The sequence below is a fragment of the Falco rusticolus genome, chromosome 14 (assembly GCF_015220075.1).
Source record: "Falco rusticolus isolate bFalRus1 chromosome 14, bFalRus1.pri, whole genome shotgun sequence".
NCBI lineage: Eukaryota > Metazoa > Chordata > Aves > Falconiformes > Falconidae > Falco > Falco rusticolus.
Window position 1 is genome coordinate 22,106,720 of NC_051200.1, and position 69,677 is coordinate 22,176,396.

Below are 69,677 nucleotides of genomic sequence, written 5' to 3' on the forward strand. Positions count from 1 at the left end.
TCCAGTTTTGCAAATTCAGAAAGTGCAGACAAATGTAAAAAAACCTTACATTTTTTAATGTTTATCTGAGTACAGTATTTCAGGGTGTGTCCAACCCTTGCAGCAGATCACAGAACATAGACAGTGAGCAAGCCAGGATGTACAAACACTAGTCTTGATAAACAGCAAGGGTCTATTTTGGTTTTATTTCTATTCTTTTTCAAGTAAAGGTAGTTGGAAGAGAAAGTCAATTTGTTTAAGCACGAAGTAATTATACTAGATTAAGATACTGAAAATTATTTACATAATTTATAAACTGCCAAGTTATAGAGTACAGGTATTGCAGTGGCCATACAGAGAACTTAATCTGTTTTTAAATCTGTGTTTCAGGGACTTTGATGAGAGTATGGCCTAACTTACTCCTAACATGTTAAAGCTAGGAAATACGAAAATTAATTTTTTGTTGGTTTCTTGGTAAAATGAGGTAAAAGTGTTTTCTCTTACTAGACAAAGTCAGGTTAAATAGACATAAAAGATTTCGCTCTTCTCTGACTGAAGTCAAAGTCAGAATTCTTATTAACACGAAAGGGAGCAATATCAAACCTATGATCTTGAAAGGAAATAACAGTGATATTGCATCTGGGGAAAAACAGGAACATGCTTTGAATGCTGGAATACACACTGTGTTTTGTTTACACTTAGAAGAATTACTCATTGCAATATTTGCATAGCGTTCAGTTCTGTTTAATTACAGCTGCCTGTGAGGAAGAGTTCGATGGTGTAGGCCCCAGATTCGAACCAGATTTCTTTCTAGCATCGTGAAGTCAAATTCCAGTGAGATGGACACAGACTTCCATCCATAGGAAGAAGATCGTTTCGGACAGTCTAATACTTGAAGCCTTTTCTATTTCTCCCACTTTGGAAACCCTGAATGAAAGGTGAGGCCTTCTCTGTCTCCTTGGATGCTGAAGATCCCTCAGGCCATATTTCATAAGAGAAGGGAGGTAGCTTGGCTAGAAATATCTGTGTCCCTGTGCCACACTGACGTGGTCCAGAGACACCTCCTTTTCACCAGGGCTGACCTCCCTGAGTAAAATACAAAGTATTAGAAGTACGTATAATTGTCTGCACAAATAGTGCACAAAGCGTAAAGGCAAGCAGGCGGCTGCTGTGGGGGCAGGCCCGAGCAACGTGCAGCAGACGCTGCCTCCTGCCCCTGCGGGCCCTCCCCGCCTTGCCCTCCCCACGCCACAGCAGGCCTCTCCCCCGTTTTCAGGGAGGTTTTGAGGATGCAGGTCTTTTAAGCCCCTGCTCTTGCCAGTGAAGCTCCCCATGCGGCCGCAGAGCCACCTAGCCCCTAACAGGGACACCCACAGAGTTTCTAGAAAGTTCCGTGAGAGGGAAGGCCACTGCAGCGAGGCCTGTGTGAGGGGCTGGCACGGTGGGCTCGGCCAGAGCGCTGAGGACAGGCAGTGGCCATCCCTGGCCAGTCACACCCCTGAGTGCCCTAAGAGCCCCATCATCTCTTGCAGGGTGCCATCCTCCACAGAAATATGAGGAGAAAAGGCCGTTTCAGTCACCCTGAATGGCACATCTCCCTTTCGGAGTCAAGCACCCTGCCTGCCCCAATGGCGCCTGGGCATCATCAAATTTCTGATTTAGCAGCACTTTCTGAGGGGAAGCAGGAGGTTATAAGGCTGAGGAGCCGCCTAGCCTGTGCCCTGCTGCCCGGCGCGGGAAGCTCTGCGCAGGCGCGGCGGGGCTGTGAGGCGCCTGGCAGCCAGGGGGCGCGCCCGGCCCTTGCCGGGGGGCGGGGCTTGGCGGGGCGGGGCCAGCTCGGCGCACCCCGCCCCCGCCGGCCGGAGGCTCTTCAGCGGGGCGGCGGCGGCACGCAGGAGCGGCGCCATGGTGAAGATCGCCTTTAACTCCCCCTTCGCCCAGAAGGACGAGCCGAAGAAGGAGGCGACCGAGGCGCTGGTGGCCGACAAGGTGCGGGCAGCGCGGTCTCGCCGCTGCCGGGGCGCGGCGGGAGGAGCGGGGCGGAGGGACGGCGGTGTGTGTGTGGTGGGGGGAAGGAGGGGGTGGAAGCCGCCGCCATCTTCTCGCAGCGGCTGCGGGCCGGGGGAGGGCAGCCGGCAGCCCGCTGTGCCTCTGGGGCGCCTGGCGGCCGCCGCACCGCTCCCTGCGGCGCTGGGGCAGCCTTCCAGCGTGGGGCGGCCGCTCTGCGGTCTGTCCCGGGGCTGGGGCGTGCGTGCGTGCGTGTGTGTGTGTGTGTGTGGTGGTGGGGGGGGGCGGGGGGGGTGTCGCTCACCTTGGGGCCGCCGCCGTGAGGGGCTGCCGGGCGCTGCGGGCCTGAGAGCGCCGGGACGCGTCGCGCTGCCGCAGCGGTTTGCGGTTACCTCACCACAGCCGTTTTCCCGGCCCGGCTGCGGCTCGGCCGGCCCCGGGCGGTGCTGAGCGGCGGGGTGGCCTGGCGGCCCCGGAGCGGCAGCGGGCAGGCCCAGCTGGTTATCTCCAGCTGGGCCCGTGCCAGGGCCGTGCTTCCTGACGGGGTTTTAAACCTTCGTAGCTCGCAGGCGGGGGGAACCCGGCGCCCAGGCCAGCCCCGGGGCTCGGCTCCCTGCCGGGGGGAGGCGCGGGGGAAGCGCCGAGCCCTCGGCGCAGCTCGTCCCCTCAGCAGCGGGCAGGTTGGCAGCCGTAGCAGCGGCTTGCAGGCCAAACACGGTGGGATTAGGGCTCGTCCTCCGCCCGCTGCTGCTCTGAAACCCTCGTAGGCAGTGAGCTGGAGAGCCGCACTGTGGTGAGGTGTCTGGGCTTCTGGTATGTCGAGCTTAAATTAAGAAACCTGCCATAAAGGGTTTTAAATAGAAACCCAGGCACGTACCCTGTGGTTGGCTTTTCCTTCCTAATGAGCTGCTGTGTGACTCTAATTGAACTTTGCAAATCTGTGGGAGACTTTATTTTGAAGATGTTTTACTTAGCTGCTGACGTTCTTTGAGGAAGAAGATCAGCGTCCAGGTATACAAATCGGTAGCTCTAGAATGGGCTGAGTTTGTTTGTAATCGGGGTGAAAGAAAATAAAGAAAACACTAATAACAAAACTTGTGGTGTTGGACTCTAGTGTCTTTTTTCTTTTTTTTCTTTTTCCCTTCTAAGGTGTAATCTGGAAAGCAGCTTGCTCTCCAGCCTTCAGAGCCTCTGCCTCACCTGAAATAGCCACTGTTTAAAAGAAGGGGTGCAGAGTGATGTTATTGCTCAGTGAACTCTCTTGAGCTGTAGGACTTGTATGTGTGCACAATTAATACTGTAGCATTGAATTGCCAGATCCAAAGGAGGGAGAGAAAGTAGGGAAACAGTGTAGATGGAGGACTAATTTGTATTTTGAAAATGTCATTAGTCTGGCTAGTTTCTTGTAGGACAAACTAATCAGCTACTCCTGAGGCAGTAATACATATTTTTACTGGCCCTTTACCATGCAAGTTCTGAGCATAATAGTTTTAATGTATGCTTACACCCTTCTCTTCATGATAGCTGCTTTTCTCAATTTAGAAGCTTGCTGGTGCTGTTTTGTTATACCTGTTACAGTATTCTCTGTGTTTGCACGTGTACATGACTTTTTAGTAACTTTTCACTCCAATCCTGGGGTTTAGAGTTGCATGTAAACAAAGTTCACAATTTTACTCCAAGACAAACTTGTTCTATTGCATGTTAATGTCTCCTTTTGCTGGAGTATTTGTGCAGAACAAACAAGCTTAATGGCTAACGTTGGCTTAGACAGCACAATAAAAGTCCCCTAGAATATCTGCACAGAACACTTGAGCTTGCAGAATACTCTCTCTGCAGATTTTTTAGAGCTGACTGTGTCAACACGGTCTCTTGAGCTAGCTGCAGATGTTAACACAAGTGATTTTTCGTTTCCTCCCTTACCTCCTGGTTTGCTTTACTTGTTACTGCACAGCTTGGAGCTGCCTTTTCTTTGCAGGTTTTTTTATGATTTATTATTTTTGAGCAGAGGCTTTGTAACCTACTGGAGCAAAGTCTTGGTATTGTGTTCTCTTATCAGCTCTGTCAACTCTTTCTTCTTGGATTCAGGCTGCCTACATTGCTGCTTAATATGATAAATACCTTTACATTGTTTGAAATAGGTGTAGTGCAAGTATAGCTAATTACATGTCGACATCAGCCAAGCACTAGGATGTCTGTAGTGCTAAAACCTGCTGCAGACTTGTCATCAAGTAATCATAGGCTGGATGAGTAAGTTACTAAAAGGTGTAGATGAAGGTGGCAGAATATGGTGAGAGTCTTGGTCTTAAAAGCCAGTTAACTCTGATTGTTTTCACATAATGGCATATAAATGTGGCATAATTCTGACTTGAACCTGGGGGGGCGGGTGGTTCTGTGTTTTGTTTTTTTTTTTTACAAATGCGTAACTAACTAGTTGTAGTGGTTTATGTCTTGCTGAACGAACATTTTTCTGTTTGGAGGATGCAAGAGTGGAATGTAGGAGTATTGACTCTCGCAAAACAGCTTGGGTTTTGTTTCAGTACATGCATAGCTGATGTGTTTGACTTTTATACTGATACCTTGCTGAGCACAGAAATATGTACAGCCTCATAATAATACTGTAGCTTGTTGTGATCACAGGTTGCTTAAATATATTGTGTTCTACAGGAGTGCAAATGGTAGGACCCAAATAAAGGCAGGCCATGGAAGCTACTAGATTTAAACTTTTGTGGTTTGATATTTTTTTTTGGGGGTGGGGTGGGTGGGTGGAGAGAGGAGAGTGTCTTTTAGGAAAGACCTAAACCCAATGTGTGTTTGCCCAAAGGAAATGTCTCTTAATTGTTCAGTATTAGACAGTACATCTGCTGTTCTCCTCTCAACTTGGCTTGTGTGAGCCTTTTACCTGGAAGCCTGGAAAAGTACTGAAAACTAAGAGTGTTAAATTTGCCATTCGGACATCACCACTAGCTTTGCGTTTGGTATTACACAGCTTGTCACCATGTTACATGATGGTGATGGTAGTTTCCTTTGGATGTGGTCTTCTGTCTGAGAGAACACTGGGGGGGTGGGGAACAAGTCACTGAAATAAAAAGATATGCTTCAGACTGCTAGAAACAAAACTTCCCAGGGACTTGCATGGAAGAAAGAGTATTTTGAAGCTGAAAGGTAGGATGTGTTGCAGGGACCTGTTTTTGTTTGGCTGCATTTAAGCTGGTAAGTGGCCCTCTTTCATAGTGGGCTTCACTTGTGCATATTACAAGTTCTACAGTCTGAATGTTTGACTCCTGTCAGATGTGTGTTCCCCAGCTAATAGAGTTGAACCTTAGCTTCTGCTGTTAGTCTGGTTCCTAAGGAAAAGTATTAGCTTAATCCATCTGATAGCAAGAGGAGGATAGGAAATAGGCTTTTGAGAAGAGGTGTGAAAACAGTGTGTACCTTAAAATGACCTTGTTCTACACATCTTGCTTTCCTTGTGCTATATTGCAGCTGCAGCACTGTTCTCTTTCGTTAGTTACTAAAATTTCTTACACCTCTAATAGTTTCTGGGTAAGGATTTGTCTAGAAAGCATCCTCTAAGAAAATACCCTATTTCAGTGCTGTTTGAAAGCTCGTCTTAATATGATGCAGTAGTATTTCATGTAAGTGTTTTCTTACTATGTGATGCTTAACATACATTTCTTCTAGGCATGCGGTGAGAATTGTAAGATGGTAGGTCAAAGTGAAGCAGTAGATAACTTGTTTTAAATTCAGAGCGGTTACACTTTCTAAGTTCTATCCCCCTTTATTCAAAGGATCCAGAAGTTGCCACACGTAGGGGTGAAAATTCGTCTGGAAGATGTCTGTTGACTCTGCTGGGTCTAGCATTCATCTTGGCAGGAGTTGTTGTCGGTGGAGCTTGCATCTACAAGTACTTCATGCCTAAGGTAATGTGAAAGTTCTTTTTTTCTTCAAGCATCACTGAATAAAAAAAGTCTAATTATAAATAGATTACGGAAGGTTTTCTATTACAGTGGTAACTGGGACATGAAGACTATGTCCTTTATAAAAGCTGTAGCTGTGACACACCTATGCTTCGTCATAGCATAAGTGTTAGAAATACAGTTTGAAAGCAACGTTTGCTGTAAAAATAACTGGCCTTGCTCTTGCTTTCAGCATAAGGTGTACCGTGGTGAGATGTGTTACTTTGAGAAGGAAAACCGTGATCGTGCGGTAGAACCTTATTTCCTCCCTATTGCTGAAGAAGCTGACATTCGAGAAGATGATAACATAGCCATCATTGATGTGCCCGTTCCAAAGTTCTCAGACAGTGATCCAGCAGCGATCGTTCATGACTTTGATAGGGTGAGTATGCTCCATGGAAAATTGTGGAGCAAGTGGTAACTGTAACAGCTCCAGGGTTTTCATTCTTGAGACCTTTAAAGCTTACTGTGAGTGCAAGTTTCTCTTTTAGAATGGCTTTAAGCATGGCAAATCTGACCCTTCTAACTCTGTAACAGTACACTTCTGCAAGGGAGGTTGGTTACAAGAATGTTGGAGGATCATTCCCATAGTGACTCTTAATTGGATTGTTTCTCAGAACATCACATCTCGGACTAGGCAGCTTTAAATGTTGTTGCCTGTAGGACATCTGGAAGTGACACTTGCTATCAGATCAAGAATCATATGTAAATGGAAGCGAGGGTAGGAGACCACTGTAAATGTGAGTTAAGAAACGGGGAAACTGAGGATTCGGTTGTAAGATTCTGCCAAACCGTTACAGGGAAATGTGGAATTCCAAACAAGTGCGGACCTTGGATAAGTGAATTGAAGAATCATTTCAAGTGGCTGAAACCTAGAACTTTAACATGCTGTTTTAGTTGCATATAGTTTCTCTAAAGCAAAGATGAGAGGATGGTTTTAATTTGATGCAACTTTAATGAAAAAGTCAATAGTATTAGCAGTTATCCTTAGTCAGCTGTAAAACCTCTGGTAGGTTGTTAGTAAAGCAAACCTTAGCAATGCAGATACAATCATGGCACAGATGCTATAACTAACTTGTGTACTTGCTGCCTTTAATGACATGGAATGCCACGCAGCCCAGCTGTGCTACCTGTGGTCACAGTATTTGCAGCTTTAATTTGTGGCATCTTGAAGAAACTTGGCTGTATATAAGGATAAGGCAAATTAAGAACTTCGGTTGATTCTGCCAAAGTGCTGTGCAAAGTCGTAAGAAAACAAGTAGATATGTTGATAATTTTAGGGCAAGAACTGCAGAGACTTTGTAGCAATGCTGACATGACTTTATGGAGACTAATACTTTTTCTGAAGAACTATTTACAGGGAATGTTTGTTTATCAGCAACTGGATACCTTTTGTTTGCACAGTGCTTAACTGCACTTCTTTAGTGATGAGGGCGTACTCCCAAAAACTTTCTCTGTATTAATACAAAAATTATGATAAACAGCTTTTATAGTCGGCGCTCACTTCTGTACAAAAGTCCTTTTGCAAACCATAGCTACAACCAGTATGTTTGCAAAAGTGGGAATAGCTAAGTTCTTGCACTAGATGGTTCCTGAATGCACCACCTCAATAGTAGCAGCGCATCATCTGCAGCTTTTTGAGCTCCCTCCTTAGTCCTTGTAGAACTGTGTTTTAATAATCCAGGGCCACAATTAATTGAAATCTTGTTTTCTGAATAGCTTTTGACAGCATATCTTGACTTGCAACTGGGTAACTGCTATGTGATTCCGCTGAACACATCCATAGTTATGCCACCGAGAAATCTGATGGATCTCTTCGCAAAACTGGCGGTATGTAGAAACCTTACTGTTTAGTTATGCTGACAGGATCACTTTTGATAAGAATGCTGGGTGTTGCTCCTGAACTACAGTCTCTTGCTAGAACAGTCCTCTTGCCATCAAAGTACATAATCCCCCTGGCTCAGTCACTGTACTGAGGTTAAGGCCAGCTGTCAGTGTGTATTATGGTGAGTAGATTCATGCTTAATGCTCTTATTAATACCTAGCTTTATGAAAGCTGAAAGCAACTAGCAAATAAGGTTAAATTTAGCTATTACAAAGGAATTTGATAAAGTTCCAAATATCATTGAAAGCCTAAACCTGAAAGTTACTACCAGAAAGCTCGCTTGCCCCATGAGAGTTTTAATGAAAAGAACAATGCAAACTTGTTCTTCTGTTTTATTGGCACTGTACTTATGAGCTCACTGCAAGCATTTTGACTCTTCAGTAACTAAAACTTGTGTTTTTCCAAGATGATTTGTGGGTCAAGTTGATAGAGCTTGCTGCTACTCCAAATTAAATGCAATACTGAGCTATTGTGTGCCAAATGTACTTCTCAAAAATGTCATTGGCTCCTCTACACTTAGTGCTAGAGGCCACCTGACCAAGTTTAGCTTGTTTCATTATTTTTTTTCTAGCTTTATGAAGATGAGCTTTAAGTGTGTCCCTTGCTCCTATTTTTAGGAAGTGGCCATGAGAGGTGGGAACTTGTTTCAGTAGTGCTCTGATCATCTGGTGAAGATTTAACTTCTGTAGGTTGCACTGCTTTATTTTTATTAGAAATACACTGCTTCAAACATGGAAACTCATAATACTTGTTCTGCTCTTTTAACTGCAGACTTTCTGTTGCTGTCGAATAAACTTGAGCGGGTTCTGTTTGTTTGATTCATGTGAGGCGAGCAGTGTTGAGGTTAACTGTGCTTTGTTTGGCTGTAGCTGCAACTGTTTGAAATAGCCTTTGTCAGTTTTTAACTTCTCTGGTATGCAGCTGTTGACAACTAGCATATCTTTAATATTAAAAAGAAGTAAAGCTGTAATCTAGTGCCTGAAGCCCTTCCAAAGCAGAAAAATGTGGTGATGTTTGCCCGTTGTTAGCAGAATACTGTGTCTCAAGGTCTTTTCTCTTTTAGACTGGCTCTTACTTGCCTCAGACTTACCTAGTCCGTGAAGAAATGGTGGTTACAGAGGAGATAGATAATGTGTCTGATTTGGGCATCTTCATCTACCAACTCTGTGTTGGGAAAGAGACCTTCAGACTTCAGCGCAGAGACCAGATAACGGGTAAGTTCCATTCAGTAAAAAAATGAGTCTATTGTTTGCGTAGGGAAAGGGTAAATACTTTAAACCTTGGGAGTTTTTAGACTTGGAAATTTGAGTGCTCTATGTGAGCTGGGACTACCCATAGAACTGATGGGTGTTTTCCTCTACTTTCAAGTATGTATCTGAAGTCTCATTCAAACATGCTGAGAGAGTTTCACTTACTGAATTGGAGGTTATGTGCCCAAACCAAATTTGACCTTAAACCTATTTCTGTTCCATCTTTTGGCTGAAGTTGTAAGTTAGTTTGGCACAAAAATTCATATATTCCATCTGATAATATGAGTCTCTGTAGGTGCACCTTAGTCTGTTATATCTAAAACTGGGTTACAGGAGCACCAAGTAAAAGAATTGTCTTCTGGCTCACTTGCTATGGAGAAAAACAGAGTTGAACTGCTGGCTCTGGACATCCCAGACTTCCTCTCTAAAAGAACAATAACACTTCACAGGAACTTCTGAGCTCTGTTTCTTTCTTGCCTGTCTCCTTGTGTCACCTCCCTGTCATGCTGTGAAAAGAACTAAATTTTGAGGTGTCTGTGGTTTGACATGCTGGAAGGAGACAGCCTGCAGTACAGAAATCTGATGCTTTGAATTTTAGTTCACTGTAGATCTCAAAGCACTCCATGGTTTGTTGCTGTCACCAGACACATAGCAAACTAATCCTTTGTGCATTGCAGCCTTTCAGAACTGCAAATGTTTGGTTTGTCAGAACTTTCTGCTCTGGTTTTCCTGCAAAGTTCTTAGGCAAGAGTTTCCTCTGCCGAGTTACAAGTTTGCAGCATCAGGAGTTGCATCTGCTGTTTGCCAGTGCCTACATGCTGTTGCTACATGGAAGGCTGTGTATGTGGGAGCATAAAGCTCTTCCTGTGCGGTGCAGGGCACATGAAGAAACAGTAAATGTTCCCTTTATGGGAGGGGGAGGCATGTGTCCCTTAGCTGATGTGAAGATGCTTTTGTGAACAAATCTCAGTTGAATGCTGCTGTGACTGAAAGACCATAGCCTACAGACAATCCTGCCAAGGGTCTTTATGATGTTTCCTTAAATCATCCTGCTGTAGCACGTTGTTGACATCTTTGCTGCATAGTAGAAGACTTATACAGAATACTTGCACAGAAGGGTTCTGGTAAATGAGTAATGCTGCTTGGTACAGTTTCAGTTCTGTAACTGACCTTGTTTGCCCTTGGCAGGGATGGGGGACAGGAAGTCTAGTCAAATGGAAGACTGCTGCTGAGGAGAAAATTGTGCAGGGACAAGGCTTGTCTTGCCTTCCAGGTCAAATTTCTAGCATGTCTGTCTTATAGTGTGAACAAGCCGTGCACCCATAATGAGACTAAAATGGCTAAACTTGTGTAACTGCTGTGGAGAAGTCTTCTCATTTAGCTGGTGCTGTACTGGCTTTCAGATTTCGTAGAGTTCATGGGTTCATCTGTTGGATCAAACTGACCTCAGGTTCTGCAGCAGTTCCCTGGAGTTGTAACTGAATGTGTGAGGAACAGGACAGGTTGTCCTGGCTGTTGAATTATGTACCCAGTTAAATAGCCATTGCAGGCTTCTCAGGGTTTACAGACATTAAGATTGAGGTGAGCTGAAAGACGGCCTGTATTTAAGTGTTCATAAACTAAAGTAGTGCTGTGCTGGGTTTGGTTTAAGAGCTAGTGGCTCTAGGCTTCAGTGTATAGCTTCTCTTGCTTGCTTAGAACAATTTTCTACTTAAGCTGTAAATCTGTCTTCTCTGGTGGTTGTATTTTGAAGTGCTTTAGTTGAGCAGCTTGTCTTTGATGGCAGGACTACTATATTCTGGTAAATCTAGTAAAGATTCACAGCTGATACAGGTGAACTGCCTGTGTCAAGGCCAATGCTGGCATGTCCCAAAATAGAGAAAATCACTTAACACTATTAAGAAACTTCAGTGAGATCATTGGTTGAGTGGCAAGTCCTCACATCTCATCAAGGTGAAGACTGCTCTATAGAAGCATACCCTGTGTTAACACTGGGTGCAGGGAAGTGCTGATAAAGAACTAGAAGGATGGGGAGTTTTCTGCACCCTTTCTGAGTTTTTATTCTCTTTCCCTGTAATTTCAATCTGCTTTGCTTTTCTTTTTCTTTGTGGTTTAGGGAGGGCTATGAGAAACTGCCATAAATGATCTCTTTGACACTGTCTATAGCTGAAATGGTAGCTGGGGATAACAGAGAAAAGTGCTTGCTTGCTTTGTCCTCTGTGATGTATGTGGCCCCCCCTCTTGTTGTTACCACTGTGGAAATGAGGGATGCTTTTTGATAGACAACAAACTGGTGTCAAGTGCTGGTGGCAGTTCATGGCTGTAGAAACACTGTACTGAATGATGGTATCTTGCTGCTACAAATTCGTAGTATTCGTAGTGCTACAAAACCTGTGAATGCTTGCTGCTGGGTTACAGATCTGCTTTACTTAGGTTCTCATCTTCTCTCGTCCCCAGGTCTGCAGAAACGTTCAGTGGAGAACTGTCATTCCATCAGACACTTTGAAAACTCTTTCGTTGTTGAAACAAAGATCTGTCAACAGTGAAGGGTGTTGGATGGGAGGTGACTAGTGCACACCTTCATTGAGAAGTCTGAGCGTTAGATATCGACTTCTTAAATTAACATGTGCAGTGATAATCAAAAGCCTTACGCATTTTCTGTGTACTGCTTGTATTTCAAAAGACAAAGTCACCATTTCAGCTTTCTTTGATCCTTGGTATAACTTTTTAGTTGTCTCATGTAAAACTTAAATTTGAGTAAAGTTTGTTTGTGGGTTTTTTTTTAGAAGGTTAATACCAGTTTAGCTGTTGAATGTGTTTGATTTAGTGTAATCTGGGAATGGCAGAAAAATATATATATAAAAATGTTAACCAATTCCTTGGCTGGAACCAGTTCTGTTCACATTAACTTTCACAGAATGATTAATATTAATAATCTGTGGTTTGCACATCTTGTGTAGTTCTGTAGAATAGCTCTGCACTCCGTATCCTGCCTAAAAAAAACAAACCCATATTCTGATGTGTATCATTAAGCTTTATTTTAACTACCATGTGTGAAGCATGTAAAATCCAACCTCAGTGATCATAAACCTTTAACACTACCCTATTTCATTTTGTGCAATTACTGTATTGAATTCGTATGTATATTTGGAACCTTCCCCGAGCTTACGTTTAATTCTTCTACCTTTGTTTGGTTTTGTGGTATTTAGTTGTTAAGATTCAGATAGAGTTGCTCTTAAAGCTTGTCAGTATTTTTGGTTAAGAATTGGTTTAATCTAACTTCGATTTCAGGAACCTGTTCTGGTATAGCTCACTTGTGAATGTGACTGTAGTTGTAAACTTAAACTACTCTGGCTTATATAAACTGTTCAGATCAACTTTTTATGAGCAAGTAGCATTACTACTGCAGTCGGAGCATTGTTCTTTTTTTTTTTGAAAGCTGCAGTATAAAGATAATGAAGAGTTAGTGTCCTGCAGTTGAACTTGAGAGTTTTAATAAGGGACTTTATATTGGTATAAATTCTGCAACCCTATAATAAATGTTTCTCTAAAACTCTGGCATTTGTGTGACTTCATGACGCTCGGAGGGAAGAGTGCAGTATGCTGGTGTATGGTCCACGGGAGGGATGTGATGGTTATGGGCCTGGGGCAGCACACAGTGCTCTTCCCACTTACCCATACCTCTTTCCTAGCTTGTGAAGCCAGATTTCCTTTTCCTGTGGAAATGCTTTGTGGTGCAAAACAAACTTGGGGAACAGAGGAAGAAAAGAGACCTCGCCTTGAACTTGATCCCCCAAGGGGCAATTCTTGGTGATGTCTAGTGCTGTAAACTGAATCCACTGAGCAGACTTCTGCAGGTGGGTGGTGTCAGTTGTGGTATGGCAAAGGAGGGATGCATTCGGCAATTTAGCTGTTTGAATATTGGTGTTGATGAGGCTGGTGATTACAGGTTTGCTTGTCTTAGTGTATTTATTGCAGTGTCAAAGAGAAATCTTTTTTAACATATCATAATAGACCAAGGGACTGGAGGGTTAATCAACATCTTGGTGTAATACCTTTCAGTGCTTACCTGCAAGCTTTGCTGTGCTTTAAGCTCGGAGCTGTGAGAGCGCTGTGGTGCTACTTCCGTGACTGGTTGCTCAAAGAGCTAAAGTGTGTACTGAACCTTCCTGGCTTTCCTGGAAAGTAATTTGGGTATACAACTGGAAGTAAAATAGTAAGCAGGCTTTCTGTGCTAAGAACTAGGGAGTGAGAAGTGACTGTAGGACTGAAAGCAGCTACTCTTTGTTTATGGAGCTCTGCAGAGGAAAAGAGTAGACCACAGCTCCGGGGCAGCAGGGGTTTTGCTGCCTTGTCTTTGTACCTAATGCAACTCTTCTCCCACGGCGTGTGGCAATGCGGAAGATGTGTCCTGGAACTAGAGCTTTGGTCTGCTTGATTCTAAAATAGTAAGCGTAGGAGAATATTTCATTATATGCTTAAATGTACTGTAACAGAATGCTGTAGAAAGCTCTAATTAGTGTCCCTGGGAGTCAGATAAGCTTTAATGTAGCAGGTATGTGTTACAGGGGAAGTAGCTGCACTGACAAGCTTCTGCTCCAGGCTTGCTGTGTGCTTGGGCAAGTTACCGTTGTGGTGGCTTCCTCCTCTGGATTGTCAGAGGATAAACGGGGTGGGTTGCCTCTCTTGTTTGTTTTGGTAGTCCTGAGTGGAAGGGTTTGGAAATGTATTAGCTGCAGAGAGCAAGAAGCATCTGCTTGCAGCACTGAGGTTTGACTTTATTGAAAACAAAACAAAAAAATAGAAATTCTTCCTTACAGCTTTGAGTGACTGTGCACTAGGTGGCTCTCACCAGACAGAGAAACTGTTTCAGCTTTACCTTTGTCTGGTAAAAGATTTTAAAAGAAATGAAGTCAGTTCCTTAAGAGCTTATTAGATGTTCTAGGCAGTATGCCAGGATATGCGGAGGAACAGATTGTTCTTACCTGCTTGGTGCTCTTGCGTTGAGAAAGTAGCTGAAGTTTCAGTTGTGCGTGCAGTATGTTAGACTTACTATCTGTTCATAACCATTCTGTGCTGGGGGCGGGGGCAGGCATCCAAATCGAAGGATTGCAGTTGTTAGGTTGCTGCTATGAAAACAGCTGGCATTCCCAGGATCTGCTAATGCTGTCTGTCAGTGTGAGTAGCCCCTGTGTTCGGCTGGTCTGTAGGAAGCAACAGAGAGGGTGAGTCAGCAGAGTCCTGTGCGCCAGTAGATGGCACAGGCAGCAAGCGCTGGGATGTAAAGTGTGTGTAACTGACAAAAGCTAGGTGTATTTATTGTAACATACAAGTTTTCAGGTATTCTGCCAAAATTACACCTAAAAATGGTTTGATGAAAGCTTCTGGGGTGGTCTTTAGTGTCTTTGCTTAGTTTTTATATATAGCAAAGAACACTTTTATAATAATAGAGTTTTACACAGGTTACAGTTTTAAATATCTGAGTAAGACTGTGCTTCAAACATGGGTGTGGTAGCTGAAGGGATATCACCACCAATATGCAAATGCAAACTTATTTGCCATAGCAGCTTCTGTTTAGGTGTGTGTTTACTGCAAAAGCAGCCATTGTGCACAGGACAACTGGCAGTACCTGTGCCCTTGCTTACTGACAAGTTACCTTCAGGCTAGCTTGCAGGTCGTGTTTCTGACAGTCTATTTAGATGTAAGTTTTAAATACCTCTATGAATGTGAAGCTGACAATCCAGTCCTTTGGATGATTGCTCTTCCAGCATTACACTGTGAGGCTTTTTCAAGTTTTAAGTACTCTGATCTGAAAGACACCTGAGAAAAGTCACAATTAAGAACAAACTTGAATTTGTTCCTTGGAGGAGATGCTGTTGACCTTGGCAGAAACCTGATTGCTTTGTCTGAGGGTGGCTGGTGAGGTGTGGGCTGCTGGTGGCGATGGGTGTGTGACGGATGCTTCCACTACACTAGGTGCTAGTCTACACTAGAACTTTAAAGTTTTCCCCAGCCTGACTTTGTAAAAATTTATAGGAATTAAACTGTTGTTTGCATATATGAATACCTTGAGGTGAAGATCCAGGGCTGAAAAAATGGGGACAGTCTGGAGAGCTTTGAAAGACATACTGAGGCCTTAACCTGGTGTGAAACAGAGCTTTAGTACCTCAGGCTTGATAAACTGCTTGTCTCAGTGAGACATTTTTCACAGTAAGCTCAACTCTATGCTATGCGGTGTTGCAGCACAGCCACACTAAGTACGGTAGTGGAAAAATTCTCACCTCACACCCACAGCAACAGTCACAGTGTATGTGCAGGTGCCTGGAGGACGAAGAGCCTGCTAGGGCTTCAGCAAGGCTGGACTGACTGCTGTGGGCTACATTAGTTTTTGGTATTGCAGGGAAAGCTCCCAAAAATACAGATGGGCCCAACAGGCTTTATGGTGAGTGGTGGGAGAAATATCAGAGCACTGAAATCAGCTCAGAGTTTCCCTGAGAAAAATTCTTCTTTACTATTTTTAAATCATTCTCCTGTGTTTGGGATTCGTTCTTCCCCAGTTGCTTCAGCGCTGCTGGCAGCAGGGTGGGCTGAATCAGACAGTCCCCTCCTCAACAACCAAGCAGCTGCCAGCTGTAGATTCTCTAGGTTAATGCTTTTGTTTCTTGGTCTTCTCTGAAGTACTTGGGAAGGCTAGAAAGGAAAGAAAACATGATGATGTTTAACTAGAGACAGCCTCTTCCGTTTTACTTACCACTTCCCCGACTGTTGCATTTTGTCTTGTGTTCTCCAGACATGCCCCAAACTAAAAATAAATAAATAAATAAATAGTCTCCTAGAACAGAAGAGAACATTTGTAGGGCCAGATAAATGCAGTGCAGTCCAGGAAGCCTCCGTGGTGGCACGGTAGCTAGCCGTGGGGCCGAGTGGCCACTCCAGGAAGGCTGAGTTTGAGGTCTGGCTTGGAAGGGTTGAAGCTGCTTTGGCTGTCCTAGTTCAGAGCCACGTGGGGGATAGCTTGGCTGCCAGCTATGGCATAGAGGCTAAGTGCTGGTGCTGATTAGAGCTTTGAAACTGCAACCAAAATAATTATAATATGTGTAATTACAGTCACGTTATTTCATTAAAATTATTTCTTCATTATGTGTAGATATTTGTGATATTACCTAGGCAATATGAATGGGTGTGTTGCCCATCCAGAGAATTATTAAAGTCTCTCCACCTAGTACTCCACCTCCAAGGGAAATTATTTCTTATAGTTCAACTATTTTGTTTACTTAAGCGTATTTTCTCTCTTTTTGTGCTGTAGCACCTCTGAGTTCCGCATCAACAAATGTGAATTTGCAGTCTTAAAAGTTGTTGTGACCGTGGATGTAGATGCTGTGTGCCTGTTGGAGCAGCGTTCGGGGTCTCCTGAGCTGTGCCATTTTAGGGCTTGGTGGTGGCTGAAGCTATTCTGGGTTAAGCCTGTGTGTGGACACCCAGTTCTGGAACGAGGAGCTTCCTTCCTACAAACCTGATCCTTTGCTGGAGTGGAGCCAAGTGCTTTTACTGTGGAGTGAGAGCGCCGGCATGTGGGATTAATCAAGAATAGATCCGTGGGTAGAGAAACATACAGTTTCCATTTGATGATCAAAAAATCCCTTGGGAGGGAAGTGTGGGGTTTTCTGGTCCTGTGGGATGGCCATGTCAGTGGGAATTGTGCACTTCTGATGATAAGTAATTCAGTGTCTGGTTCCTTGGCGCTTGGAGGTCGTAGCTGCTTTGTCATCTTATGTTCTGAGCCCCTTTCGCTACTCAGTGCTTAGAAGAAGAGCAGGGGTGTAGCAGCCACCATTCAGGCCAGCCTGCCCTTGCCAGGGTGCCTTATGGCCTGGGGTGAACTTGGAAGCAGTGATGTCTTTGCCTCCTCACATCACAGTAAAAAAAACAAAAAAAAACAGGGGGAGGGGGCAACCAGACTTTCAGGCAAATGAAGCAACAGCGCTTCAGTGGTTTTGAGCTGAGCTGTAACTGCTGGCTTTTCACATAACTTTGGAGTCTGAAAAGAAATGAAAGCGTTTCTGCTTATCTGGTACATCTGTGCTGCAGCATGAGCCGCTTTCCTTGATGTCTGAGTTCTTCCTGCTCTTGTCAGAGCCTGTGTCACTGCTCCTGACCCTTCACAAACCACCGCTGAATCGGGGGGTGGCTGGGGAGCAGGGATGATGTGCCAAAGACACAGTCTGCTGTTGCCTGAAAAGTGTTTTGTGTGCTAAAGGTTTGCTGGCTGGGGGTGGCTGGGAAGTAAAGTGTGCGTGGGTTGAGGAGAGCTTGCACCGAGGTCTGCTGACTGCTGGTGGATTTCTGAGGGCCTGTTTTCACTGTAGGTTGAGACCCTTGATTTTCAATAGGGAAATGACTGATAGTAACTGGAGGGACAAGGAAGTTCCTGGCTGGATGCCTTGAGTGTAGGAGAAAAAAGTGAGCTCCAGATCTCAACAACTTTTGTGTTTCTTTTATAAATATCCAATCTGCAGATACACTGGATACGTGCGTTTATCTTTCTGCAGACTTACAGTATCTCTTGTTTCTTAATGGATCTAATGGTTTCCCTCTGCAAAACCTTTCTTTTTGCTTTCTCAGCATCATTTGATTTTCTTTCTCTTCTGTGTTTTCATTTAGTTTTTTTTTAAAAAAAACCCACCAAACAAAAAATGCTTGCCAAAAAACTCTAGTGCTCCAAAGGAAAGAGGAGACCTTGCTGCAGAGCTGGCATCTGCAACAGAACACTGATGTTTGAGCGAGCTGGTGCCTGTGCTGTGAGGTTGGGCCCCCATCCCCTCTCAGGGGAGATGGTTGGAGGGGACCTGGTTTGCCGTGCTGCCGTCGCACACCACTCCGTGTAGAGGAGGTCATGCTGGTTGTGCCTCTTCCACTGAGGAGCATGGGCACGTTCATCGAAGCTGTAAAATCTCAGCCTTGCAGTGTTGTTTTTGCATTCGTCCTTTTGCGTTTGAGCGGGCAGTGTTGTGGTCCCCCACCGGGACCCTACCGAGGGCTACTTTGTCCGATGCAAATGGAGGCCCGTGCACCCTCGTGAGGCCCTTGCAAACACGAACTGCAAGCTGCTGAAGGCTTGGCACTGAGCTGTGCGGAGCCTGTGCGTGTGCTGGCCCAGGGCTGGCCGTAGCCCTGGCCTTGAGCCAGCGCAGGGACACCTTCCAGTTGCCAGCTGTGACTCAGAGTAAGCTTCAGAAGTGTGTGGCTGTGCCTGAGCACAACAGACATCTGAGGGCAAAACCCATCAGCAGCAGTGTCATCAGCAGGGCTTGAATTGTGGATTTCTGTGCTTAGTTCAGTGCTCGTGTGCCATATTCAGCCCGCTTATTTCTATAGTTTACAGTCAGGGTTTTTATTTCTTTTCAGCTTCTAAATACCTGACCGGTTTGGTGTCAGGTTGGCTTTAGTGTCGTGCTGCAGTGGTGGGTGCTGGCAGTGCTGCCTGGGCGGCAGGTGCTTCTCCAAAGGGATTTTGATTTCTAGAAACAGTCTTCCCTTATGCTGAACTTGTGGGTTTTTATTAATTTCTTTTTATAATTATTCCTAAACGTAAGGCTTAGGAGCCTGCTGGACCAGCTGCCAAACAAAGAGCTCTTGGGTAGTGGGAGAAGACCTTAAAAATAAGCGCTCTGCAGCACTGCCCGTGTTACACGGCTGCAAAGGGTTGTGCACCAGTGGGAAGGGAGGCAGTTGTTCAGCTGCATCCCGGTGAGTAGTGGGGTTATTTGCCCCGCACCAAACCATCCTGCTTCCCCATCCATGGCAGCTCTGGCAGTTGCATCCCTCTGTGCGATGGGCAGAAGTGCAGTGCGGTGCCTCTGGCCCCGGCAGGGAGAGCACCCAGGGGCCAAGGATCTGCTCCTGGTGGGGACAGTGCCACATCCCTTTTACCAGTAAAAGGGAACTGCTCGACTTGCTTGATTGTAAGAGTTTTCCTGGAATTTGTGGCAGTGTTTCAAAGGACAGTCCCGTCCTGTGACCAGCTTGTCCCCTGGAGCCTGTCACAGCCCGTGGCTTTCTTTAAGTACAATAACGCAACGCGGGGCTGGAGGGTACATACCTCCTTGGCTGCCCTGCAGGGAGAACCTGGCCCTGTCCCAGGCTGGTGGCTGCTGTAGGAGATCCTGGACCCACAGGAGATTTGCTGGACCGGGAAGCAGCAAAGAGCTTTAGAGGCAGATGCCACCAGAGTTTTGATGTCCCAGTGGAGATACCTGGGCTGGGTCAGTCGAGGGCCCGTGAGCCCGGGGGGAGGAACTCTGAGTGAAGGAACTTGCAGGAACAGCAGCACGCTGGCATGGGCAGTGGTGCTGCTGCTGTTGTCTTTGAGTTCATGGTGGTGCTGCTCTGGGTTTTATCGACTGTTAACCAGCAGGAGCAGGCTGGGATGTAGCATTAAATCACTTAAATAAAAAGCCTCTCATTAAACAAGAAACTCAAAGCCACATGAGTTTTAGCTTCTGTTTTACATAGGTCTCCTGGGAACTTTCTCTCTAGCTGCACAAACCTCTGTCTGACCACAAGGACTTAGCAATTTCTTTAAATATCAATAAATGTCATGTAATAGTGGAGCTTGTGCAGGAGTATGGCTCTGAATCACAGGACTGATAAAGAGGCTGACAGCTGATTAGAGAAAGTCAGATTAGTCAGCCAAGACAAGAGTTTGGGTGGGTTAAAAACTAAAACAGGTATTTTGCCTCGGGACTCCTGGGAGGGCGAGCAGGGAGTTGAAGCTGCCCATGGGGGGCTCGGAGCAGACTGCTGGTGGCTGCACGTTGCGGTTGGTAAAAACCATCACCTTCACTTAGCTGGAGCCCTGCCAGGATGCTCCCTTCTTCACATCACTGTTGAGCCCACTGGGAAAATGGGTAGGCAGATGACTTAAGAGGATTGTTAGTTTTCACAATACGTTATGGCAACTGGTTACATCGCTTATGTTCATCCTACCATTGATGGTTGTTCTGGGTTTTCTCTTTTTTTTTTTTCTTTCTTTCTTTTCTTTTCCCCCTGAATTCTAGGTTTAGGTGGAAAAAATGAGTGGGTGGAAGGAAACTTGAGCAAACTGGCATCAAAAATTACAATCTTGACAATTGTAGCTCAGCTACTTGCTGACCACAGAGGTACCTACACCTCCAAGAGGCTTCATTTTCCCCCTTGCTTTAGCTTTATGTTGGCACCTGTCTGTAAGCCCAGGCAGAGCACTGTCTCTGACTGGACCAAGAACCTTTTTTTGAGGTCTAACTCAGGCTGAAATGGGCTCTGGGAACATCTGGGCATGTTGCCAGACTTGCTTTCTTAGAGGTAGCTGTTGATCAGTCATCACCCATGCGTGGACAGGATGGAGGTCCCTTAAAGTGGAGTGCTAACTGCCACCAAACACCCACCACCACCACCCCCCCCGAAGCCCTGCCAGCAGCCGGTGGTGTTTACGGAGTGAATCCCCTGTTGGTTTGACGTAAGGTACAGAAATAGAAATGGAAGCAGGAACAAGTACCTAGGTGTTCCCCTTTGAGGAGACGGCACTAACCACCAGAAGTCATGTTCGTGTCTGTTCCCCATACCCAGGACCAGACTGCCGGGCTGCGAGCTTTTCTTTTTTCCTCCCACAGCTTTGATGGAGGAGCATCCTCGTACAGACTAGCCAAGGGTGTTTTCCTAGCAAGGGGAAACAGGGATTCAAATCCCTGCTTAAATTAAGGAGGCGTTTTAACCATGTTCCTTCCTTCTTAGACAAGGGCTGTACTTACAGGGAGGGGCAGTGACAGCCTTACCCCTTCCCCGTGTTTTAGAACCAGGGTACGCTCCTCCCAGAGAGATCCAGGAGATGCCGAACTGTTAAAAACCCGTCCTGTGTTTTTGTACTGGATGAGGTTGATTTGTATCTGGGTCAGTTGCTGCGGTGGTTTTTTTCTTCAGTTACTGAGGTGTGAGGAGTGGCGTTCAGCAGTGCTGTGCGTGATGCTCTGTGCGTTCGTGGCCGGTGAGCTGGTTTTGTAATGCTGGGGGTGATACTAATCTTTGGCCTCTTAACAGCAAAGTGAAAAAGGAAGTAAACAGTGAAGTATAAATTGTCACAAAGTTTCCTGCTGGTGCAGCCTTAACTGGAGCAGTAAAATCTAACAGCGGCTACAGAGAAATGGGGAGTCTTCTCAGGACATTGAGCAACGAGATGACAAAATAGCAAATAAAATCTAGTGCTGATAAAAGATGTGTAAAGGGGTGAAGAAATCTCTGCTTAAGTAAGAGGAACTGTAAATCGGCCTTTTTCACACAGAAAGGAGATCTTTTGAGTTACGGGCAGTGGCTGGTGATGGCAGAGGGGGTGAAGAGGACGCTGGAAATGTTGGAGGACCTGTGCCGTGGCCATCAGCCCCTGGCCCTGCGCCCACTGCCCTGCGCCCACCTGGCAGCCACGGGGGCTGGGGGTGGCTGGGGGTCCTGAGCGCGGGCGAGACCTCGTGCAGAGGAGGTGAAAAGGGAACCGGTTGCCGGTATGGGAGGAAGGGACACCAAAAGATGTTATCAGGTGGCCAGCTCAAAGTGACAGCAATATGTTTCCAAGCAATGCACATATAATTTAAATAGGGAATCCGTTGCCGCTAGGCTTCAGGGATCCGTGGGTTCAGGTGTGTGTTGGTCAAGCAGTTGGAGAAGTTGTTGGTGGCTCTGGAGAGCGATGCTTTCAGTGCAGCTGCCCCACGACCAGCAGCTGAAGACAGCGGTGCCCGGGCAGGACTGCTGCCCACAGCCCAGCTTTTCGATGCTCTTCCCAAGCCCACCATCACCAGCAAGCGAGTCACTTCGGTGGTCTCTGACCTGGCTCCGCAGAACCATCTTGTGATGGTGTAAAAAGGAGAACGGGAAGAGGGGCAGGCACGTCCTCTCCTGCAGCCATAGCAGCCTTCACTTGCAAGTACGGTTTCAAGTCTCAACCTGTTAAAAAAAAAAAAAAAAGAAAAAAAAAAGAAAGAAAAACTCCCCATCGTGTTTCTTCTCATGATGACAGTGACACAAAGGAAGCTGTGAGAAGCGGCACCCGAGGTGTGATGAAATCATCTGCAGCTGTTGTGGGTTCAGCAGCGCGCAACTGTGTGGGAGTCGATGGAAAGAGGGGGCTGCGATGCAGGGTGTTTGGAAACAGGCCGAGAGCTCTGCTTCCAACCAGAGCTGTGTCAGCCTCATTTGCCTTGTTTCAGCTATTGAATAAGGCGTTCCAAAAAACCTTGATGCTGTTTCTGAACAGCTTAAGGTCCTCAGAATGCCCTGAGACCTTCCCTGGGTCTGCGCTGTTGGCACAATAAATTTTCTTTTGGCCTAGCACAAATTAAACGTAACTCTGTGTGAGTCAGAAAGCCACTTGTCACTTCAGCACAAAGTCCACCTGGCGAGGTTGTTGGCAGAGACCTCAGTGCTCTGCTGCTCGGCATTAAAACCCTGTCGGGGAGAGGTGCTGCTTGAGCAGCCAGAGGAAATACTTCATGCAGAATAAAGGGGATGTTTGGGGTTTTTTTGCTCTCAGTTACACTGTCATCCAGGCTCCCAGTCCAGTGCTGCAGACCAGATTTATTACTCAGAAGGCTTTCTGGAGCAAAGATTTCTGTGGGAGTATCAGCATTTGGCTGATGGAGAACTGCAGGCAGAGCTGAGAAAGTCCAGGTGAGGAATGGATCTTGCCTCGCACACAGCCTGAAGCTGGGCAGGACGCAATCCAACAGCACTGCTGCCTGCTGCTGCGGTGGCTGGCTGGCTTCTCCACACCTCCCGTGTGCCAGTGCCGTCCCCACCTGAGGCTTGCTTGGGTGGCAGAAATGCAGGAGAGCATCTCTTTGCTGGCGCGTGATTGCTCTGGGGCTGGAGCAGGGGCTGGTGTTACGGATCCCAGGCCATCAACAGGGCACGAAAATACACCTTCTGTAGATCTAAGGAACATCTTGATTCTCCAGATGTCCATGGCAACGTCAGCCGAGGGCTTGTGAGACCTCTGCACTGGAGAGTGTGGCCCAAGCAAATCCCACCTGGAACAGAGGTGCCGAGGCAGGGGGAGGGCAGGCAGGTCCCCCCCCCCCCCCCCGAACTGGGCTGGTGTCAGCTGCCACGACTGTTACACCTGCCTGCCTTAAAAAGGGACTGTTAATGCTAGTGTGAATAAACGGCATCGCTGTGGCAGCAGGGGACACGGCTCGGGGTGTGCCCACGGGGTTTTCTAGGTGGGAAAACTTGAGTTGATGAAGTTTGTCTAATTGAACAATTTTTGAACTTCTGACACTGCGTTTTGTAACATCTTCTCCCCTTGGAAGCTAAAAGTAGCTGGGGGGGGTTGAACAGGGCCATCCTCGTCCCCTCCTACACGGCTGGGTACAGGGGACAGTGGCCAGAAGGGATGGTGATGGGCTTGGGACGGTGCTGGCCTTCAGCGACAGGAATTCAGGGTGTCTTGGCAAATCTCCCGTGGGGCAGGTGAGCAGCTGCAGTTTGCAGCAGTGCGTTTCGGCCCTTTGCAAGCCAGGTTTTGCATTTCTCCCCAGCGCAAGGAGGAGGTTAATACAATTTTGAAAAGGCATCAAAAAAGTTCTTCAGGTGCTCAAGAGGCATCAGCAACCCAAGTGCTGCCACGCATCGGTCCGTGTTGGGCTTGATGATCTTAAAGGTCTTTTCCAACCCCAGTGACTGTGATTCTGAGTCCCTCTAAGCGTGTATTGGTGATGCAGGCGGCTACGGAGGGGAGAATGGGCCAAGAAGGGCATTTACTTTTTTTTAAAAAAAGGATGTTTTTATCATATACAACAAGAAATAAAAAACCCAAATATTTTTTCGTTGCTGTGAACAAAGTACCATGTGCTTTGTGTTTTCCGTGAATTAGCGGTGCTTACTCAGCCAACATGCTCTGGGTAGAGACACACTGGCTCAGACTCCTGCAGGGGTGAGGTGGTGGAGTTTTGTTTTATTATATAAAAGGGGTTTTAGAAAGAAAAAAAATCTTTCTGTGTTCCAACACTCTCTGAGATTCACATCATTTTTCTACAAAATATATATATTTTTTATAAATTAAATCTATAAAACAACATTTGCATTAAATAAAAACTAATACCATCACAGTATTTTTACATTTCAAAATGTAACGCTTCAAATGTTCACAGAAAAATAAATTTTTCAAGAAGGTGCAAATGAAGTACCAGTCAAGCCCAAAGCTTTCTGTTGTCTGATTTTAGAGAAATTATTATTAAAAAAAAAATAAATCCACATTTTAGCCTTTCTTAAAAGTCTTTCAGAGCCTGTTGGGTGGCACCTTTGACTGTGGCTTATAGTGAGTTCCCATTACAGTAAACTTCAGAAAGGTTTGGTTCCTCAGGCTGTGTTTTAATTACGCTGCTGTTAATCAAAAGTAGGTGTGATGGCACAGGGTCAGTTATTAGTGAAAGGGCAATAATTTGCCCCATCTCTGTTGAAACGAGGACCCGAAAGCCTCGGTGGATGTCTAGCCTGGATAAAGCCCCTGGAAGCACAGCCTCGTGTTAAAGCTTATCCGAGGCAGCGATACAGCCTGAAACCGTGTGGCTTTTGAGCCAGAAATGGGAACCGATGGCAGAAAAATAGTGTCTGGATGCTTCAGTGACTTTGTGATTTGGGGGTGTGTCATTTGCTACACCCCAGAATGGAGGCTTGGGTAGTTATTGAAGCAGCAAGTCCTTTGGGGCCACCTCACGCTCCTCGCTCTGTGGTCACCATGGCTTGAGGCAAGCTCTGGGCGCTCCATAGATCCACTGCTTGATTGTCTGTTGTTTCAGAAATGTATAATACCATGTCTATAATACTAATTTTTATGATCAAATTCTTTCTGCATAGCAAGACTCCAGAATTTTTGCCGCCTTTTGCTGCAGCCAGGATGCGTGACCAGTACACGGCCACTTAATGTCCCCACCTGTGACAATGGGACACAGCATCGCCTCTCACCATGGGTCCGTGTCCTCCTCCTACACCAAAGCTACCTCCTCCTGGCTGCCCCACTTAGGTACAGTGCCTGTGGGAATTACACAGTGTTACTTATGTTCAGAGAAAATTTGCAGCCAAAGTTTTAATGTATTTTTGGTCAGGTTTTGTTTTTGGGGGGGAGTTCTTTGTTTTTCTCCAGCCTGCACTGAAATCAGCAGAAGCTCATCTAAGTCATTGCTCTCGGTGTCCTGGGGGAAAAAAATTGAGCCAAACCCACAAATCCAGTGAACACTTGAAGTCCTGGCAACTGCTGGAGGAAGGCCAGTGTTAGCAGTCCATGGTGTCCTCCCTGAGCTCATCTCTGGAGTGCTTCCTCACGTAACTGAGGTGGTGGAGCTGAATGCTGTCTTGCAGATCCTGCCTGGAAAGGCGTCTCCTGAACTCATCTGTAGTAAAGTAGTAAATGACTGGGTCCACGCAGGAGTTCAGGCTGGCGAGGCACAAAGCTACAACATGAAACACTGAGATCACCTTCTGGACACACCCGTTTTTAATCTTTTTGGTTTTGACAAAGAAATCCAGTGGAAAGCTGATATGATAAGGTGCAAAGCAAATCAGAAATACCAGAGCGCAGGTGAGAATCATCTTTAAAGCCTTTTTTTTCTCCCCAAGGTCATGTGAAGCAGAATTTTTTTCTTTTAGTGATAAGATAGTCTTCCACGAGCAGTATACGATGATGAGTAGGGGTGTTACAAACCCCAACAATTCACCTATGGTCATCATCACGATGGAGATGGGAAGATCAACTTCCTTTACGGGGAGATCCACAAAACAGGTGTTTTTTGCATCCTGGTGAAGTCTGAGAAGGGGGAAAGGCAAACAGCCAACACAGACCACGACCCACCCAAGGATGCTGATATACACATCACAGATGCGCTTGCAGTCGCTGAATTTGAATGGGTGCATAAGAAACAAATATCGTCTTACGCTGATGCAAACCAAGAAGTAGATGCTTGCATACATATTGACGTACTTCAGGTAGAAGCAAAACATGCAGAGACCTCCTCCAAATTCCCACGTCCCGGTCAAGTAGTAGAAAATCCTCAGGGGCAAGGACAAGACCTGGGATAAATCCGCAATGGCTAAATTGATCATAAATATTACAGCCCTTTTAGTCTCTTTCATGTACCCATAGAACACCCATAAAGCTAATGTGTTCCCTATTAGTCCAGGGATCAGGATGAAGGTGTACGTAATCGCGTAGTAGGGCTTGAGGTCTGTTTCAGTGCAGGTCGAACTGTTCATCATGGTTGTGCTCCAGATCCGTGCTCAGCCTCGGCATGGTAACATGTTCCTCGCGCGTCCTGCAGCCAGGTTGTCCGCGGGTGGTCGGTGCTTAAATAAAAAGGTTCAGCCCTGGCGCCCGTGTGTGAGGCTTCGCTTACCAGACAATCGTGTCCACTCTGGGGAGGAGCTTTGTTATGGGGTGAGTTAATTAAAGTCCTGCTCATGTGCTTTGCTCATGCTTTTTGCCAGAAGTTACCAGACCTTACTGTAGTCGGTTGCAGGATTGACAGAGAGGGGATCCACACCCTGCATCATCGTGTGCCGAAGCAGTCAACAGTTTGTCACCAGAGCTGCAGCTCTGTCACCTTTTGGGAGGCATTTCAGCCACTTCTTCCAACACAGGAGCTTGGCAGTGAACGTGGCCCCACAGCTGCAAGACAGAAAGGTGCCGTTATAATGCTGCAGGGAGACACAGGTCTTACAAAGCGAAAGGTACGGGGAAGCCTGCAAGAGCGGTAGGAGCATCTCCCTAGCAGAAACCTGTTGCTAGTGACAGCTGTGGTGGGCAGCCCAGCAAAGGGAGATGCAAAACCACTGAGGAATAAAAAGTGTTTAACGGCTGCTACAAACCCGCCTCCCGTGCTGTACTGCCAGGCAGAAGTCACCTCCGATCACAGGGTGTATTTAAGATGCTGCCAGGTTTCTGCAGCTGCATCTTTCCCAGCTCCAGCTTCTCCAGATGAATCTCCCTTTGCCTCCGGCTGCGCTGGCCTCCCCGTGCCCGAGCATGCAGCCAGCACAGAGATGCTCCAGTCAGTGCTGTGCCTGCATCCCTCCTCGCTGCCCCGCTGCGGGCAGGGGGATCCTCTCGCCTCACACAGCACTCAGGAGTTTAACGCTCTTCTGGTCTTCCCAGGAAAGCCCCTCAGAAACTTCCCACCTGCACCACGGCTACAGACAGCCGAGAAGACGAGAGATTGACACCTGCCCCTCATGTAAATAAGCCAGACACACGTGCTGGACAAATGACCGCTCTCCCCAGTGCAGCTGGGGCTGCTGCAGAGGGGGTGCAAGTCCCAAGTCGGTGGTTTTTGCTGAATCAGGGTCAACTTTTTCATTTCTCTTTCATAAGTAGAAGATAAAACTTCCTTGCGTGCAAGCAGGGATGACTGGCCTGCTTATTAAACACTTTTTGCTGCAGAGCTACCTGCATTATATTAAATTCATCTTTCTCACAACTGCTTTTTCTAAGCCTTTCCTCTACCTGCCTGGCACATGTGACTGTTGTGGATGTTGGAAACACTGTCACAAAGGTGACTGTAGGTGGACTTCATTTTAAAATTGTTTGCATGGGAAGCAGCTGATACTATCTGAAACTGTCAGACAGAAGAAAAAAAAAAAAAACAGATCTGATAAATATAGAGGAAATTCAGATCTCTGTCCAAACACTCTCAGGTTTGCCTCTTGCTTCAGCACAATGAATTAACTTGCAGGTCTAAGTGGGAGAAGTTTTTTGGTACCAACCAGGATGCCAAAGGCACATATGTGAAGACAAAACTATACCCTGCTGCAATCCGTGACTTTTTTCCTGTGCTTTGAGGTATAGGTGTTAAAATGTGAACGGTTGCTAATGAAGCCAATATGAAGTCAACGTTCAGCCCTTGCCAGTGTGATTGCACCGAAACTCTGTAGTAGCTTTGGGTGAAAGCAGAAAATCATCAAAATGAAATGGTTCACAGGGGCAGCTTTTCCGTGTCTGTTTGGGCAGTTTCTCTTGTGTGCCACTGAGTAACGAGTCCAGTGAGACTGAGATGTCTTCCTTTCTTCCAGGGAGCCAGCATCTGACACAACCAGTAGAGCAAAATGGCTTGTGAAATAATCCCATTAAACTCCAGAAGCAGCAATTAATAAGCCATAGAGTGAATTAGCCTTCTGTTCAGAGGCTTCCCAATTCTTTTATTAATTCTCCACCCAACTTCCTACGCACAAACCTCCACAGCTAATATTAAAAACCTGAGTAATCTCTTAATCATGCAGGAAAGCTAATTGGTGCTCACCTACTCATTAGGTTTTATCTGTTACTGGTGGGCAACTTGGGCCGAGGGCTTCGGTTTCCATTTGCTGGAGCTGGACTGGGACAAGCAACCCGGAGAGGGTTGTGGATGTGGCTGGTTTTTGGGTACCTGTCATGCCCTGGGGTTCGTGGCTGGTTAACCCCTCTGGGGCTTCCTGACAGCGGTGCCTGCTTCGTGCGGGTTCCTCCCTTCTCCTCTGTACTGGGATCGAGCCAAAGCAGTTGGCCAAAACCAGTACATCCTCCCCAAGTAGTCAGAAATTGCCTTGCTGGGTTTGAAAAAATGCTGGATATAGGTACAGGCAGAGCAGGCTGGCTGGGAGCTGCTTAGTGGGGACTGGTACTTGGGGAGGATGGGAGGGATGCCCTCCTTCAGCTTGGTTTTCCATGGTGATGCTGAGGCCCTGTGAAGACATGTCCATCTTTACTGTTACGGCAAACTCCTCAGCGTGATGTGTCCGGGCTTCCCATCATGGTCCTGGTCCTGCCAGCATGTCTGAGGCAGACGACCGTGTCGTAGGTCCCTGGGCTGTGCACTGGCAGTGGGAGGAGGGCACCAAGGACCGGGTGCATCCCCCCACTCCCGAGAGCCCCTCTGTGCCTCTTGGCTTCCCCAGTACCAGCACTGTCCCCCACAGTGGGGGTGCCCGGCCTGGCAGAGCAAGGGTGGATCACAGGGAGCTGCACAGCTTTGGCTTGAGTTGATTTTCACATTTTTTTCACCCAGAATATCTCAGCTTCTTGCCTGAAGTTTGCTCTGAAGTGGCAGCAGCGAGGTGCTCGGGTGAGGTTGCGGTGCCCTCGCTCGCTGCCCGCGCGGGTGTCCCACTCCTGTGGTACCCAGCGCTGCTGGGGCAGGGCTGTGCCTGGCTGGGGAGCATCTGCAGGGGCACTTGCAAGCAAAAGCCTTAAACCTGCATTACGCACCTCTTCCTTCCAATCATTTTTTGTAATTTTATTTTTTTTTTAAACAATGTTGTCTTTCATCTCGTCTCTTGCCCAGGGGCTCCTATCACCCAGTCAGGGAGGCTGAATCATGCTCCTTTTCCTCAGGCTGCATTCCCAGGAGGCTAAATCCACCGTGTCTCCATCACTGGGCTGGGAGACACACAGAGGGAAGGACAAGGTGCAGTCCCAGCCCATCTGTTACAGCCCAGCACACACATACACACACACACACACACAGAGCACACTAGCATTTTTCCTGCTGCCCTCCCAGTGCCTGCATCCCCTCATGCCCGCTGCACCGCAGCTTCCCCACCACACCACCCTCTGCTCCCTCCAGCCTGGCCCCAGGGCAGGGATGCGCTTGCAGCACCATAAACCTGCAGCCCCAGGGCTCTGAGACAGCCCAGCTAAGCCAGGGAGCAGCGAGGGCGCTTGCCCAGGGCACCCAGAAACGCCCCTGCCAGAGCCGCTGCCCTCCGAGAGGGGGTAACAACACAGCAACGTGAGAAACCGTGCTTTGGAAATCCCGAGCAGCAACATTGCACAAGTTCAGCCAAACATGCTGTGTAAAAACCAGCAGTATGTTAAAAAAAACCTCCAGAAAGAGGAAATTTTGCTGCATGTGCTGTGCTCGCTTCCCTTCGGTGCAGGGGGCTGGCTGCGGTGGTAGGTGCGAGACTCTCCCCAGGCACGGCTTCCTTCTGCCCCTGAATGGTTTTTCCCCCCTTATTTTGCTGAGCAGACCCCACGGTCAGCCACGTCAGGGCACTGGGTGAACACTTCTCACTTGTACGTGATGAGTCAGAAGCCCCAGGTGAGTTTTGTAGACAGCCTTTACAACCAGGGCTCGCCAATGCTTGTATTGTGTAAATGCAGGGCATGTATTGTGTAAAGTATTTTCTATATGCTGCAGGGCAGCCATGTATCCGTATGTTCCATATGAACAAGTGCAGGAGCTGGGGATGTGGGAACAGTCACTAACAGCCACAACACCTGTGAGGACCATGCCTACATCAGAGCCCATCACCCCTCTGGGAGCAACCAGGGTCCTCACCTGACGGTGGTTATAACTGCCCAGGTCCACACAAGCTCTAGTTAGTAAATCCAGCCACAGCAGCTCTTAAAACCCAGCTCAGTGAAGGAGAGACTCTTAAACCAGTTTGGGGGATTGTAGCCCATGTTTATGGGTGCTACCCCTGCTGCAGCATTGTGCCTGGTCCCCTCTTGATGACCCTGGAGGAACCTGGGATGCTGACCAGCACCTCCTGCTCCCTCCCAGAACCAGGTAAGAGATCAGCCTGGCTGGATCCTACCACCAAGCGCCGCTCTTGCAAGGACTGCTGCTGGCCTGGGTGACCCGGGCACCCTGCGTTTGGTGCTGGCCTGCTTTTTATGCTGTAAGAACTTGTAGAGCCGGTGGCAGCGATGGCCTGGGCTGTGCCTGGCAGCCTGGTGTCGGCTGCTGACTTACCCCTCTGGGGGGAGGCTTGGGAGTGCCGCGGAGCAGGACCTCGCTTCTGGTTTTCCTCTTTCTCCTCCACAGCCTAAAGAAAAAGGAAGAAGTGCGCAGGAGTCATTTCAGATGTAAATCTAGTGTCCAGCTGAGGCTGTGCAGGCAGAGGTGGTGGCCCAGGGATCAGAGCAGGGCAGCGGTGTCCAGTGCCGGGCTTCCCCCTGTAACCGCTCCTTTTCTCTGTCACCTGGACTGCTGCTGTCCTGTTTCAGCAGATATACTTACTAGTAGTAATAAAATGGGTATTAACTGAAAATAGAAATGGTAGAAATATAAAATTATGATTGCATGGGATTGATTCTAGTTCTTTTAAAAAATGTCAGGGGAGGACAAAGGCTTTTCTCCCTTGAAGCAGTTTTCTGGTAGGTATTTGGGTTTTATCCCCTCTTCCACAGGGGCGATGTTGCCTCTTGCTCTACTAACTGTGGAGAGGGCTTTTTCTAATTCTTTAGTAGCGTCTACCCACAGAGGCCGCAGCGCTTTTGTTAGGCATCCTCGGGGCCTCCTGTGTTTTCCTGTGCTTGTCCTGACACAGCAGAACCCCTGCCCTGCTGTGCGCTCTGCCTGCCCAGCCCCAGCCCGGGGGTCTCCTCGGCGGCACCTCCCAGCCCGGGTACCAACCGCCTCCAGAGCATCCCTCCCTCCCCTCACCCAGCGCCGGTTCTGCACCATGCACCAGTCATACTCTGAGTTTGCCAATGCTGTTTGCAAAGCGATACGGGTGAGAGCAGCTTTTTCATTTTGACTCTGCTGCAGAACAAGCGTCTGTTCATCCCGTCCGATTTCCATGGTTAACTGGGACTTGAGTCACTAAAGGTGCTGAATGTTTGTTCCAGTGGAACAGCCACTATTTTATAGATTAGGACTGTGGGGCAGTGGCACAGCAGAATGAAAAGGTTTCTTTCTATTTGTTCCTTCATTAATTTCTCATTATTAAGGTAACTGAGTGTTTCTGTGGTGTGCTGACCCTCTGCCTTGCTCATGCTCCCTTCCTTTCTGCCCATGTCCATGCTGGGAGGAGCGACAGAGTTGCCGTCACCTGCTGGAGGGAGACTTTTCCCCTCTGTCACTGAAATTTTGGGAAGGGGCTGTGGGGCTGGAGCCCTGGCGGGAGCTCCCTGGGCTGGGGGGCTGGCTGTGCGCTGGCAGTGGTGAGTCAGGCAGGCAGCTGGGGACACCAGGGGGGGATTTTGCCTGGGCAAATCCCAAAAATATGCAGGAAAATATAAATACTCTGCATTAATGCTGTGTGAAAGATGCTGCTTTTGCCTCTTAATCCTTAGTAAAAGCACTTGTTGTCCCCTGTTGCTATTCATCCTGGTTTAAAAGGGAAAATAAACCCCTAGCAGCAGTGTATTAGCCTAATCCCCCACGCCTCTTCTCCCCTCCCGGCACACCCTGATGTCCCTGGTAGATGTGAGTGGCAATGAGCACCAAAGCTACGAGTTTTCCACCCAAACCGCCAGCAGTCCCCCCGGCAGCGCAGCCGTGTGCCCCTGCTTGGGCCGCAGATAACCCTGCCTCCTCCCGGCCCGCTTCTGGCAGCCAAGTGGAAAATTGCCAGTGGAAAGTCAGCGTGCTGCCTCCTGGGAGGGACAGAGCGCTGAAGAAAACCCATGGGACAAATGCAGTGAGATGAACCCAAGCGAGACCCAGAGTGATGGGCTCTCTCCGGTTCTCTCTGGGCTCGCGGAGATGGGGCTGTGTGGCATCAAAGCCCACCTGCAGACGAGTCCCCTCACAAGCAGCTTGTGGGCTTTGCAAAGGCTCAGAGCGGCCACATTTGGGCTTATTCTTAAATGCGGCTTCTTGATGCTTGCATAAGTCATGAAAAGTAGGGTTTGAAACTTGATGGCTGGCTGGTCTGGGGTAAGCTGTACCTCTCCCCTCCCCTGGAGACACGGGGCATCTCGTGAGCACTCCCAGGCACTCGCTTTCTATCAGTGGGGCCGTTAGCTCCTCACCCTGGGCTTAGCCTGCGTCCCCTTGCTGCTACTCATTTACTTCTGGAGGTTCACAGGGCTTGGTGGTTACCCTGTGCCCCCCTGCCCCTCGGCAGGGTGCCTGACACCCCTCTCGGCGCTCCTAGCGCAAGCAAGAAGAGGCACCAAGTCTGCGTTGCAAAAATCGGGGGGGGGGAAGTAAAATTTAAACCCGTTAGCCTGAACTGAAGACAAGCGGGGATAGAAGAGTATCAGGCCTACCTCTGCCGTCTGGGCGAGCTGCTCTGGTGTGAGACGGGGGCCCTGGCCCGTGGGTGCCGCTGGCGGGTCCCCACCCCTGGACATGCAAAGCAAAAGCACAAGTGCCGGGAGCAGCCCCAGCGTGGGAGGGACGGGGCCCCCCGGCTGGCAGCGCCCTCTCTGCTGCTCCTCCTGCCCCGCGCTGGATATCACCCTTTTTCTTTCGTTTTTGGGGTTTTTGGGTGGTGAGATATATATGTATCTCTGTTGGTTTCGGGGTGTTTCGGAAACTGCCACCGCGACTCAGCAGTCGCCGCTCACGGTGGGGCTGCCAGCAGCCTCCCCTGCTCTTGGGGTGGTGGGGGGGGGAGGGCGGGACACCTGGACCCCCAGCATCACCTGGCTGGAGCAGTGGGGGCTGCCGTGGGCGAGCGGCTGCTCCAGAGCCCACTTCTGCAGAGGAGATGGAGCTAACTAGGCTGGTGAAGCGAGATGCTTCATCCGTGATTTTCCTCACCCTTCCAGAGCTTTCTGGGAGAGGTTCCCTCGCTCCCATCTGGATGCTGTCACCCTGGGCTGCAGGTCCCAGCGCCCAGCGCCGCGGGGGGCTTCAGAAGCTGCTCCCAGTCCCGTTTGGGCTTCCCAAAAGCAGGGCGCTCTCAGCAGGCGTTATTTCCTTATCCAGTGGATTTCCACAGCTCACGTGGAGCAAACCAGGGTCACGGCTGAGGGCTCGTCTCTCCCAGACGAATGTTTGGGCCCCGGAGCGGTGTCGCCCCCCGCCAGGCTGCTGGGCCAGGGCGGCCCCGCGGGGAGCCCGGCGGGTGCTGGCCATCAGCAGGGGGCGGCGCTGGCCGCGGCCGCCCTCACCGGGTTGAGCAGCAGCACTTCTGTCCTACCCGTCTGGGGACTCCAGCCCAAGAAGTATTACAAACAATATTTATTTTTTTTTAAGATCAAGAAGGAGCAAGTATTCTTGATTCATTGGCTATTTTGAAAAAGTGACTTTTTTTTAAAAAAAAAAAACATTTTTGTAGCAATTCAACCTAAAATTACTTGTAACTTTTAATTTGCATTTATTCACCTTTCTTGCATGTCTGCTTGGGAAAACAGGACTTATTTTGTGGCTTGTGGAGAGGGTTGCAGCTCTGCAGGAGGGTCATACAGGTGCCCAGGTGCTCGGCAGCATGGTCCGCTGCAGTGTCCCCACCACAGCATCTCTGCTCGCGGCAGGTACTAGGGACTGTGGCTCCTACTCCTTTAAAACAGCATTGATTTCCTTGTACAATCATGCCAGCTGATAGCAGGGTTTTTCAGCTCTCTACATCTTTTTATTGTGGTTTATAGGAAATTAATCTCTTGGGCACATTATGGGCTTTTACAGACTCGCACTGTGCCGGGTTTGTCACCCCTGCGGTGGCACAGCTCCTCACTGGGGCTTTGCAGATTGCACTCCCCAAAACATGCGAAAACTTGCCCATTTCAGCAGCTAATACTCCTACTAGTTAAAGCTTCTAACCTTTTTTTTTTTTTTTTAAGCCTGCTGATTGCTTAATGTGCCTTAATTAATGTTGTGTGGGAGCCAGAGCTTTCAGCACTGTGGGATCTTTGCTGCAGAGTTGTCCCCATGGGTGCAGGGATGGATTAATCTGCTGATGCTTTTGGACTAAAGCAGCAGAGGTTTGGGGTTTATTACTTAAACAGGGCTTGTCGCTGTTGTGGTCTCCTGGGAGGTGTGAACCCTCGGTGGAGGATGCTGGCCTGGTTCACGTTAGTCCTGGGGCATTTCCATAATTGCAGTGGGGTCTGGGATGCCAAACTTTCCCCATGCTTGCCAGCAGCTGCCTCCGCTGTGCACTATCACACTTTGCAAAGTGTTTTCACCATAATGATTTAAATTAAACCCTTTTTTTTCCACCCCCTCACCCCAAAATAGTGTGATGCAAAACCTGACAGTCCCCAGGCTCTGCCCCTGCCCTGTCAGCCTTTCCCTACATGATGCTGACACCCCCCTCCACGGGGACCATGGGTTGAGGGGGAGAGTTTAGATGCACTTCAGTAGACAATAAAACTGAGGCCAGTCCTAAAAATAATGGCAGCACTAAACCCCCATGGCTGAACGGCACCTGGCTCTGGAGATGACCTCCTTTTCTTTTCCTAATCAAACACGTGATGGATGCTCAATTTTGCACTTTCATTTCCACAGAAGCCAGCCTATTTATGAGAAAGCCTAGCCTGTGCTAGGGGCAGCGAGTGTATTTACTGTACAGACGGGCTTTGTTTTAAAAGCACCTTTCAGAGCATAACCATATCCTGTTTTGCTGGTGCCATGCTCTGTGCACAGCCGGTGCGCATCACCGCCAGCATCCGTCCTGTTTCCCATCCGTCCCAGAGCTGTCACGTGCGGCAGCGCTGGCTCAGCCCCTTCTTGGGGTGCGTGGATGGGAACCCGAGGGTGCCCTCCCCAGCTCACCTTTACCAGCAGCAGAGTGCCAGGCGCAGAGTTGTGCCATCCCCTGGCACGGGGTGCACGGTGGCAGCGCTGACCCTCCCCAAACCTGCCTCAGCTGAAGCCACCAAAAATCAGGAGGATTTGGAGCTGGGCACCAAATCACAAAGTAGTTATTTTACAGTGGAAGACAATTTTATTTAAAATTTAATTTTTCTCTTAATACTTCTATTTTGCACTATGTTTTTTATAAAGATCAGAATTTTTCAGTTCATCTAAGCTCGTGCTTCATAATGTTGTTGGAGATCCTCAGGCAAAACTAGCTAAAGGTCTTTCTGTCTACAATGACAATCTTTAAGAGAAGTAATTCCTGAGAATACATTGCATGTCTGTCTTCTCTCCCCGTGGCTGGTGTTATTTTGCTCGGTGATGACCCAGGAGGAGCCCAGGGAAGGGCACGCACCGGGCAGGAGTGTGTTTGGAGAGGGGGAGCCCGCAGCTGCCAGCATCAGTGGGGCTCACACGGAGCCAGGGATGCAGCCGTGCTGCTGTCACTGTGCCGGGGGCTAAGGTGTTCTGGATTTTCCTTTGCAGCCTCAGTGCCTGCCCTGTTCACCTATAGCAGGGAAATTTTCCTTAAAAAAAAAACCACAAAAACCCCACAAACAAACAAAAAACCCACAAAAAACCCCAAACAAACAAAAAAAACCCCAAAACCAAAAAAAAATCCCCTGTTAAGAGGAGCAGCACCAAATGAATGATCGGTGTGGCAATTCCTGCTGGAAAGGACTTGCTGACTGCCAAAAGGTTGAGGCTTTGGCTGTTTCTCAGACGAGAGCTAGCCCTTAGAGTGCTGAACACGGCCAGGGCATCGATGCAGAGTTCCCAAAACCCTTCCCTTTGTGCTGTGAGCAGGACCCTGCAGCACAGGAGGGGCTGAGGACAGCCCGGGCTTGCTGAAATGGTGCTGTCCCACTGAACACCCATGACTTGGGCTTTGCAGGGTGTTGCTGGCTGAGCCCATGAATCAAAATTCAGACTTGGGTCTGATGAAATCATGACTGTCTGGAAAGCTGCTCCCTGGCTCGGCTTGCTTTAAAGCAGTGAAATTTGCTTTCTGTGCATTTAGGTTGCACTGGAGTTGGAGATGCTGGCGTGTCTGTTCCTGTGGCAGGCACAGCGCTTTCCCTCTGCTGCGCGAGGTGGGTGGATGGGGAAGCAGCTCACTGCCAGCTGTGGTGGCTGTTAGCGCCATGCCAAAAATCATGAGAGTCTGAGTCTCGCTACTGGGTGGGTGGTGCGAGCTCCACTGAGGCGGAGTGCTTTTCCAGAGGCAAAGTCACTTTGGGGCTGAACTGGAAGCATGTGGTCATGGAGGGAGGAAAAAGGTATTTTTAGCAAAGAGAAAAGCAACCTTCCCTCCTTCCTTGCAGTGCCCTAGAAAGTGTTGTGCACAAGAGACCTCAGCTTGCATATTCCTAAGTACTGCATAATTTTAGGTATATGTAAGCGTAGTATGTGTGCAGAGGGGCGTGTATGTATGGGTGGATGCAAATGTATAAAAGCAACTAAGCAGTTGTAGCCAAAGCCAGCTGTAAAGGATTAAGCCACGTGGAGGAATTAATATCACGAGAAAAGCTCAGGATACACAGATGCTGTCGGTGCTGGCAGAGGTCCGGCTGAGCTGCCTGCTTTGCTCTCGCCGCTGCTGCAGCCTCTGGCTGTTCCCGAGGTGGGGGGGGTGGGGGCTTCAGAAGGCCTCCTGCCAGCGTGCTGTGCTGGGGGGGAAATCATCACAGCTAAAATAATCACCAGCAGCTTATTGCTCTGGGCTGCTGGACTGGCTGAGGCCAGCCAGCACAGCGACCCCAGCGCACTGTGCCATAGGCTTGTCCGCAGGAAGAGCTGGGGGTGGTACGTGGGACACGGAGTGCCCTGGGGCAGGGATGCGCTCTTGGTGCCATTGCTGCTGGCCATGCTCACAGGGGTACGGCCAGGGTCTGTAATTACCTGGAAATTTCCCTTACCTGAAAATTAATGAGGCTAAAGTACAGCACTGCTGCTATTACTGGCTGGTTTTTGCCATGTGAATAGAAGGTTTAATGCCCGCAGGTAATGGCTTTGAGAAAGGAGTTTTTCAGGATTTCTGATTTACCCTGCCTCCTCTTCCCCCGCACACCAGCTCCCAGTGCCTTGCTCTTCAGCCCTGAGCTTTGCCCTGTAAGAAGTTAGCTCACACCTGGGCTGCAGCAAAGCGAATCCTCAGCGCAGCAGCTTTTAGGCACACCGTAGAGCCAAGAGACAGGCATCCCCCAGCCCGCTCTGACCTGCTCTCCCCCAGCTGCCTCTCTGCAGTGGGGACCAGCAGCATCCCTGTCCATCTGCCCCCACCTCAATGCGACAGAGCTCCTGCTGACCCCAGATCCCTGTGGTTTGTGTCCCGGCGCCCAGCCAGAGTGTTTGTGGTAGTGGAACTTGGCGGACTGTGATGATACTGGGGGGCTGGCAGGCATCTTGTGGCTTCTGAAGGGCAGAAAGCACCGGTCTGCACTAGAAAATTATATTTCCTCAGGGTCTGGGTTGCATAAAACCCAGCAAAATCCTTTCTTTCCAGAGCATCTAAACACAAAAAGGGGTTTTCCTGCCATTTTTTCCAATGCAACCTGAGGGGCAGGGAGGGCAGCCTGAGTAAGGGTTGCTGTTCTGTTTCCACGTGACAGATGAGTGAGAGTTTTGGGTTTGCTTTCTTTTTCCTGTTTTATTTTTGGAAGGGAGAAGGCTGTGTTGCAGAAATTTCAGAAAAGCTGTGCGATCTGAAAACAAGCTGGCAAAGTCCCAGCAGTAACTGGAGCTACTGGGAAACCTTGAGCTGGTGCTGCCAGTAAGGTTGGGGCTGCCATACGAGCTTTGCTGTCAGCCAGCAGGACTTATATCTAGCTGTGGTTATTGAGGGCTACCTAGGTGGCCACCCCAGCTATTTGGGGTTGCGCTGTTCCCGACAGAATTCCACAGGCTAAAACCACGCTCCCGGTTAAGGTGCTGTGGTGTGGCTTGTCCCGTCTTTGGTTGCTGCCTGAAACCAGGTCTTGCCAGCCACGGCATCAGCGAGCTTTGCTCGAGTTCCCTGTTCTGCCTGCGCACCCTGCTACCTTTGGGCCGTCTCTTCCCCCCCTAAGCAAACAAGGAAAATGTGTTTGGTTTTTTGGGGTTTCCTTGTATTTTGGTGGGTTTTGGGTTTTTTTTTTTGTGAGAGGAGGAGGAGATTTGGGACAGCACGAGCTGCAGGGCAGTGTGGTTCTCTGCCTGTCTGTTTTCTGCCTGTCTCTGGTGCGCTGTGAGTACCGCAGCAAATCCCCCAGGTTGTCTAGATCTCCCCTCGTCTTTCTGAGACTGACCTCGGCAGTGTGAGGGTAAACCACCGCCTGCTCCGTGCCTCCGAGAAACCCTGCACGGGCTGGAAATGTGCATCTAATCATCAGCAAAGCTGTTTTATATCAAACCCCCTCTGCCTATGTTTACTTATATAATTTAATTCCCTGAGGGTTTTTTGGCATTGCGGTTGCCAGTGCCTCAGCCCACAAGGAAGAAACCTCACAACCCCCGCGCTGGCCACCGTGCAAAGAGCCGCAGTGGCAGTGGAGCCTCTGAGCCCCAGACTGGGGTCCCCTTGCACGTTGTATTGTTGCTTGGAGAGCAGATATGGTCCATAATGAGACTATTTACAAGCACCTAAAATAATACCCATAATGCTAAAATGTGTGTTGAGATCATTTTATTTCCTCCCGAGTTTGAAACTTTAAGGATGTACTTGGCCCAGTTCTGTAAACTTTTCTCTGAACCCAGCAAGGGCTGGGGCTTTTTCTGTTTTCTTAAAGCAAAACTGAGAGGCTTGAATAACATCTTAATCCACAGCCACGGGCCTTAGCAAAATGCCAGATAACACAAGACTCCTAAAAATGACACACGAGATGGCGAGCCAGCTCCTAGTCCTCCCTCCTGCGGCTTGCGCAGGTCTCTGAGTACACGTGGCCTGGGAGACATCCTTCATCCTCCCGCTTTGCCCGTGGCATATCCACTCGCCATCTGTCTTCCAAATATTCATCTCCCGGTAATTGGCTGAGCATCCCGTAGCTCCTGGGAGCCAGGCAGACACCTTGCTCGGCTCTGGGTGCCTTTTTTCGGTAGGATGAGCTGAGCCCGGTTCATTTGAAAAGTCCCTTTAACACTGATGTAGATATAGATAATACTCTTTGCTTGATATATATTGTTAAAGTTATAGTCTTGCAGTCCAGATTAGGCTAGATTAGGTCCAGATGGCTGATTTTTGCAATGGAAAGAGGTTCATTTTACATAGAGATAATTGACTGTTCTGATCAACAGCCTCACATGAGCATGATGGATGCTTGTAAATAATTATGGGCCACAGGTAGCTGCAGTCAGGGCTGAAAATCCTCAGGTGCTTTCTCGCTGAGCCACCCACTTACAACTTGGGATTCAGAAGGATTTTTCAAAAATTACAAATGCATAGAAGCAATGAAACAACAGAAATGAGAGGGACCCGAACCCAGGTGCAGTTCAGCACAGGAGGTGTACTGGCATCAGCCACAGCTGTTCCAGGTGTTTTAACAGTATGATGGTGGGGAGTGTAAGGCAAACAGCCCCCAGCAGCAGCAACGCAACCGGCAAGTCTTTCTGCATCAAAATGTCCTTGTAGGTCAGATCCTGGCATCTGTTGCACACAAGGGTAATTCAAGACATATTTGGAGACCTAACGCAATCTTCGCTCAAGCTAGAAGAAGCACCTACACAGACAGAAATGGCTTATGTTTCAAGAGATGGACTCCAGCAGAAGCTCATCAGGTGGCATGGGGGGGATCTCCATGCTGTTTATTTGGCCAAAGAACTTGGGAAGAGACAAAAATTTCAAGCGTGGAAGATTTCTTCTCTTCATACGAATGTCATGGCCCTTTTCGGTGTTGGACAGGCTGCTCCTGTGGCGCATGAACCGAACTCGCAGGGCAGCGCAGCTGTGGTGCAGCAGCTGGTCCTGGAACTCGGAGGTCATGAAGTAGTAGAGGACCGGATCCAGGCAGCAGTTGAGGCTCGCCAGGCAGAGGGAGATGGGGTGGAAGCGGAGTGTGCTCCTGTGAACGGCACAGTCCTGGATGATGTTCTCTATCACCATCATGAAGAAAGGGAAGTTGATGTGGTAGGGGGTGAAGCAGATGAAGAAGACTGCCGCGCACATCAAGACCATGCGCAGAGCCTTCTGCTTCTCGCTGGTGTTCTGCAGCTGTGTTGGACCCTCCCGCAGGGATTGCCACATCTTCCAGGTGCAGCAGGCGATGATGCTGAAGGGGAGGACAAACCCAAACAGCTCTGCCACTGTCACCATCGCAATGGAGGCTCCCGGGCTCAGCTGCTTCACCCCCAGGTCTGAGAAGCACGTGTTGATGCTGTTGGACAGGGCTGGGCTCCTCACTACGAGCAGGGGGAAGCACGCTGCCCCGACAAAGAGCCAGACGGCAGCGCTGATGGCTGTGTCGTACCGCCGCTTCCAGTCCTTGGCTCTGAAGGGGTGGAGGAGGAAGAGGTACCGCTGGATGCTGATGCAGGTGAGGAAGCAAATGCTGGCATACATGTTGAGGTACTTCAGGTAGAAGCACAGTTGGCAAAGAAAACTTCCAAATGGCCACGTGTGGTTTATGTAGTAATACATCCGTAAGGGCAGCGAGAGGACGTGAGCCAGGTCGGCCACGGCCAGGTTGATCATGAAAATGACGGCTTTGCTCTTTTTGCTGATGAAGCGGCACAAGACCCACAGGGCAGCGCTGTTTGCCAGGAGGCCAGGGATGAATATCAGGGTGTATGTGGTTGCGTACAGGGTGGACTGGAAGGACATCTGGGGATCGGTACAGTTCCCAGAGGACACGTTGCTCTCCATCTCAGCTGAGTTTCTTCACTCATGGGGTGATTAAGGCAGGTGGAGTGTTTCTGTAGGGAGTAAAGGCAGGTGCTGTAAGGCCAAAAACTCTCCAGTCTCTCCCCACATGGAGTAAATGCACTTCAGTGCAGAAGAACAAGTTGTGTGTGTGCAGATGTGTGTGCAAGATGGGTGGTGTATGTGTGTTGGGAAGGGTGCAGAGCCAGACCCTGCTTACAGGCAGTGATCCTGGGCATCGTCCATGCGGCCTCTCGGATGTGCTCTGCAGGATGCCACAGTTACAGTGACATTGCAGTCGAGCTCCAGAGCGTTAATCTCATGATTGCTAATTCAGCTCCCTGGGTTTTTTTGGGACCACTTCTATTGCATACAGTTTTCTAACAAACTCCTGTCAAAATGGTGCTCTCTGATAGTGTCTACAAACAGTTTTGGTGGGACTGCAAATAAATAGGGATTTTAAGTGGATCCAGACACTGTTTTTTCAGATCCATGCAGAGATCTGATGTGAATTGGCAGTGAGGGCAATAATTAGCATCAGATAATTATCGATGGTGCTGTCAGGCAGCTGACCAGAGCAGAGGCCAGTGGGAGAGGTGCAGCCAGATATATCGGAGCTCTGGCTCCAGATTTAATGCTGGATTTATAAGCTAATAGCTGGCCAAACATATGCCAGTTGCTCTGCCGGTCCTGCTAACTCAATTCCGGCACTCATGGCACATTGTGCTGGCATCGTGTTGTAGCAACAGAAATTATCCTCCAGCAACAGTTCAGGACATGAAGGAAGATAAATACATCTGCCTTTTAGTTAGAGTAGAAATTCTTTTGATCTATTTACTTGTTTCACCTCGTCCAGCCAGCGCTGAGGGCATTAGCCAGTCACGGGGAGTTCACAGGCACTGGGGTGGCTCTCCGGAGAGGCGATGGATTTTGCCGTTTGTGAGCAGAGCCTGCAGGGAACCAGTCTGCTCTTTCAGAAGAAGGTGATTTGGCAGCAGCATGTTACAAACCAAGGGCCTGTAGCATCGTCTGCAACAAAACAGTGCAATTTTCCCCTGGGAGGCAGAGCCTGTAGCTGCCTGCAAGGTGTCGGGCAGCCTGCCCTTCCCTTCCAGGGAACCGGACCCTGCGCTGGCAGAGCCCTGAACCCCTCCTGCTGCTGCCACCGAGCCCCCAACAGTGACATTTCATTAAGAAGCAGCCAGTGGTGCTGTTTCCCAGAGCCCTGAGCCTGGCTTTTGCCAGGGATGGATTTCTAAAAAGCTAATCGCTCACAGCAGGGACCAGGCTTCTGTGCTGAGCCTGGCATCACTTAGAGGCGCAGGGCAAAGGCTCCTCTACCCTGCTCCTTCTCACCTAGGCGGTGCTTCAGAGGGCTTCCCACGTTTCCAGTTGCAGGAGGAAAGTGTTTTTATATATATATGCATATATATACAGGAATATTTATATAAAATACAGCCAGTGGCCCCTTGGCTGGCTGCCTGCCCACTGCCCTCTTCTCTGGTGCGAGAAGGGTCGGTGCATTTGCCCATGTTTCTGTGCGTGCGTGGTGCTTATGCCTGCTTCCAGAACTGGCCCTTGCCAAACTGGCTTCTCCCATTTGCTTGTTTCTCCAGGGTCTGGCTGCAAAAAAGCAAGGCTGAAGCGAAACCTGGGCTGCTGGGCTAGTGCAGCTTTTGATTGCTGACTGTGCTTGAGCCGGCAGCCCTGGGTCAGAGGTTTCTGATTTCTTTGTTAAGCAAGGCAGGGGAACAGGGACATCTGTCACAAGGGGACACAAAACCCTTTGGTCCCTGCAGCATCCCCAGGTGCTCCTCACCTGCCTGAAGACCCACATGGGGCTGGCCCTTTGCACAGAGTCTGTTTAACCTTGGAAAAGTGGTGGCAGGACACCTTGTCTTCACATTGCTGCAGAAAATAGGGAGGGAGAACTGCCAGGGAGCGTGGGGAATGCTGCTATTCCCAGCTCATCACAGCCTTCCAGTGACAGAAGTGGCACTTGCTGGTCTGGGCTTGTGAAAAGAATTACAGAGTGCCTGGTGTCCCTGTCCCACGATCTCCTCCCCGCCATGTGTCTGAGCCCAAATCCTAAACCTTGCCTCCACACGTGTGACCATGGGGAGCCTCCTTGCTGTTTTTCTCCATTTTTTGGCTCTCCCTGGGAGTACAGAAGTACCTGTTTCCCAGCAGGAGGGCTGGGTGTCGCTGCTGGTACCTTGACACTTTCAGTTTTTAGCTGACAGCACTTGTCAGGGCACCTGGCAAGAAAGCAGCCGGGACCTCGCTGCTGAGCCACCGCTGCTCTGGGTTCAGGCCAGTGCCTCATTCACTTCAATGCTCCCTGAAGGTGCAGGTTTTTATTTATCATTGTTTTTCAGTTTCTGCCTGCCTCCTCGCCTGTGCCTTGCCATAAGCCCCTCCAGCTCCTGCCATGTTCTGCTGTTGGTGATGCCGGTGTCAGGGCAGAGATGCTCCCACGGGCTTTGGCAGGGGGTTTGTTCAGTAACGTTATAAAGCTTGTACAAAATCTTCCCTGCCATTTCTTGTGTTCCTGTTTCATCTACACATGGGTTACATGCAGGCAGGAGGGGGGGTGGGGGGGCGGGCTTTTTTTTTTTGAGTGGCAAAGCTGACTTTTATCCGGCGGCAAGCTGAAATTAAGGAGGGGAGACCATATTGCTGCTGGAGGAGTAAGACCACTGGTTGTGGATGTAGCACTGAAATTCTTTAAACAGCAAGTAACTTTGCAATTAATTAGGAGGTTAAGGCAGCTATTAAAATACTTAGGTTTCCTTTTCTGAGTACATTAGCAGTATCTGGAGGCGTATGTGGCTGTCATTATTGGAAATCGCCTGGCTACTCTGAATCACTCTGCGCCCCACCCAGCCCCACACTGCTGTGCTATTGCATTTACTAATCCCAGATTCGCTGGCAGACTCGCTCTCATCTTTTCCATGGGCTGGCTGGACAAACTAGGCTGAAGCTGGAGAGCCCCCGGCTTTGGGAGCCCTGGAGCTGGGGGACTGGGGCAGAGCTGCCTCCCTTCAACCCTGGGATGCTGGAGAGAAAAGAAGTCTAGAAAAAAAAAAAATCCACCTTTGGCTTGAAATAAGCTCTGATCTGAAGTATTGGAGGCTTTTTGGCACTGGTGTTTTAAGCAATAATTTTGTTTGTTTAATCTAGGCACTAATAGGAAGCGTGTAAACAGAGCTGGTCAGTTATGGCAGCTTCTGTCAGTAACAACAAAAATGAAGTATTTTGGATAAAACGTGCTCTTCCCATGTACTGCTGCACACAGCAGCCTGCTTGGCTGCACCAAGCTCTGTTCACCCACCCCTCGGAGCCCAGCGAGGCAGAAATACATGGGCACAGCCAGAAGCTGCTGAGGATGTTACACCAGTTTCTGCCTGATAAGATATCTTGAATTACAAAAAAAAAAAAAAAAAAAAAAAAAGTCATGTTGCTCAAAACTGTGATAGCTTCAATCTACTGAAGAAAACATGCAGCGGAAAGCAAGCTTACCTTCCCGTGACTCCCATCCCTCAGGGGGGTGACATCCATGCTAGAGAGCAGGAGGAGCAAGCTTTCTGCTTTTATTTCCTACTGATTTTTGCAGTGATCCCAGCCCCAGCGACTCCTTGTTAAACTTCCACATGTTTTCGGAGCACTGGAATCCTGCCGGCATCTGCAGCCCAGTACAGCGGCTACAGAACAGGAAATCCTGTATTTTGTTTCTCTTCACTGTACAACGTATACAGCTAATGACGTTAAAACAACGGGGAAGGCAATGACGTCCCCTGATCCCACTGCCTTGTGATAAGGGACCTCAGTCGTAGATTTCTTCCCTTCTTTTTGCACAGAAGTTGTTAGGTGGCAGTGTCCTTTGGTCCAGCTGCTTCTGCTTTTCTCCAGTCACTTGCTATTTGCTTGCTAAAAAACGTAAAATACAGAAGCAAAAATCTTCCAATAAGTGCTTGCTAAAGGAAAACTGAAAACTGTCCCAGTGTGACTTACTGGAAGGTAGTAATTTTCCTTCGTTTTCTTGGAATTTTGGTTAGCCTCAGACTACCAAGGCTATAGGCTAAAGTTAAGGGTTTGGACTTTATTCCTGAAATAATATGATGGTTTAAGGTGGAGATTTTCCCAGATTACTATTGTTTTAAAAATACATCATTATGCGCATCATTCCAAACTTCTTTTCTTTTTCCTGTCTCCTTTAATTCCTTTTCTTTATATATATGCATATATATATATATATATATATAATTTTAACTTCTTTTACGGCCTGCTAAGCAGAAACTTCTTTCTGAATTGCTGAAAACTGGCAGGCATATATAGTAGTGTAACTTATTATGAGCTGCCTCATTTCCAGCTGAACAGTTTTACTTGATATACAGTGTCACATCTTATGGCCCAGGGCTCGAGGAGATAATATGGCTGTTGGCGTCTCTTCCCTACTTACTATAGGTAATGTATAAATAGAGCTATTCTTGCTGTATTCATCTTTTTTCTGTAATTGGTCCTATGACCTTGCTAAATCAACAGAAGTGTGACTGTGGAAGAGAAATGAAAGAAGGAAGCTATTATAACCTTTAATTGTACAACAAGTCGCCAGCTCGGGGTCTGGGAGCAAGCGTGCATCTCTGCCCATGGCGCCCGAGCCCACCAGCTCTGCCAGCTGTGCAGCTGCTGGGGTTTCTCTGTGCTGGCGGCGATGCTGACCACAGGGACCCGAGTGCACTCCTGTGCTGTGACATGGTGTTTCACAATAGTTGTGTAGAGAATGGAGAAGAGGATCCTTGACCTGAAGTGTCCTGTGGTCAGTGGAGATGCAGATACTTAAATCCCTTGGTCAACATACTCACGAAGGGAAAGGCAAGACCAGTTTATATACAGTTTATACAGACACATCTATGGGTTTCTTCATTGCCACTTGCTTAGCCATCATGTAAACGTAGCCCGCTAGCAAGTAAGTACCTGTGAAGCCCTGTGCTTCTTGTCTCAGTTGAGAGCAAAGTGATTTGTGAGACACAAGAGCTGTTTCTTGTTCCCAGTTTTCTTCCTGTGCATCTTTTTCAGCAGCTGATGCTGATCCTTGGAAGAAAGAACAGTGCTTGTGTATTTGCAAAACATTCGCAGGTTTGCAGGAGGGAGGCTGGCACTGCACCTCATCTCTCTCCAGAGGTTAAAGGTTTATCCCAAAGCGAAGTGGCTGCTTTATCAGGATATCCTGCCTAGGACATCCTACTTCTGTGTCCACAGCACATATCCAGTGCTGTATCAGTGTAGCTGAGCCCTACTTTTAGCAGGGCTGCCAGGGGAGGAGAGGTCAGGGGATGTCAGGCCATCGTGAGGGTCGAGCTCGCACCTCGGGGCTCATAACCAACTCGAATCCTTCCTCTGCTCATCAGTTTTTTGAAGTTCTCTTGCAGGAGATCTCAACCTTCCTGGTCGTAAAAGGCTGACTGGTTGACAAGCCTCAAGCCTCCTCATTCACCATATACTAATCAACATCTCCGCTTCTTTCAACTGCATGCATATTTTTGTTTAGTATTGCTGTTCTTCTGGCTCATTACCAATACTAAACATGCATTTTATGCTATGCAATCTTATACTTTCAAAGGCAGAAGGCACAAAGGAATTTTTAAATAACTGTGAAACTTTATCTAAGGCCTCCAGATGAAGGTTCTCTTCGCCTTTGGCCTGGTATCCTGTGGGCAGAAGGCCAAGTGCATATGATCAGCATCTCTTTAAGCGCTGAGCATTTAGAACTATCTGACAGGATGCACCTGAAGGATGTATGAAAAACAGTGGGACATGCGGGAGGAGGAGGTCTTGTTCACACAGAGCAACTCACACTTGTGCAGAGAGTTGTTACAACTTGATCGGAGCCATCGGCACAAGACCTGTGGGGCTGGGCGAGTCCTGGTGCCCTGCGGCACATGGTCCCTCTCACCACTGCACAGTGGTCGCTATAGGGGCAGCGGTTTGTAGGAAGATTTGATTTATTTTTACAGCAAATAATTGTCTGCTGCTCCCTACCTTTTTGGTAGCCTTCGTGTAATGCACAGACCCAGCTTTTCTGGTCAAAATGCGCTAGTCATAGCCCTGAAATCTTTTAAATGCAATGAAGGGTGTTTGTATTTTTGAGCTGGCTCCTAGCTGTTGAGCTGTTATCCTGCATTGACAGCATATTTTGTTTTTTCTTTGCACAGAGAGCTAGTAATTTCATCTAAGGAAAGAAAATGAAGCTGAGGTACTGGCAAGATCCTGCAGCTCACAACCTGAGGCTGCAGAAAGGCATCAAAACACCTGGGGTTTCTTTCCAAATATGTTTGCTGTCAGGCAGGGGAGGGCCCTTTCTCAAGCAGGACAGGAGCCACCAGACCTCTGGTACCAGTTAAGATGGGGTGGCGATTTGCTGACACTACGAAGAAACACATTTGCTTTTGCTAGCAGGAGGGTGGCTCATGCGCTAGAGGAGAGTATGTCATGCCGTGGTTTTGCCCAGGGCTGTGCCGTCAGGGGACATGCACTGCCGTTGGTGCAGGTGGCTTGGAGACTTCACCATGTTCCCACCCTGAGCACATCCCTTCAGGATAAGGTTTGACACAGGGTTGCCCTGGCACCAGGTGCCTGTGGAGCCCTTCACATCCATCCATCACGAACCTGTGTAGCTGTACCCAGCCTCTTGATTTGGTTAACTTCTGCCTTTCTGTGGCATCTCTGTTGGAAGTCTTCAATTTTTGTGTGTCTGCCCAAGAAGGATGGAGATGTCTCCTATCTATAGCTGGTGAGTCTGGGCAATGGGACCAGCGTAAGAGATAATCTGGGAGCAACATCATGCAATTATATTTCCTCTTGTCACAGCAATAAACATGTTCTACGGTTGCAGGAAACGGGGTGAATTACAGGAACTGGCGCCAGGCACATTGTGCCTTTGGAAGTGTGAGAGCGCTGGCAGGCAAAGCCAGCACCTGCAGCCCCAGGTCTTGTGGTGGATCCAGTACCTCCCAGCCACGAAGGCAGCCAAAACGCTGTCCTCCTCGACAGGAGCACTGGATTTCTCCATTCTTCTCTTGAGGCACACTGCTGAGGTTTCGGAGGACTTGAACTAAAGGCTTTGAGTTTCCCGTATAGGTTTTTTGTGGCCAAACTGCTGGTCTTTGACTTTCTACAGGCTTTCAGAAAATTACAAGTTTTCCTTCACCTCTTTGCTTTGAATCATTGCTCTCTAGGCTAGCTCACCATCATGACCATCTTGACTAACTTTCTGCTGGGGTTTAACCCCATCCAGCAACTGAGCACCACACAGCCAATTTAACTGTATCCCACCCAAACCCAGTATACTTTCCCACACCCCAGAAGAGACCATTAGACCAAGTTGTCTACCCTCCTGCATGTCAAAGTGATTTGACTTGAAAGGCTGGAAGTGTTGATCTTGTGACTTTTCCTTGCAGACTGAGGCTGCAGTATGCAAAAAGGACTGTTTTGTGGGGTCTGAGGGAGTGCAGAGGGTGAGTGAGGCAGGAGGACCGGGGGAGATCGCGAGCAGCCAAGGTGCTTGGGGATGCCATCATGGTGACAGGGAATGGTGTCTCCCATAGAGCCACCAAATTTGTGGTTAAGGTTAAGGGTGGGAGAGTCCCCATCACTCTTCAGGGGTTCAGATGCTGGAGCAGGTATTCCCGTGCTGGGTCTGCGCTGTTACGTTCAGCATTTATGGGACTGTAGTGACCCACTTCTGCCTTACCTTAGCACCAATCTTGTCATCAATGGCACGAGTGCGTTTTTTAAGCCGTATAGATTTGGGTCTGTGAAATGATTGTTGAATGAGATAGAGAGATAGTTTCTGTGGTCCTGCCTGCACGTGAGGATGATAGCAGTCGCTTCTGCCCACCGGGTCACGCACCACCTGCCGCGCAGCTGTCTGTATGGAGGACCTTTCTCTCCCTTAAAGTAAGCATTGTAGTTTAAAAATAATATGAAATAAATACCAGTTATATTAGTGGGGTGAAAACCTTTCTGCAGGCAAGCAAGCAATCTGTTTAAGAATAATAGAAGTTGATGCACTTCATCACTTGAACTCTTTGATTCAAAGAGGAGCCGATCCCATTCAGTTTTCTAGGTACAAGTGATGACTATGAAATTCAGCTAACGTTTGCAAAACTGTGTTTATTTTTTTAAGCATCAGGTTTTGGAAAGAAAAATGTAGGACAAGCTACATAGTTACCATAACAGTGCCTTCAACTTATTTTCACCTGATAAGTGGAGAATTGTATGAGAAATCACAGCAAACAGCTCCCAGTCACATGCTAGCTGATCAAGGTCCATAAAAATTCTCAAAGCAACCATTGGAACTAAAGTCTCCTTCCCTGACAATATGATACAGTGTCTAGCATATAAGAGAACTTGTCAGTTCAGACAAGAATTTAATTACACATGCTTAACTGTGTACCTGAGCATGAACCTCTGCTCGCATTTTTAAAGGGACTACTTGCAGTGTGTAAACATGTACGTTTATCACTGGCATGACGAGCTGCCAGTTAAATCAGAGAAAACATTTCCATTTACTTCAGTGGGAGATGGACTGTTTGCCTTCTCTGCAGCTTTCTCACCAGAAAACTAAAGAAGCCTGCAATAATACTCTCACTGTGACAGTTTCTTCCATCAGATAGATATATTTCGATATTTTCACTTATCTACATGTAAGATCAAGCTCATCATACTGCAGCCCATAATCATCTTCTCACAAATGGGGCTTGTTGTATTTAATCAGTATGTCTTCACTGCCTTTTAGAGGAACTCCCGTGTAATGGTTATTTGAACATGGCTACTGTTTGCTTTTTCCAATTTTATTGTAAAACAGTCAAGTGGGAAAATGCAGAACGTTTTTCATTGAGTTAAAATGTAATTAAGTGGAATTGAGTAGTTACGTTTAAAATATGCCTAGCAAGTGTTTCTGGTATGTCTTCTATTTTTGTAGCAACATGTAAGATGCAGTGCTTACTGAGATTTGCACACATTCCTTTTGGAAAAGCACAAGTCGTCAAATAAATCAGCGCCTGTGTTCATCCAAAACAATCCCCAGGTATTGTGAGGATACTCTTGAAGTTACACAAACTGGTGAACTTGGGTGAAGAGCTGTCACTAATTTAACATAAGGGGTAAATGGTATCCTTTCTTGTCACTGCTTTTCATACTTTGTCACTGATTAAGATCATGAGATGAGTTGGTGGACAAAATCATGATGAATAATTTATGTAAGAAATTAGCATATGCTCTATTAGTGAAATCACCTTGGCAAGGACACCTCTTTTTTTCAAAGATGTGTCAGCTGAACCCATTGAGCTGAGGTTTTGCTGGGCAGCTCCATCGCAGGTACCTCTGGGCCTGAGGAGCCACACGTAGAAGAGAGCAAGGACCTCATGGTACCACCAGCATTGTCAAATCCATCTGCACGGATGCTGAGTCCGGCTGTGCCCAGCCCCCGGCACGCTCCCAGTGCATCTGCCCCTTGGGGTCCAAAGGTGAAGGCCATGTGCTGGTGTGCCCCTGGGCAACAGAGGCAGTTTGGGGAGGAAGAAAGTCACTTGAGCAAGGGAAGGTCCTACTCTCTGGAATGTCTGAGGAGCTGTTGGGAGAATTTTCTTGCAGAGTGTCTTGCACCAGCTGTAGGTTATGGGATGTGAGGAGGAAATAACGAGTGAGGGTGGGAGGGGGAGTGCGGGGAAGGTGAAGCAGAGGTAAGCGTGGTGACCAGCGGGGTGCACTCAAAGCTGGGAGCGGGCAGTGGCAAGCCGGGGCTGCTGCGCTGAAGCAAGGGCCAACCTTCACATGTCCGCAGCCCTGAGTGCAGAAACCAAACCAGCCATTTATTATTACGGGCCATTTTCAGGTTCTTGTATGCACTGTGTGTTTTTAGCAGAGAAGAGACTTCAGCAGATGTCAGTGTATGGGTGTGGGATTGTCTCCGGCTTGATCATAGAGCCATGAAGTTGGGAAAACAGAAGAAAAGCTTCTGGGACATTTCCACCATTTCCTAGCAAAAGCTTTGTCACTCCCTTCTGCATATTTTCTAGGCAAGCTAGGTCAGGTGTGGGTGGCACAGTGGTAGGTGCAGTCATGCCAGTTGGGTTGCTCATCACCTTCCAACATGTTGGTTTTAAAGTTTTATCTTCTATACATGGAAAGATTTCTACTACCAAAAAACTCCTCTGAATACACTTGCAGGATCTTCCACAATGGAGTTGGTAATCAAGTATCACAGAACAGTCCCAGATTCCATATGAAATATCTTCATTCTTTTAAGCTGGCTTTCTTGTCATTCCTTAATTGACGAGGCACTCTCTTTGCTCATGAGCCGACTCCTGATGACCATGCTGCTGTGCCTTGATATCTGGTCCTGGAACTCTGAAGTCATAAAGAAATACAGGATTGGATCCAAGCAGCAGTCCAGACTCGCAAGACTTAAGCAAAAGGGTTGGGCATAGAGCGTGATGGTACTGAGGAAGCAGTCTGTAATGACATTTTCTTTCACCAACATGTAGAAAAAGAAGTTGATGTGGTATGGTGCAAAACACACGCAGAAGACAATGGCACACATTGAAACCATCCTTAAAGCCTTCCGCCTCTCGCTACTGTTTTGCAGTGGTATCTGGAAGCCCCGAAGAGAGTCTTTTGTTTTCCATGTACAGAATAAAATAATGATGAGTGGGCCGACGAAGCCGAAAAGCTCCGCCGTGCCTGTCATCAGCACAGTGGCCACCTTGCTGTCGATCTGCCGGACCTGAAGGTCTGCAAAGCAGGTATTTGTGTTTTTGGCCAGGCCATAGCTCCGCATGATGGGGAATGGCAAGCATGCCACCCCAACGAAGAGCCACACCACAGCGCTGATAGCTACGTCATACCGCCGCTTCCAGTCCTTGGCTTTGAATGGCTGATACAGGAAAAAATACCGCTGGATGCTGATGCAGGTGAGGAAACAAATGCTGGCATACATGTTGAGGTACTTCAGGTAGAAACACAGTAAGCAAAGGAACCTCCCGAAAGGCCACGTGGAGTTAATGTAATAATATATTCGCAATGGCAGCGAGAGGACGTGAGCCAGGTCGGCCACGGCCAGGTTGATCATGAAAATGACGGCTTTGTTCTTCTTGCTGATGAAGCGGCACAAGACCCACAGGGCAGCGCTGTTTGCCAGGAGGCCGGGGATAAATATGAGGGTGTATGTGGTTGCGTACAGGCTGTTTTTGAACGTTATGTTGTGACTGGAGCAGGTCTGGTTGCTCTGTGTCATGACTGGGCTGCTGGAAATTTCTGTTGTGGTATAGTGTGGGTGGGTCATTCCTGTAGAGGACAAAAATAGGGGCTGTAAAGGCAAAGGCACTGCAAGAGTTGTCAATATTCACATTTGCATTTCTTATTTGACTATTCAGTAGAAAATAGAGGTTTGGAAGTGTCTTCTGTGTAAAGTGTCCTGCTGTCTTCTTCAAAGCTGCCCTTTCAGAGGTCTCCCACTATTCACACAGAGGTGGGGAACCATTCCTGTTGCGTCAGTCCCCTTGCTGGGCTGTCTGAGTGCCATAAGTATGGGTGAAGCTGGGCCGTACTGCTAATAGAGGAGCAGGAGAAGCTGCCTGTCCTAGCCATCTCCTCAAGGTCATCTGCAGTTTGGTCTCTGGGTAGCGGGGGAGGAATACGTGGAAGAGAGGTGTGCCACAGCCCAGCTTCAGCGCATGATGAACCACATGGCCCAATGACCAAAATGTGGGTGCCAACCTCTGAGTCATACTGGCCATTAAGTTGTACGTCGGGCAATGTGGGGGTGACATGTCTCCTGAACCCATCAGTGGACCTCATGGACCCATCTTCTCTAGCATGGTGGGGACTGGCCATGTGCAAAAGGGTGGCAGAGTTTGGCTGTTGTGAATGCAGCCAATGCTCCTGAAGTGTGCTGCCCGTGTATTTAATGTACTCTGCTAATGTAACAAGCAGAGACCTAATCAGATCACCAGCTTCCATTCCTCATCACCCCAGCAGCCTCAGTGTAGCACTATTTTCCATCAGATAATTTTATTTTTACATGCTGCTAATTTCTGGCTCTCCTTTGAATCAGATGAGTACGGGTGGTGAAACGTCTCATGTTTAACTGCTGGGCCATCTTTCGTCAGCTTGTGTAACTGGGACTTGTCTTCAGTAAGGCAACACAGGTAGGAGGAGTTTGGCTTTATCGGGTATTTCCCCATAGGGTTATAATTCTCATTACAGTGATTCCCTCCTGTGTCTAATCTAACTTAAAATTGAATATTAGCTTCCTATTTCATATGGCACTGCAGACACTGATTCATTCCTTCTGACTCATTTCCTGCACACTGGCAAGGGGCATTTGCCAGAATAAGTGTCTCCTTAGGTACATATTAGTAACCTGTACCCTGTTTTTTTCCTTCGTGTTACAAAAAAAAAAAAAAAAAGAGTAGAGTTTAGAGCTCTCAAGTGACAAAGCTGTTTTCAGCTTGTTAATCATTGCAGTACTTGGACTTGGCAGCTCATACAGACACAGTTCAAGGCTGCTACGGAAGGGTTGTAAGTCAGACTCCAGAAATGTCCAGACATGGCAAGGTCCCAGTATGGGACACAGGCCACCCTCACCATGGGTGCAGTGGCTCTGGCTGACGCTGAGGGTGAGCAGAGCCACCTAACCAATGCTCCTGCAGGCTCCTCAAACAGATGTTGCTGCTAACTTTCTTGCTTTTCTTTTTAAATTTGTCTTTCATTTTCTCACAATCTTCAAAAAGCAAGGTCTGTTGTTTATCTCCTGCAGCACCCTCAGCTCAAGCAGCTGGGCTGCATCCTTCAGTTACACCAGACATCAAAGAAATGCTGCAGTCAAGAAACCCTCTGTCTAATCCCTTTCATTTCACCAAGATGGCATGGGTACACGGGGGCCAGGCGTCTCTGGGCACACCTCCCAGGCTGCTTTTGTCCCTCCCTGGCAATCCCTCCAGTCTGCAGTTCGCTCCCGGTAACCTTTGCCCCAAGGCAGCTCTGGGATGAGATGCTTTGCTCCGTGGTGGGGTGTCCCCAGCTGCCCCCCTCCAGGACACCACAGCCTTGCTGCTATCGTGAGGCCATAACGTGCCCATGGGGTGGAAAGAGGCTCAGAGGGTGCTGGAAACAAGAGGGAAAGATGCATCTGGCCTGTGGCCTTATCTCCACTGGTCTGAGAAGCAACATTGGAGGCCTGCTCTCCTTTCTGGTGCTCCTCAGGACACCAAGACAGGGAGTGGACAGGGAATGGAGCTGAGCACCGGGGTGTTCACTCAGGGCATTGCTTCTCAGAGCAGTAAATTTGGGTTATATCCCTTTCCTTGAGACTGCTGTGAATTTCTGGCGCCCAGGACGTTTGTGATCCCTTTCCATCTGGTTTGTCTGCAGCTCTAGCTGGCCGTGCTCTCTGCTGCCCTTGTCTGTGGTAAGAGCACAGCTCATTACACCTGATTTTGGCCCCTTCAAGGGACCTCACACTTTGCCAATAAGCCATTAAGAGCAACTTTCAAAGTTACTAGCTGCCTGCTTTCCCCTGCGTGTCAAGGTTAGACTGACTGGCGGGTGCTCCTCCAAAACACAAGTGTTAGATGGTTGCTGAAACCACGGAGGGTTAGGTACATTTGCAAAATGTTCTATTTTAAGGACATGCTTATATTTAAATGCTGGCCAGTGAAGACATGTTCTTCAGTTCAAATGAGTCATAACAGTCAATGTGCTAATTGAGGTCCCTAGATACAGTTAGGCTTATTTACACTTCATATGACAGCTAATGACCAGACCACAAGGTCAGAAATCAGAATAATCAAGTGCAGGCTGCTGACTCAAACTGGCCTCTGAAAGGAACCATTTTGGGTAAACTGTGTCCGGGACGTGTCTGCTATAACATGAGAGTGATGCTCAGTGCACCCGCTTGATACCAGCATTCAGCCTTCACTTTCTGATTGCAGCAAACTGATAGACACGAGCACAGGGCTGGGCTGCAAGGGCTGCAGGGTGCCCGAGACCCTGGTGGAGCTCACAGCACGCAGAGGTTGCCCCTTGGCCTTCATCTTCGTTTGCTAATTGTCCACAAGGTGTCAGAGTTAATCAAGATTTCATTTCTTTGCCCTCCTCTTTAAGGTATTTTTCTCTTTAAGGTATTTTTCTAACCCCCAAGGGACCAGGGCTGTCTGAGTGGCAGGAGGTGGAGGCGGTGGTGTGATCGTGTTCTCATGACTTTGTGTTGCTATCTTCTAGGGTGATCCCAAATGATGGGGATGATCTTAAAAGTCTTTTCCAACCTAAATGATTCTATGATTCTATAAGCAATAGGACAAGAGGAAATGGCCCCAAGTTGCACCAGGGGAGGGTTAGATTTGGATATTAGGAAAAATTTCTTCACTGAAAAGGTGGTCAGGCATTGGAACAGGCTGCCCAGGGATGTGCTGGAGTCCCCATCCCTGGAAATATTTAAAAAACATGTAGATGTGGTGCTTAGAGGCATGGTTTAGTGGTGGACTCGGCAGTCCTGAGGTAGTGGTTGGCCCTGATGATCTTAAAGGTCCTTTCCAACCTTAAGAATTCTATGATTCAAATTGACAAAGTCTTATGTTGCTGAAAAAGTGATATTAGGAAAAAAGTGCTGCCAGGGGTAGTCCTCGTTGCCAGTATTTACAGGTAGAAAAGTCCTAAAAAGCTGCACTTTGATGGAGACCAGGGAGCTGCTTTGACAAAAGGTTATAAAATCTGATCAGTGGAAATGTGGATGATGTCCCATCCCCACCACCCCAAGCAAATGTAAAACTGTGTTTGATGAACAGGAGATGTATGGCCCGTGGAGTCAGAAAAAGCCTCTCCTTGGCATCTGAAGGACTCAGCATCAGGCCATTTACAGTGAAGTGGACTGAGCAGGATGACCTGGCTGGCAGTGCAAAAGCCTTGACGCAATTAATATATACGTGGGTGATGTCTGCTGGCTCATCAGAACAGGGCACTTTCTGAGAACAAATCAAAGTCATAAAAATATAATGAGATTAAACCATCTCTTACGACAAAATGCACCCAGGCATATGCACAGGGGACGAAAATGATTGTTTCTGTCCTTCCTCCCACTTCTCTTGTTGAGATTAAAGCTTCACCCCACACTGTCCCCTTATCTTCACACCCGTGCACAAAAGCAGACACAAAATTTCTGTCTGAAATTAGGTCTCCAAAGCTGTAAAGAAAGCAAACCCATTTGCTGCAAGATGTGTGTACAGCAAAGGTAGAAGTCTGAAAAGCTCCATCAGATTTTATCAATGCCTATTTACGTATTGCAGGGAGACAGCTCTTACTGCAACTTAGAGTATGAAATTTACCAAAAAATTGGTAGTAAATAAGTATACTGTTATCTAACTTCTATTTTTTACATTTTAATTAGAGTCTGTTTTTCTGAGGCTGTTGCGGTAAGGACATAATTAAGTGCACATGTTATTACTTGTAGCTGGAGGTGTGGAAACTAAACATGGCATTTCTAGGAAAAAGATGTTCATCTTGATAGGACTGAGAAACACTGGAATGTCATTCCAGAGTCCTGGATCTTTCTGGCATGCCCATCAGCAGACTGGTTAATTGATTTGATTAAGACACAAATTCCTCTACACTCTGCCCTCATTGCATGGCCATGAATGTCTCACACTATTGCACTCACTTCGGTATGAAACCACTGCAGTCAGGAGTGGAAAGTTCTACAGTTAAGGGTACTTTTTCTGGTTTTCATCTTCCGCAAAAAAAAAAAAAAAAAAAACAAAAAAACAAAAAAAAAACCACCAAAAAAAGGGCAGATCTGGGTTGTCTGATCGGTTGTGATGAGTTGTTTTCAGTTTGCAACACTAGCCTAATTCTCACTAATTCTCATTTCTGCAGCTCAGGCAGCTGAAGAAGCAGGGCATGCTCAGGCAGCAGGACCCCGGCAGCCTCACTGGAGCGCTTGCCCCAGGCTGGGTGTAGGGCTGTCCCATGAATGAACTTCCATCATGGATGCAGTTCCTATGGCTGGTGATGATTGCACAGGAGCCAAGGTCCCAGCACTTTCACTTGACACCAGAAAACATGCCTTTGAACAAAAAATTCAGACTCTTCACACATCCGACTGCTCCAGCCTGATGCTGAAGTCCTCTCCTACATACATCTGCAGCAAACCAGATCTGACATACTGACTCACCTTCGGTGCAATTCCCTTTCAATTTACTTTAAGAAATTTCAGATTCAGGGGCCACCCACTAGAATCCTGTCTATGAGTGCCGAACTGTGGATGTGCTACTTTGCTGAGTTCCCCTCAAAGCTGAACTGCCAGTGCAAGTGAACCTCAAGCCCATCAATAAACCACCTTTTACAAAATACAATTGGAAAGCTTCAGTCCACGAAGTAAGTTAAGTTTTAATCCAGACCCCAGTGACTGCAGTCTGAATTAGGAATTAAAACTGCCTCAGGATTCTCATTAACAAAGCCAGGTCCAAGCAATCCTGCTATTTTTGTCATCTTGTGTCCCCCTGACTAATATTTATTTCCTACTACTGCAACTCAATCAAAGAGCATTGGATGGTACAAAGACAGGCAGCATGTACATTATTTTTATGATAATATAAATCACCACTAGAAAATACAGATTTGCAAGTTTCCCTTACTGTCAAGTATGATTTTAAAATAAAATCTATTCCCTCAGAAATCAGGCAAAAGAAGGAAATTGTGCCTAGCAATGACACTGGAGAGCAGTTGGAGAACCGCTAATTGCCCACGCAAAAACATTTTGCTTTCTCTAGCAACAGCAATTTCATGCAGCCGCCGTTTCAACTCCTCCATGTGTTCATACAGAGGATTGGCGCGCAAAGAGGGCTGCTGTTTTTTCACGACTCAAAGTGCCACAAACCTCCTCCTGGCAAGAGCCAATCCCTAAAGAAAAAGTCTGAGGACAGCAACTGCTTTTGTAGGAAACAGCACAAGCCCGTTAACGTTGGTTATAGTTCACAAAGAGAGAGCTTAAAAGCAGCCTTACCTTTTCAGGCAGGAACCCCGCTAAGCGCAACTGTGCTGTCAGGAGGAAGTTCAGTGCTCTGTCTGCACCGCAGCAGCCTTGTTTACATGTGCACGGTGTCCTGAATGACATCACTGGGTGCTGCAAGGTGCTGCTTTGCCTGCGACTCAATGCTGGGGCTGCCACCGGGGTGGGTGCCCGGCTCGCAGCCCCCACCTGCTTCTGTGGGACTCGCTCGGCTCTGAGTCCTGGCCAGGCATATGCCCAGTTGCCCAAAAATCAGGTTTGTGTGCCTCCATCCTAGGTGTTTCCTCTACTGCTGCTCTGCCAGGGTGACTTGGCACCCCTTAGGCTGCTGTGAGGGAGAGGGTCCCAAGTGGAGCTGGGTGCTGCTCTGTGCAGGGCACCCCTTCCTCTTCTCCCACTCTTCCTCCTCTCCAAGCACAGCTCCAAGCTGACTGTGGAAACACTCCAGAGGTTTCTGCCTGCTTCTCCCTGGGAAGTTTAGCTTTGTTCTCACCTCCTGATCATCAAATCACAGAATCATTTAGGCTGGAAAAGACCTTTAAGATCATCGAGTCCAACCGTTAACGCAGCACTGCCAAGCCCACCACTGACCCACGTCCTCTTCAGTCCCAAGGGGCTGTGTGAGCCGCTCAGCTGGTGGTTGCTCTGTTTCACCTCGCACTAAGTCCTCTTGCTGACGGAGTCTAACTTCCCAATGGCTTTTTATAGCGCTCGTGTGAGCCTTGCTTGACAGTTCTCTTGAACGAAATAAAGAGGCAGCTCAGTTTGCACTTGGCTGGAGCTCGCTGCCAGCAATGCCAAACGGTGGCACTTCTGAAGTGGCTTAAAAAAATGGGGTGAAATCCAGCCTCACCCTTTTCCCAGGGGGGGAAATGCATTAGTGAGGATAGGGATTTATCCACTCAGAGGATCTAATTGGATTTTCAGAAGGCCACTGGGAATCTGATCTGTTTTCCCTACTCAGGATCAGCCCCTGGCTTGCAGCGCACAACTGTCCCTGTAGCTCAGCAGTGCAGCTCTGCTGTGTCATGGTTTAAGGGTGTGAATCAGCTGCTACCTGACGTGGGGACAATGTAGGCGATGCCTGACTGCTCAGAAACTCAGAAACCCAAAACCAGTGGCTCTGGTTCAAATAAGAATGCCCCACAATGAACGCCCCCTACAACGCAGTGCTGTGCTTTTATGGCAGTCCTGTTTCCATGAATTGTCAAAGGAGGTTGGGAGACTGTCAGATGTTTATTTTAAAACTATTTATATGGGCTTCATGAAAAGCAATAGTGAGCTTTTGGCTGATGTTGCAATATTTATCAGTACATCCTGTTTAGCTGATTTTTTTAAGTTGTTGATTGCAATGGAAACATTTGCTGGAATTTATCCAGTCACAAAGTTGTCTTTAACATAAAATCACCACACAATACTCTGCAGCCCAACAAGATAAGCAGAGGCTCATTTGGGAACAGTAATTCAGAGACAGTTCGCTGATTGACCTGACTAACGTTTGTGGAAAACAAACATTATCAGCTCTTCTGCAGATGCTCTCTTGTCTGTATGAACTTCCATCCATAATGCTTTCAGCCCTCACTCAGTTGTCACTAATAGACCTGACTGATTTGAGCAAAAGCCACAATCTTTGTGGGAAGGAGAGGTTAAGTTAATCACAGCTGCACCTGTACATGTCAGTACGCGAAACACTGCAGTTAGAAAAGTAAACTATAACAATAAAAGAGGTTGCTTGTGAAAAGACACTACATACTTAAATACAGGTCTACTTACAGTAAGAAGAGATGCAGCTACTGTTGCTCTCTACTCATGCACATAAATTGTTCTGGCAGTCTGGTTTAGGGCACATTGTTATATGAGAAGTGTAGGGCCAAGAAAGGGATGTAAAGGCACAAGTTATAGGGCCTGCAGAATCGTTCTGCTGAATTTCTTCATGCTTAAATTTACACAGTTGAAGAGAGGGGATAACATTTTCCTGTCTGAAACTGAAGGATGTTTGTGGCTGGGACTTTTGTAAGACTCAGCTAGAAGATTACAAACATTTTAAAAACTTCTAAGTGACCCCGTTCAGTACCATGCATGCTTGGTACTGGATGAGGACTATGGTATAGCCAGCCTGGAGGATCTGAACCTTGCTTACCAGTATTGCATATCAGTTATCCTGCAGGCAAGGAGTGAGGAAGTGGCTTTTTCTGCTGATAAAACTGAACTTATTCTAGGGATTTTGCAGACAGTTACACGGGTTATAGATGTGCTCTCCCTACAGATCTGTTTGCCCTAATTATGTAGGTAAAACGTCAGTTTGTATAGCATGCCAAAGACTGTTCCCGCTCTCGGTTATTGCTTACCAGAATCATGAGCTTGCCAGAAATATTTGCTACCATAATTACCTATATTAGAGGAGAGCTTGACTCCGGCAAAACAGCATGGGCAATATTTCCTGGAGTTCAGAGAAGGGGCTTGACCTCAGTTTTATCTGTGCTGCTCTGTGTTGGTTAAAGTCATGAGAGCAATACACACTCTCATGGCTTAAATGCCAAAAGCAGCTCCACGTTTGCCTGTTTGCTCATTAGGAAGCTTGTTTCAAGAATGAATGCATGTAGAAACGTGTTACTCTGCCTTTTTCATGCTTCTGTTTCCCTTCTGAGTTCTTTTCAAAACCCAAGATTATGTTGCTACTATGTGTCGTACCAGGCAATAACAGCATCAGTGCATTTTAGCTCATGGAATATTTGAAGCAGGGTCTTTTAAATATGCATATTTTCCATATGTATAAGGGAAGAAGTCACATAAGGAAAAAAATCAATCTCCGATGAAACAAATTACAGCTCTTTAGTAAGAACCAGGGGGAAAACAATTGCATGTCTAAATTATTATTAGTATCACTAATATTATGTAATTATTAGCATTTGCTTGAAATAAAGACTTAGAGTTAGATCTTATGTCATAGCATGGAATACAAATTTAGTTTACTGTCAACTCAAGCCTTTGTGGTACAGAAAAGCAGATATTCAGTGAAAGATACTACCGGAAAGTTATATGAGTTTCATCAAAAGTTGTACTATGACAGACAGAAAGTAAATATTTCTTTCCTGATTGTCTGTTTTCTTATGGATAATTAGACGGGCTTATTTAAAGGAGTACAATGTCTTATAATAGAAAGTGAAAAGCATACATGCAGATTCAAGTACCTAAATATGTTGTTTATTTTAAAATCCTCGTGCATGGTATAAATCAGATAACAAAAAAAGGAACACAGAATAGCAAACATTTCAAAATTCTGTACTTTTATCTGTGTATTTGGGCCTCCAGATGGTAATCATATTTTCCCTTGCAAAAAAAAACAATGAGCAGGCATATTGAGAAGGTAAAACCTGGGTGTACTGTGAGAAATAACTTCTAATTACCTGCCTGAATTTTTATGGCAACTGAAATATCATTGCTCATTACTGGCTCTTTTTGCTGTTACAGAGCTACAATTACATAGCATAGTTAAATCATGGTTTTGGTAATTTCCTCTAGTCCTAGTACAGATGCATGTGTTACTTTTGTCCAAAAGAGAGGCAGATTCTGTTTGAAATAGATAGGTTTTTAATTGAAAACAGGAGCATTTCCTAACAGAGGAGCCTGCTAGTTCTGCCTTAGTTCATCACTGACTACATCCCACAATACTCACTCCCTTCTGTGGGTTCTTGAAACTGTGAGTAGATAATGAACTGAAAACATTCGTATCCCAGTGTTTCTACAGTAACAGAAATATTCCTCTCTGACATCAGAAAAAGAATGGAAATCTTAGAATGTTTTGGAGTCTGGGGTACCCAAAACCTTGGAAGTTCACCCCAGATTTTATTCAGACCAGCTGAGCACCTCAAATTTCTGGAACTGTATGAAACTGAGATTTTCTCATGGGAGATTTGAGGCTTGCCAATACCAGCTGCAAGTGTTTACCCATCAAAACTGCTGCTCTTATTAACAAAAAATAACTTACTGTTATTTACTTCTGAAGTTCTGTTTTGTAGCAGGAACTAAAAAGGAAGAAATATGTCTTCTACTCTAACACACCAGAGCCTCTGAGAAGTGTTTTCCATGAGCTGATACTAAAATTAGTTTCATTGGTTGCCTTTGCTACAACTTCTTTACCATCCTTTACAGTTCAGAATCCCTTGACACACAGAATCCAGTAACCTATGGCCTTTTGGAGGGGATAAAAGAAAATTTTGTAGGGGAGGAACCCTGAGGGGGAGGAAGGTGTGCTTCATTTTGTCAGTGGCGATTTTAAACTCTTTGCCCAGTTTGTCCAAGAAGCATGCAGAAGTTCTCTTTCCAAGGGGTTCTGTGTAGCGGTGAGTAACCCTGCAGCAGCTGCTGCAAGCCTGCACATGTGATTCCTTTTTCTTATCTGCACATGTGTTGAACACAGCCTTTATGGGCCGTTAGGAGCTTTACGCTAACTCACTGCCTGGCAGTGTTCCCAGAGGAGAAAGACTGGCACAATTTGGTGAGATCCAACCAAATGTAAAGGCTATTATTATTTTTTAGGCTTTAGAGCTCTCTGCTTAAAGATCTTCTAGTATCAGATCGTCATACTAAGGGAACTGAAATCATAGAAGCTAGCTGCTGGAGTTGTGTCAGCTCTTACATGCTGGTGGCTAATCCCTCTTGTATTATTGGCAAGCCAATTACAAGAGTAGTCAGTAGTAATGGAAGTCTGCAATAGTGGTGTGAACTTGTACATCCTCAGGTTGTTGTCGTTGGGAACCTACCTGAAATACAACAGCTGGCCTTCAGGAAATGAAACTTTCAACTTGTATTGGAACCACTGGGGCATTCCCATGCCCACAGCTCACCCTCCCGCCCAAGCCAGCAGATAGAGTAACTGTAAAGTGTGGTAGCACCTGGGTCAGCAGGGGAAAGCTCATGAAACTGGTGTGGGAAGATTCATGGTTCTGAATTCAAGTATATTCATGTTTGCAGTACTTCCTTTCAGCAGACCAAAAGAGTTCCCACCCATTTTGCAATACTGCGTACCAGCATGTGAGAGCACAGCATGATTTAACACGCGTGGAGAGGCAGAGAAGTGGGCACCAGGAAGGCTGGAAGAAACACGAGGCTGCTTCAAAAGCCTTTGGTGTGCCAATGTCCCAAACTGACATTGCAGGCTGCTGCAGCCTGCACAAGATGGCTGTGAAGGGCAAGCATTTTCATGTGAACTGGAACACAAAAAGCAATGAACTCCATGGGGGATTGCCAAGACTGGAAAACACCCTCCTAACAAATATGAGCAACTACTGCTCATGTTCTTCATCACATGTTTTTTCATAAGGCTGTGCTTCCCTTTCACTTCAACTCGGTAGACAGCAGCAAAGGTTTCAGCAAACAGGAAAATTCATTAAATGAGATCAGTGCACAGATCAAACTGTACAAGAGCAAAAGTAAGCAAGTCGACTAAAAAAAACCAAGTCAACTAAACTCAATATATCAAAATACTGGTAGGAGCCTGGCACTAAAGCTAATCCCCTGTAAGCCCCTTTTGTGTCTTCTGCCCTGAACCAAAGCCAGCTGCAGCTGAAGGAAGACGAAATCCTTTGCAACTTGCCTGGCCATCCTTCAACGTCGTAATGAAGCGCGTGCAGCCAGCAGTGCGTGGGCTGGGGCCCAAGCAGCCGTACATGCTGCTGGCAGGCCACAGGGCTAACGGGAATCCAGGCTGGAAAGCTCTCCCTGCTGCCCAGGTGGTAAAGAGGCCAAAAGGGTGCAGAAGGGCTAAGAGATACAGGAACAGTGGGACTGCAATGGAAACACCTTCTGTTTGTGCTCCGTAGGACAAGACTGTGCTATAAATGGGGTATTTCCCAAAGGAGGTTAGCCAGTGTCTGCATCCCCAGGAACTGTGCAGAGCTGGAAACATCATGCTGGACTGGTGTGGTAAAAGGCCCGTCAGGTGCCATGTGGGATAAACAAGGCATCTTACAAGCATGAGTACAGGGCTAGGCATGTACCTTGGTATCCAGATGTAAACCTGTTCAGAGACAAAAATCAGTTCAGTGACATCAGTGACTAACACCGAGAGATCAACAGCCGTAGTCATATTTTGGGTCTACTCTGGGTAGCTCCTGCCTGGTAGAGACTCAAATGGGAATGATTCGTGGGAGATAACAGGCTCATGAAACAATCATTTTATCGTTTCACGAAGATCAGAAATAGCACTGGCAATACCTGCAAAGCAAAGCATCTACAACAAGGATTTCGCTGGTTGACTGGAATAATGAAAGGACATGGAAAGATTTTGCTTCTATCACTACTTTCCATGCATCTAACAGAGCAGGTTAAAGTCTTGGAAGCTGGTTTAATTTCCCTGCCCAAAGGCAGAGATGCAGGGATGTGTGTACAAAAAGAGAGAGCGGCTTTATCTTAGCCCTTCCCGAGAAACATTAGCTAAGCATAATCTGTTTTGGGGTTTTTTTTTGCTTATAAAGATCTTTCATTAAGATATCATCCTTGCACTCAGTGCCTAACTGCGCCTGAACCCACTGGAGCTGAACACCACCCGTTACGAACGCCAAGTTTGTGCCTTCCTGTGGGTATGGACAGAGCTGCAGCTGAAGACCTACCACACAGCCAGTTCCAGGCAAACAGGAAAAAGAGAGCTGGGGAAGGAGGGTAGGGAGGTATGGGAAGGAGCTGTGGCATCCCACAAGGAGCTGGATTTGGTCTTCTGAAACTGGTGGGAGGGAGCAGAGCAGAAGCCAACAGGACTGCGTGTCAGGCCTGGGGCCTGCTTCCCATTTTGGAGAATGCTGTCCTTTGCTTGCATCCCACAAGGGCTGTTAAAGCCAGCTGTGTGTTGGAAGGAATGAGTAAGTCTTTACTATTAAAGACAGTTCGTTTGGATAGAGGAGTCAAGATTTCCTTGGCAATAATAATTCATTGACCCTGTTGATTTTTTCAGTCGCTACTTCTCCTTTTGATGATTTCTCCAGCATCTCTGTGTTTAGGTTGTCTCCTTTTTTCTATTTTCTCTTTCAAATTTGTCTTTCACTCATCAGTGACTGTTTCTCTGACACCTGGGAAGGAAATGCAAGACAGTAATATCTTAATTACATCAGCAGCGATCCTCAGTTTTGCCATGTTTCAAGCAGAAAGCATCCTTCAGATTCTGGGATGACACAATGATTAAGCTACATCCTATTTTTCTTACTGTTTTTTCTCACTTTTTTAACTTCTCCCCCCTTTCATTTTCTATCCATAATGTGGATTGTATCAGACCACCAATTCCTTAAATGGTATTTCTGAAGCTGGGGTATTGGTTGCCATAAGGGATTTGAATCTAAGTTGGTGTTTTTAACCATATATGATCAGATATAGGATTAATGAGCTAGAGGAAGGAACATTTGTGCCTTTGAGTCAGTCTAAATTTATTTCCCCCCCTGTATTGCAGTTGTACTTGCAGAGGAAAAGCACAACTACCAGCTGCACTACCCTTGAACCAGCACCACAACCCCTATCTATTCATTAGGGCTTCAATTCAAGCTTTAACTGGCAAAATCCCATGCAAACATTCCACATCGTTTCTAGGGCTGTTTAAGTTTTTGCACAGAAATCGGGCCCATTTGAAGTGCGTTTAAGCTGTGTGTGCAAACAGTAGGGCCATTTACCACAAGCTCATCTTGCAAAAGACTTCCCACACACAGAGTGCAGGTTTAGCTATGATACCTAATTAAGGATCCAGATCACAACAGTCCTACTCACCTTGAGAACACAAGTGTCCCACAAACTTCTAATGCTTTGAAAACCTTTGAGGATCTGTTTGAGAGATTCAGAAGAAAGCTTTCAAGACTGGGATAATGCCTCTGTCTTTAAAACCTTTGAGAAACTGAAGAGTATGGTCTGGGGGGCTCCATGTGTAGAACATCTCAACGAGTAGTCGAAGAGAGAAAAAGATCAGAATTGGCTTCTTAAAAAGTCTAATTGCAGACTAAAAGTTCCTTATTCTTCCTCCTCCATGAACTCAGTGGAAGAATGTTCAACAGTCCTGTGGTCCCCTGTAAATCAAGCCATAGCTAATCCCAGTTTGTATTGGGCTCTGGTTGAGAAACAGAAATTATAATTGCCTTTGAACTAGAGCTGGACTCCACACGTTCTCATTTCAGGCTGGGTTATGGGTTTGGGGGCTTTTGTTTGACTTCGTGTTGGGGGGGGGGGGGGGTGTTGCTTCATGACCTTTCATAAAACACTTTGGGGTTTGGGTATTTTTTTTTCTGTTTACCCCTTGTATGCAAACACAGATGTTCCCCTGATCTGTCAGTAATTCTCAGCTTCCTCTTCTGCATTGATATCAACCCCATCTTTACTTTTCCCAGCACATCTCAGCAACGTTGCATCTAGATGCAAAACATTTTTAGCCACAGTAAATGAAAAAAATGCATTCAGCTGCATCTTTTCATTTATATGCATCATATCACCATGCATAAATTCATGGTGCAATGATTTTTTTCTCAGAAGTTTTTTTTTAATAAAATTTTTTTAAAAAATACGGTTAAAAAAAAATAAACCACTGGTTTGTGGTCAAGACATGCACAGTGATGTGAGAGTTTTATTCCACTGAATAATGATCCAAAGATCAGCCATGGCAATTCCTTTTTCTTTCTTCTTTTTTAACTGGAAAGAGAGCTAATACCTGGAAGGACCACTGAACAGTCACTGTATCAGGGATTTCAAGTTAGCTCTATTAACATGTATTTATTAGATTGCTGCAGAGCAAAAGACATCAGGCTTCATCAAAGCAATGCCCTGCCTTTTGTCAGCAGTCTCAATAGATGCTTTGGAGGAAGGAAAGAGATTCCTTCCACAGTGTGTGTGGCAGTGAGGCACCGTGTATTGCAGCAGGAGGGAAATTCCAGGGAGAGCACGTGAGGGCTGCTGTGAGGTCTGGGCTGTGTTTAACCACTCTTACTCACCGCAGCAGTGCCGTGGCTGGTGAGGGCTTAGACAGCTCGGGAAAGTAAGAAGCGTCTGTGCCCTGGAAGATGGTGCCCTGGGAGAGGTGTAGCAAACAGAAAGGGATAAGCATGTCCTGAGCAGTCCATGGAGTAGCTTGCAGGAGGAGGAAGGGAGAGTGACCACATACAGTCTGGCGCTGAGATGGTGCCGGGCACAGACACCTTTGAACCTTTGAACGGCAGAACAGGCCTGCAGAGCAGTGAGGGAGAAACAGGACTGATGTCACATAAAGTCAGAACAAATCTGCAAGCAGGAAATGTTCGTTATTTGCTGGCAATATGGTTTCTTGTTAAAACTGGCAAAAGTAATTAATCCTATTCTCATGGGGAGTGAATGAGTGATGGCAATAAAATGTATTTTTGCTTCCTAAAACATAGATTAAAAGCCATTGCAGAAGTGAGAGTAGCTCTGCAGTTGAGGGAACTCAGTTTTCAGTCCTCTCTGTTTAGAAAAGATTAACAGAAGATGGAGGGAGGGCATTTGAATCCTATTGTGGTGCTGTTTAAACATGACCCTTTTCACATTAAGGTGGGAACTCATCACACACAGCTTAGCAGCCTCTTCCATTACAGCTGTATTTTAAAAATTACATGTTTCAGCCCAAAACTCAGCTACCTTTTGTCTCATAGCTGCTTCTTCAGACAAGGCTATATATAACTTTCATCTGAAACTGGCCCAGAGCAGTACGTCTGCTTTCTGCTCATATACGTTAGGGCCAGACCCACTGCATCTGCAAATCCTTGAACAATAAGCACTCCCATGCCTGACGTTTGGACACTTAAGTGACTGCAGAGGCTTGTATGCGGCTCAGGGGTTTCTCCTCCAGCCCGGGGGGAGGTAAGCTCTGAGAGAGAGGGAGAGGGAGAGCGCGGGTGCTGCAAGCAGGGAGCTCAGAGGAGGAGCTGGGTACATGATCTTTCCCTCCCTCTTTTGGCTCAGTGAGTCTTCAGTTCTTGGCTGCACAAGTGGAAGAGCTGAGAAAGGAAGGGTGGAAAGGCACCCTTCCTTTTTACAAGGAATAATTGACAGATGCAGTAGTTAGGGCAGTCTCCCTTGAGGTGTGAGACATGGGTGGGAACCCACAGTGGATGCCAGCACTGAGCCGAGCAGGTCCTCTGGCCTCGTGGAAATTACAAAGGACAGCAGTAGCACCACCACAGCTGCCAGGCATTTGGTTCCGTTTGTTTATTTTAAACACCACTGCAGCTGCATTTTGTGAGGAGCCTGATACTGTCAGTGTAAGTGTGCCTTGAGCAGAGGGACTGGGTGACCCTAGTTGTCCAAGAGGCTTGGAGGAATAGCTCTTTCCTGGATTCCTGCCAGACTAGGGCAGGAGTTTGGTGTTGAATGGCTCTGGACAGCACAGCTCCAGGCATGTGGCACAATTCCGGGAACCATCTGTAGTGCAAGTGAAAATGCAAAGTGTCTAAAGAACTTGGGCACATCCAGGGCAGTGCTGGCTGGCTGTGACTGCAGTTTTGGAATCGCTGTCTTACCATAAACCACTTTTAAGAATCCCAAATCCTTTGTTCAACCTCAGCTTGAGTGTTTGGGAGTGTGCTTGCTGATGGAAAGCTGATCACCAAGGAAGACAATCAAAAGGTTTCCCCATGTAGGTCACCAAAGGAAGCTTTGAGGAAAAAATGCTTTTCTCTTAGCTTGTTTCTCAGCAAGAGAGTAAACTTGGCAGAAGGCTGCTAACACTGAAACATTGGCCATGCAGCTGTGTGACACACAGCATTAAACCAGCTGAATTCACTAAGGTTTCACATTCATTCACAAAATTTTCACTTTGGTGGCATGCTTGGGAGCTGCCTGACCCTTTGTATAGATGTCCTGCACTCCCCACTTGTTTATCCTGATTTGTGTGACTGAAGTGTGTCTGCCCCAACAGGAATCCAAACAAACTCTGGCCTGTTGGATAATCTCATGGTGCATGGATGCCCGTGTCTCCCTATGCTACAGTTGCTGCATGATGCTTTACCCTCAGCCCTTTAAGCTCCAGCACTGAGCAATGTGGCAGGGTTAGCACGGTTCCTTGCATGAGCTGTCTGGATGATTATGCTGCTTTGTGGGGAGGCTTCATAGCCCACTCTGTTTTGTGCAGCTGTAGCTAGACTGCTGTTAGTTCCCCAGGCAGCAGATCTGAAGGCCCCCAAGCTATGAGA

At 47.4% G+C, this 69,677-nt stretch overlaps 4 protein-coding genes across 4 annotated transcripts; 1 reads left to right on the top strand and 3 right to left on the bottom strand.

Annotated features, from left to right (window-relative positions):
• Positions 1–1,792: 1,792 nt before the first annotated feature.
• ITM2A (integral membrane protein 2A) lies at positions 1,793–12,635 on the top strand. Its single transcript, XM_037407713.1, has 6 exons — positions 1,793–1,968; positions 5,775–5,906; positions 6,136–6,324; positions 7,662–7,772; positions 8,891–9,041; positions 11,535–12,635. The coding sequence occupies exons 1-6, from the start codon at positions 1,885–1,887 to the stop codon at positions 11,621–11,623; spliced, it is 756 nt and encodes a 251-aa protein (XP_037263610.1). The 5' UTR covers positions 1,793–1,884; the 3' UTR covers positions 11,624–12,635.
• A 6,064-nt stretch (positions 12,636–18,699) lies between these two features.
• GPR174 (G protein-coupled receptor 174) lies at positions 18,700–26,369 on the bottom strand. The gene has a single exon (XM_037408491.1). It carries the CDS (start codon positions 26,352–26,354, stop codon positions 25,374–25,376), a length of 981 nt encoding a protein of 326 aa, XP_037264388.1. The 5' UTR covers positions 26,355–26,369; the 3' UTR covers positions 18,700–25,373.
• Positions 26,370–39,255: 12,886 nt separating this feature from the next.
• On the bottom strand, positions 39,256–45,163 carry LOC119157443 (putative P2Y purinoceptor 10). Its single transcript, XM_037408390.1, has 2 exons — positions 44,964–45,163; positions 39,256–41,494 (listed from the first exon to the last, which is right to left on the bottom strand). The coding sequence occupies exon 2, from the start codon at positions 41,442–41,444 to the stop codon at positions 40,329–40,331; it is 1,116 nt and encodes a 371-aa protein (XP_037264287.1). The 5' UTR covers positions 41,445–41,494; positions 44,964–45,163; the 3' UTR covers positions 39,256–40,328.
• Positions 45,164–49,596: 4,433 nt separating this feature from the next.
• On the bottom strand, positions 49,597–59,418 carry LOC119157523 (putative P2Y purinoceptor 10). The gene is made up of 2 exons (XM_037408524.1): positions 58,504–59,418; positions 49,597–52,790 (listed from the first exon to the last, which is right to left on the bottom strand). Exon 2 carries the CDS (start codon positions 52,786–52,788, stop codon positions 51,766–51,768), a length of 1,023 nt encoding a protein of 340 aa, XP_037264421.1. The 5' UTR covers positions 52,789–52,790; positions 58,504–59,418; the 3' UTR covers positions 49,597–51,765.
• Between the last annotated feature and the right edge of the window lie 10,259 nt (positions 59,419–69,677).

Excerpts from the sequence above, each read along its gene's own strand:
- ITM2A (XM_037407713.1), top strand. The coding sequence starts at position 1,885 with ATGGTGAAGATCGCCTTTAACTCCCCCTTCGCCCAGAAGGACGAGCCG. Across the intron at positions 5,907-6,135 it reads ACAAGTACTTCATGCCTAAG|CATAAGGTGTACCGTGGTGA; the intron begins GTAATGTGAAAG and ends TCTTGCTTTCAG. Across the intron at positions 6,325-7,661 it reads TCGTTCATGACTTTGATAGG|CTTTTGACAGCATATCTTGA; the intron begins GTGAGTATGCTC and ends TTTTCTGAATAG.
- GPR174 (XM_037408491.1), bottom strand. The coding sequence starts at position 26,354 with ATGATGAACAGTTCGACCTGCACTGAAACAGACCTCAAGCCCTACTAC.
- LOC119157443 (XM_037408390.1), bottom strand. The coding sequence starts at position 41,444 with ATGGAGAGCAACGTGTCCTCTGGGAACTGTACCGATCCCCAGATGTCC.
- LOC119157523 (XM_037408524.1), bottom strand. The coding sequence starts at position 52,788 with ATGACCCACCCACACTATACCACAACAGAAATTTCCAGCAGCCCAGTC.